Below are 58,239 nucleotides of genomic sequence, written 5' to 3'. Positions count from 1 at the left end.
TTAATTACTCCCGTCATTCACTGCTGTCCTCCTTATGTCCACCAACCACCGATTGTTTTCAGTACCGTCTTCTACCAGCAGAAACACACCAACCTCGTGCTGGGCTGATTCGTGAGCGAAACCGCGTCTTCAGCGCAGAGCGCGACAGCTGCACCGTGCTCACATTTTTTTTTTTGCCGCACTACAGCCGTATGCTGGACACCGGGAGTATTTTGGTCTCGGCAGTACAGAATTTTGGCGCCCTCGCATTGTAAATACGCTAACTACGGTACCTATACGACCACACGGCAAATGCTTACAAGCACAGCGCTACGGTAGCAACGGCCACTCGTTACCGTACTGGCCGCTCATGCAGCTGTGCTAAAGTAGTTTAAAACCACCGAAATCTGCTCGTATGAAAAATACAAGCGTTTATTAGGAAGTACAGCGGCGCGTTGGTCGTCAGTGCTGTGCATTTCGCTGGGATCTTAGCGGTGTCTGACAACACTAGCTCGAGCCTTCACGTGATGTACGTGTCCCTAATAAACCACGGGCATAGTTTAAATATCTTCTGCTAGAAGAATAAAGTTCCGAATTCAAACCTCTACACCATGTAGTGCTGTCGAAGCAATTATCCACGCGCTTTCTCTTGTGGGAACTTCGGTTTCGCGCTATGCTACTCAGTCTGCCATGCCACCTGCGTCGGGGCGATCCTGCTCTCACCAGCGCTCGCTGAGTAGCACCGGCTGCTAAGCGATCGCGGCGGCTCCTAGCGAGTGCCCTTTGCCTTATGGCGTTGACAACTTTGCTGCAGAAATGCAGCACTGGAGTACAGTGGCTGTAACTGGAGCATATATGCCGCCGGTGTACATTGGGTAAATTGGTATTGACGTTAAAAAGTTGAAGACGCGCTGGGCCAGTGGACACCTCAGTCGCACTTTCATTTACGTGACGTTGGTGTCCACCTGCGAAAAACTGTGCCTTCGCACAATATTTTGTGTTTAGCAATGCTAAACCGCCAGCCAGGTTGTTTTTTTTTTTGACATGGTATTTACTGCACTGAAATTGTCCTATTTACATGAGCAATTTACAAACCTTTTAGGAAACAGTATGAGAGACACAAAAAAAATGGCAGGGTTCTAATATATAGTTATGCCGACTAGACGTGCGAAAGAATGTGTTTAGCCTGATTGGCTCATGGTTTTGCTTTTCTGGATTGTCGACACGTCTGGCAACGATATTAGACTCAGGTTAAGCTCTGATCATGATCTGATCGCAGATGGAAGTTGATGAAGACAACGATGTGCAATGCACAGCGCGAGTGTGTGTTGCAGTTTAACTCGCGGGAGTTCCTAAGGAGCAGATCATTGTTTTGCACTAAGGGTACGTTAAATTCTACCACATACGCCCAGTATAGAGGTTTCCTACAAGGCTCGGTTCTTTCGCCGTTGTTGTTTAATAAACTAATGCGTGATATCCCTATTCACCCGGCCGTCAAAGTTTATGTGTATGCGGATGATATTGCTTTTTTTGCTTCTGCCAAAAATATTCATATCCTGTATCAATTGTTGCAAGAGTATTTAAATACTCTGGAAGTTTGGCTCGACGGCCTCATGTTAACTTTAAATGTCAACAAGTGTGCTGTCCTTGTTTTCCCACAGTCATACCCTCTTTACCTTTCTTTGTCGTATCACTATATCTTAATACGCCCCGCAGGGGGGCGTCTGCAGCTTCCAGGCGTTGGTGAGTGGCGACACCACGGGTTCCCGAGCATCCGCAGGGACATCCCCGCAAGGGGATGATGGTGAACAGTGCATGACCCGAGCACCCGCGCCTAGCCATGCGTGGCATCGCCGTGTCTGGGGAAAAGGGGATCCTGGTGGTTGAGCCGATGCCGAGCGTTTGGACCTTTAAGGCCTCTCGGCCGAGGCAACACACCACTTCGGCCCCAGCTTCCTGTAGACGGCACCTCCGGCCTCACCCGACCGGGGGGAATCGGCAGTCGCCTTTTCCTATCCTTCCCTCCATCTTTCACTTTCCTATCTCTTTCTCACAACTCTCTTATCTCCAACTCATTTCTTGGTTTTTCCTTTTTTTCCTGGGGGCGAGGGTTAACCTTGTGTGACCAACTACCCTGAGTTGCGTCATATTTGGTTATAGCTGAGGTGTACAGCTGGCGTGGGCAGGACTTGCTTTCAAGTTCCTGTCCCGTCCCCTTGTTGGACTCCGTGGTGGGTGGCTGGCACCATGACCGAAAAAGAAAATTTTATTATGGCTATCCACCTTTCAAAACCAGATCGCTCTCTCAAAAGAGGGCGGAACGAAGCAGCAGATTTTTTTGCCAAAAAGAAACCAACATTCACCAAGTTTCACGTAATCAACAGTCAAAACGATGAAAAACAAGCAAGAATAATATCTCCATTCCTTGTGTCTAAATGTTTAACCGATAGATTGGGCCCTGGCTACAAGGTCTCAAAAATGGCCAGCGGAGACCTTCTCCTTGAACTGCGTGAGTGCATCCAGTACTCGAAACTTTCAAACATTGCTTCTATAGGGGACATCCCGGTCTCCATAACAGCACATCGATGACTGAACTATGTCCGAGGCGTGATATCAGAAACTGATTTTGTACACATCACTGAAAAAGAAATTCTCGAAAGGCTCAGTGACCAAGACGTCATAGATGTGCAGAATCAAGATCCGGAAGGACAATAAGGAAATAGACACAAAGCACTTGATCCTTACTTTCAACACCAGCACATTGCCCGACACAATCGACGTGGGATATTTTAAAGTTAACGTAAGACCATATATACCTAACCCCCGAAGATGTTTCAATTGGCAAAGATTCAGCCACGGCTCACAGAATTGCCGCGGTCGCAAAACTTGCGCAAAATGTGCCTCGAAGGATCACCATTCTGATGAATGTGACGCATCCCCGCGCTGCGCAAACTGTGAAGTAGACCATGCTGCATATTCCAGGGCGTGTCCGTCCTGGAAGAAAGAAAAGAGATAATCACCATAAAGACGAAGGAAAACATTTCATTTAAAGAAGCGAGAAGGCGTTTTTCGCTTACGAACACATTCTCTTTCACAGCAAAACAAAACATCGCTGATGTGGTGCGCAGGGGCGTAGCACCACACGGCACTCTGGCACCTGCCGAGGATGCTTTCACAGAGCCTATGACGGGGCCATCCACGTCCCAGGCAGGGACAGCGAAAGCTGCCCTGCCATTGACAAAGCAGGGAGCGCCGGACAATGGGTCGGCATCCGGCAGGATTTCCCCCGTCAGGGGAGGCCTGAAACTAACACAACCGCGGCTGCGCGGTCCTCCAGCACCTCTGGCGAGGTGATGGATGTAACCCCCAGTCCGCCCGCTCTGCAGCGGCGGAACAGCTCTCCTGAGCGAAACCCCTCATCACGGGCCCACCACCTAAGCAAATCCCCTTTCATTTCCTCTCAAAAGCATAAACATGGCTTTTTTTTAATTCAGTGGAATTGTAGAGGACTTATGCGGAATTACAGTAACATAACACATATTTTAGGGTCAATGTTACCCATAGTTTTATGTCTCCACGAGACCAATCTTGGTCCACAACATGTGCATATCCTGAAACAATATAAAACTTTTAGACGCGATCGAGAGCAGGCAAATCGACTCCAGGAATGCGTCGCGATTGTCGTTCAAAGCGGCGTCCCTGCTCAAGAAATCAAGCTCAAAACAAAACTTGAGGCGGTTGCAGTCAGCATCGTCAGCTACAAAACACTAACAATCTGTTCTGTATACATGTCTCCACATTTTTCATTCACAGTCCATGATCTACAAGAACTGATAGATGAAGTTCCAGAGCCATATCTGGTAGTTAGGGATTTTAACGCTCACTCCCCTTTTTGGGGAAGCGAGCGCTGCGACTCAGGGGGCAAACAATCGAAGATTTTATTCTCACAAACAATATGTTTTTTAAACACGGAAAAGGCCACATACTGCTCGCCAACCTTGGGCAATATGAGATGTTTAGATTTGTCTTTTATAAAAGTTCACCATCTGTTTTTAACGATTTTAAATGGGATGTTATTGACAACCCATATGGCAGCTATCACCTTCCTGTATTAATAAGGTTTGAAATCTGCACCAGAAATCATCCCACCTAAACCGCGACGTTGGAAGCTACATTTAGCAGACTGGGAAATTTTTAGAGCACGAGCCAATTTAGAAGATATGGTTTTAGAAAACGTCAGCATCGACGAGATAAACCAAATGTTCACGAATTGTATAATTATTGCCGCGCAATTAGCTATTCCTCAGTCTTCAGGAGCGGTGCGCCAAAAACACAGTGTGGTGGACAAAAGAATGCAAGGAAGCAAAAAGACAACAAAATAGAGTTTGGGGTAAATTTCGCAGGTACCCAACACAAGAAACCTCGTACATTTTAAAAGGGCAAGAGCCAGAGCTCGGTACGTCCACCGCAGTGCCGAGAAAGCTTCTTGGCAGAGTTACGTTACATCTTTAAACAGTCAAATCACATTTAAAAAAATGTGGGAGCAGGTTCGAAAATTAAATGGCACCTTCTCACCGTTCACATTTCTTCTAACAACGCCTGGCACACAAACAAGCATAATGGAACACGCAGGCATTTTGGGGGAACACTTCGCTGCAATCTCCAGCTCTTCTTACTATATGCAGTCATTTCTTAAAGACAAAAATATAGCCGAAAAACAAAAACTTCTGATAAGTGGAGGGGGAAAGGAATAATACAACAATTTTAATACTTTCCAAGAAATAAATAGAGCACTGTCTGCCGGAATATAAACTGCATGAGGACCCGATCAGATACACTACGAAATGCCTGCCCATCTTTCTCAGCCTGCCATAGGGGCACTCTTAGATTTCTTTAACAAAATATTCATAGAAGGAAAAATGCCTTAGGCGTGGAAAACAGCAGTGATAGTGCCTTTCCTGAAACCTGGAAAACCACCAACTTTCCCTTGCAGGCCGATAGCCCTCACAAGCTGTCTCGCGAAATCTTTTGAAAGTGTCCTTAATATAAGATTAACATTTGTCCTTGAAACCCGTGAACTTCTTGATGTCCATCAATGCGGTTATAAAAAGGGATGCTCAACGACAGACCATTCAGTTCGCCTCGAAAACACAATAAGAGAAGCTTTTATATACAAACAGCACTGTCTTGCTGTTTTCTTCGATATGGAGAAAGCATATGATACAACCTAGAGGTTTGGGATCCTCCGCGACCTAGGCGACCTAGGTATCCATGGTAGGATGTTAAACTTCCTCACTGACATCCTTTCCGACCGCTCATTTCAAGTACGCCTGGGATCAACCCTGTCCAGGAGCTTCGTTCAAGAGAACGGGGTTCCTCAGGGATGTATTTTAAGCACGACATTGTTTATTATAAAAATGAATTCCATAAGTAAAATAATCCCAAAGTCCATCCTGTATTCAGTACACGTTGATGATGTTCAAATAGCCTGCACATCCTCAAACATTGCAACATGCGAGAGACAAATACAGTTGACAATGAATAAACTAGTGACATGGGCAGATCAGAACGGTTTCCAGTTTTCCACACAGAAAACAGTAGCCATCCTTTTATCGCTGAAACGCGGCATACAAGTCGACCCATTCATACACTTGAACGCTACACAGATATCCGTCAAAAATGAGCACAAATTTCTAGGGATAACCTTTGATAAAAAACTCACTTTCCTGCCCCATATAAACGCAATGAAAAATAAAGCCTCCGGATCCCTAAATATACTCAACGTACTGTCACGCAAACGTTGGGGTGCTGACAGGACATGTATTTTGCAAATTTATCGCGCCGTGGTACGCTCTACCTTAGATTACGGATGTATAGTATATGGGTCAGCGAGAGCATCGTATCTTAAACGACTGGAGCCAGTGCATAATTTAGGTTTACGTCTTTCCATTTGTGTATACCGGACATCACCCACAAACAGCCTAATGTAGAAACTAATGAATCATCACTTACAGACAGAAGAACCATGCTTACCTGCTCATACATTCTAAAAATCCGTTCCCTACCAAAACATCTATGTTACCATATAGCCACGAAGTGCCCATCTCGAACGCTCTTTAACAACAAACCTCAAGCTACCAGGCCATTGCCCTTGCGATTTGAAGAGATGTGCCAGAATCTTGGCGTCCTAAACACATTACCTGGTATTGCGCAAAGACGAGACGCACCAGTTCCATGGCACAATTTTCCTGCAATATGTGATTTTACTCTTACAGACTTCCCGAAGAAACAAACTCCACAAAAACGTATCATACAAGAATTTCTCGCACTGGAGGAAAAGTACAGTACTTTCGGAGCTTTCTATACAGATGGTTCAAAAACAGATGCCAACGTAGAAAGCGCAGTGGCACAAGGGAATTAGATTGAAATAGTAAGGCTTCCACAGTGTGCCTCCATTTTCACTGCCGAATGTTACGCGATCTCTGGAGCCGTACAGAAAATAGTGAACGAGAACATCGCAAACAGTATTATATACACAGACTCTCTAAGCGTGCTTACAGCGCTTCACTTTAGAAATTCAGTCACTCCTATACTTGGTGATATCATGCACAACATAGTAATAGCCACAGCTAAAGGACAAAACGTATAACTCTGCTGGGTACCAAGCCATACCGGAGTTAAAGGCAACGAAAGAGCAGACTTCTGCGCTGCTCAAGCTCGTTATCAGCATTTAAAGAAAGTAAATATACCGTTCAAAGATTGCATTAACTTAATTCATCGTAAAATAAGACAGAAATGGCAGTCCGCATGGAACAGCGAAGTAAATAACAAATTACAGAATGTAAAACCAGCTATAGGTGAATGGAAGTCCTGCACCCACCAGGAACGTTTTAAGGAAGTGATTATATGCCGTCTTCGTATATGACACATGCACCTCACACACATTTCCTACTGACAAAACAAGATCAACCTGTCTGCGAAAAATGCGGACATGAAGTTACGATTAACCACATTTTAATTTCTTGTGCGAAGCTGAAAAACTAAGTAAAAAGTACTTTACTCAGTTCTATAACGAATACATTTCTTTTTATCCCGCACACTGCTTTTAGGAGATGATTCAATTGTTAATATATCACGTGTTTTTAGCTTTCTCAACGAAACGGTATTGCTCAAGAGACTAAATTTCTTACCCACTGGTCTGTTTCAATTTTTGTACACCTCAACCACTTTCTCATGCCTGAGAAGAAAGCTGAGGCTTTTATACTGATTGGTTGGGAGCCTCGATATCCTTGCACAGCCAAGGAAAGCTACTTAGGTTACCCAGCCCTCTTTCAAGCTTTTACTTGTAGCCATTTCACTAGGTAGTATTAACGTTTGAGGGCCTCTACACCAGGGATGATTTTTACATTTCTATAATATTCAACAAAACACTTTTCCTACACCTTGTTCTTGGCGCATGATAGCCTCAGTCGCCTATGTGCCATAAAATCCAACACAACACAACACACTCTATCCTAATCCCGCAAGTTGATTCGATTAAATACTTGGGTATAATATATGACCCGCAGTTAGACTAGCGGCCCCATATTAGAAGCATTGTGCTTAAAAGTGAGCGTGCCCGTGGCCGGTTGGTTAGGATCAGCAACAAAAAATTTGGTATGCGTCGGGACACTGCGCTTTCTTTATAAGGCCTAGGTGCGGCCAATACTTGAATTCGGCTCTGACAGACAGACAGAAAAACTTTACTCAGCAAGTGAGTTTTAGACCCAGCTGGGTCCCTGGGCCACTGCGCGGTCCCGCACTGCATCAAGTAGGTCATGCCGGGACATGACGTCGGCAGCCCCAGTCACCGCAGCAAGCTGCGATGTCGGGTCTGCAGACATAAGCAGGACCTCCCAGTCCTCCCAGCTCGAGATGGCGTGCTGTCCCCGCGGGGGAGGGTCAGCAGGGCAGCCGAAAAGGATATGGGAGAGTGTGGCGTGGGGGTCACCACATAGGGAGCATGCAGGGGATGTGCCGCAATAGTGGGATAAAAGCTGAGGGTATGACAGAGAGCGGGTCTGGAGGCGTCTGAAGAGGATCTGTTGGGAGTGCGTAAGAGAGGGGTGGGGAGGAGGGTAAGTCCGACGGTCCAAACGGGGTATTTGCGTGAGCTCCGCAAAGGTGTGCGCCCGCTCCCTCGAGAATCCTGGATCGAGACTGTCCTGAGCCCGACAAATCAGACCTCGGGCCAATTTATCGGCACCTCGTTTCCAGGGTTCCCAGAGTGAGCCGGCACCCACTGAAGCTCTACCCTGCGCGGTAAATTTTGGATAGGGGCGTTCAACAATTGCCTGGCAGGCGCGTGGTCTCTTTTCTGGGTGCCCAAGGTACAAGCTTGAACCCCTGTTTGTTATGGAGCGATGCGCTCTGCGCCTTTGCTTAGGTCTGCCTACATCAGTGGCTAATGCTGTGCTGTACTTGCAGGTGCGGATACCTGATGTAAATCTGCGGTTTCAGTTTTTTACTGTGCGGACGTTTTTGAGGTCTCTGGAGCCTGCTCTTGGATTGGCTAACCCCATATTTACAACGAACCCATCTCTATTCTTTTGTACTTTTTGGTCTAGCCATAAGCTTCCTCGGGCTGTGTTCACTAATTCTCTGCTGTCAAAAATTTCTGTATCAATAAATTCGGTAGTACCAGTTATCCACCGCCACGCTGATACTGTAGTCTCCTTTGATGACACCCTCTCAGGGAATGCCAAAAATCCGCCTCCCAGTGTATTAAATGGGCTTATTGAGGAGCATTTGAGTATTTTTCTTAACTATATTGCCGTTTTTACAGACACCTCAAAGAAAAGTGAAAAGGCAGCCATTGGCATTTACTCAATGGCTCTTGATTGGAGTTATTCATTTCGGGCCTCTGACTATACCCCTATTTTTGTCGCCGAGTTTCTGGCCATTGAGTTGGCCTTAATAAGAATTCCCTGCAGTATTTCTCAGGTTATTATACTTTCAGACAGCCTTTCCGTCCTTACAGCGCTCGAAAAATCAAGGGATACTCCTATGAGCCGTTCCCTTCGATTTTTTATTCAACCAAATTATTAAAGAAGTACTTTTTCACTGGGTCCCTGGGCACTAAGGCATTAATTCTAATGAGAGGGTTGATTTTTTAGCTAGGTCCGCTAAGTCCCTTTCGTCCTTATTACTAGCTGTCTTCCTGGCTGCAGCACGCTTCCAACGGTTCCAGCGCCTCCACTTCTTGAGCCATGAGCCTCTCCTTGCTGTAGCGGATTTTGAACACCTGCCATTTCCTTCAGTGCGTGGATACACAGTTCCAGAAAATGTGAGGTGTCCATGATCCTCCTGCGCTGCAGAATACCGAGACTAAATCTCTATGTCGGTCAGGGTTACCTCTGACCAACCTCTGTGAGTCTAGTGGCGAAATTGAGTCAATAGATCACTTCTTCCTCTTTTGCCGGCGATTCGCCTCTCTCCGTAGAACATACTTGGAGATCCCCCTCGCTCGACTAGGGCTACCTCTATCTATTCCGATCCTCCTTCGGGGCAAGCGCAAAGGGACATGCTTTGAAACCAGTGTGCGATTTTATTCACGGATATATAATTGTATCAGTTAGATTCTGATGCTAGAATGTGAATTCATAGCTTTTTCATTTACGTTTTTTTATCACCTTTTTTAATCCAAATTCAAGTCTTCGTCACAAAACTATCCAAGTACTCCACTCCTTACCCATGTGTGCGTTTGTATCAGCAATGCACCTTGTCCAATCCCCCGCCGTGGGTATGTGCCATTCAGCCTTAGGACATCATCATCATTAACTCGAGGCGTTATCGACTGCGGCAATAGCATACTTTCACAGGCAGCGTGGGTGTGTGCAGATTAAAGAAGAATGATTTTGCGACCGAAGAAATGCACATTCGCCTAACACGTTTTAGAACACCGGTGTCAAGGAACTGCCTGTGAAGGCATGGCTTCATGCTAAGGAGATGCTTGCGCCATGGACGGTGAATTACCAGAGACAACTGACCATTGTTTTTTTTTTCCTCTGCATTGGTGCTATGTTCTTCTGGGACATATTACAATGAACAATTAAGGGCATTGACATCACACCCTACAGTATCCGTTTTTTGCCTGTGGAGAAAAACTGTATTGTGCCATATGATCTATTTTTGTTGCTGGGACTATTTAGTCTCTGGAAGAGCCGCCCCAGACAGCACCAAACGTCCTGAGGACGTCCTCAAATGGTCAGAACTTCCTCATTCCTAACGGGACATACTGAGTACTTTTTGAGTACGTCACGACCAAACGTCCTCATGACGATGTCCTCAGTTTGTACTTCGCTGGACAACGCGAGGATGAAAATTTCTCAAATATCCTACAAACGTCCTATCGCAGGACAGTATTGTGGCATTGAACTGAGATAAAACAAGCTTTATCCCTCGCACTCGGCTTTCATTAATTAAAAACTTCAGGTTTATTAAAAGATACTTGTGTACGTACAATAGCAATATACTAAAGGAAACCATCCTGACTTAAAACTATATGCCCTGAGGAGATATTTTAAGGTATTTTGGCTTTTAAACCTGTTTTATGTGCTGCATGCTAATGGGGTTGGACTGTCTAGATTTTAGGGCCATCAGTCCAAACAGCTTTTGCACTGAGGTGGCAGTGTTGAACTCCTGAAAGAGTTGTAGTCGTCGCTGTATGAAAATATTGCACAAACAACTTGCATGTACCAAGATGTGCGGCAAACGAACCAGTATTGAGCGTGGCGAAATTTTTGCATAATTTGTTTGCTAGAATCCAATACAAATGAATCCGCATGAAGCAAAAAAAAGCTGTTTCACAACCTCCGTGCACACTCCCCACAGTAATTAAGCAATATGACCCACATTCTCTGGGCTAAATCGACATCTGACGTCCTGAAAACATACTAAGAATGTCCTTGAGGGGAATTTTGAGGATGTCCCAAGGACATACTGAGACCGGACAACAGGACTATGTGATGACTTATTGAGGGTCAGTAGAGGACGTCCTCAGGACAACACAACGTCCTCAAAAATTAATCCTCAGGACGTCCTGAGGATGTATTTGTGTTGTCTGTGGCATGATGGACCGCCAGACCAAATCACCATGGTCGTCGAAATCTGTTTCGTGAGCAATGAGCTTTGGTGCGGGGAGTATATGCTGCCGTGGAAGAGCCGCCTAGCTGGCTCCTCTATCTTGATGCATGTGTGTGCCTCCCATGAGACTTTTGATGTTTTGGAAGGTGGAGTCGTGCGTATGGTGGCCTGGTGTTTTGTGGCGTAAGCAGGCTGATTTTTCTTTTCGGCACTATTTCCATGCAACAAAGAAAAAAACTGCGGCAATATAGCGTAGTGCTTTCGCTCAGTGGCCATGCACTGAAGTTTTAATCTGTTCGCGCCGCCGCGGGTTCGAATCCCAGTCGCGGCAATGTGTATTTTATTTATATATTCAAGCTCAAGGCCCGGCTTTTGCAGCTTTGGCTGTGAAGTAGAGCTTTCGCTCTAAAAGAGAGAGCACTAGACAGGAGGTAAGGCTGAGCACGCCACCAAGAGGGAGTACCACTCCGGTTTAAAGTCTGTCTGTTCATACGCTTCCCTCACATGAACAATTATTTGGCAGAAATGAGCTTTCGTCTAAACGACTGATTCACAGCGCCGGTCTATCATTCTAGTTTTTCATTATTTTTTTTATTCTGATTTATGGGGGTTTAACATCCCGAAGTGACTCCCGCTATGAGGGACGCCGTAGTGAATTAAGCGCTCCGAGAATTTCAACCACCTGGGGTTCTTTAACGTGCACTGACATCGCACAGTATAGTACGGGCCTCTAGAATTTCGCCTCCATCGAAATTCTGCGATGTCAGTGCACGTTACTGAGCCAACGCGGCGGCTAGTTTTTCACGAGCTGTGTAATTCAATCAGGAAAAAAAATATCAAGAGGTTCATGAACATATTTCACTCCGGTAAGGTATCCTATGGCATGAGAAATCAAATAAGTTCGCTTTTTCAAGGTCCCTTGCAAGACATCCCAAAAGAGAATTGCGTACTTACAATTCATAAAGCAATGTTCAATGCTTCAGGAACATCACAGAGGCAGCAGTTCACAGATGACCCAAAACTTCCTTTTTTCTGAAGCCAAGTCTTCATGAGTAATGTTTCAGTATGTAACTAGTAAAAGAAAGTCTTAGTGCACGGTGAGTAACATTTTTTCGCCCCCGCGTAAGTACATCTTGTGCCGGCAATCCAAAGTAAATTAGCGGTAAATAGGAGGAGGGAAAAGCATATTGAAATCAAGTCTTTGTACAAACGTTTTCGTGACGCTGAAAATATGAACTGCTGAAGAACGAACTGCCAGAAAGCGCTCAGCAAAATATACCTCATGCATAAATCCCCGTAAACAAGGTCGGTCAGTGTTCAACTAAATCTGTCTGCAAAAGCGCTAGAAGTATCAGATGGGAAGTGTCGCGAAAAAGCATAAAGTGGGAAACAATCTGCTGCACATAAAGTTCGCTGACAGGACAGAAAGATAATCACGTTGCACGGATTCCATGAAAGAAACTCAAACAGAAGTTTCAAAATGTCTGTGGAAGCAGTGAATAGAAATCCTGGCGCGGTGAATAATCTGCAAAGCATTATAAATTTTTGTTGCTAGAAACAAGTTACAGTATTAGAAGTCAAATACATTCGCTTTTCCAATGTTCGTTACAAGACATTCCAGAACAGAATTGCATACTTGCGGTGAATATAAATCCGGACTTGCACAGTGAATGATCAGCAAAACATAATAAATTTTGTTGCTAGAAACAAGTTACAGTATGAGAAGTCAAATAAATTAGCTTTTTCAAGGTCTGTTGCAAGACATCGCAGAACAGAATTGCGTACTTACAATTCATGAAGCAATGTTCAATGCTTCAGGAACGTCACAGAGATAGCCTTGCCGAATATTGACAGACCACGTCTGAGCATAGCGCTGTACGGTGGATACGCGATCTTTCCGATAGTTTTCACTATGCCTGTACGCGCTTAATGGGATGCTAAGGTACTTGGACGGTGCACACATCCATGCCACACCAGCATATTCAGCTGATGTAGATCCCCGCAATCAAACCAAAGACTGGAACTCTTGGACCGGTTCATCTGGGCACCCAGACTAATGGTGAAAATCTTAAGTAGAATGATGCTCAAAAGGGGCTTAAATACCTTGTAAAATTTTCCTGAAAGGCCATAAGGTCCAGGTGTCTTTAAAAGTGGCAGCTGAATAATGGCATCCCCTAATTCTGCTAAATTTAAAGGGCTTATTGTCGACCATTCATCCCCTGAGAAGGGCGTCACAAAGAATACCAAGCGCGCCACACCCTCAGCATCTGAGGTGTGGGAGGGAGCGAATAAAAGAGACGCCTAGTATTTCTAGAATTCCGATATCAAATCCGTGCTAGTGACCAAGGAACTACCAAAATAAAGTGCTGGTATTCTTTTGGTAACCGCATGATGGCGCTCATCAAGCAAAGCCTGACGAGTCGTATCCTCAGAGTGCAAGGCGCAATTGGTGCGAGACCGAATACGAGCAGTCCTGCAGCATTCCACGTCAAACTGTTGAAGCTGGCACTTCACACCAGCGGTTTCCAACGAGTACAAGCAAGGAGCGTCCGAATCAAGATCATACAGGTTATCAAGTATTTTCAGTAACTGTTCTTTTTCAACTTTTTTAAAGTAGGACCTTACCGAATCAATTTAAATTGCTATGCTTCGCACTTCCCGCTTAAACATCTTTCAAGTTGTATGTAAATGCATTCTCCTTGAGAAACAAGATTAGACAGCTAAATTTATGTGTGTTCTAAAATCCTCATCACCAATCAGTGTACCACTGATCTTCCAAAGAGCCCAACGAGGTTAGAATTTAGGACGGCTGCATTCACCAATAGACACAATAACCATGCTGCGATCAGAGAAAGAGGCTTGCTTTTTTATGCAACATGAGATGCGTTGGGTAAGGAGAGCCGAAGATACCTAGATCTGATTCAGACGGGCATGCGAATTTCCTTGGATACATAAAAAACACCAGAACGTTTACCTAGACAGCCCAGTGTCTAGTAGGCTCACATTTTCAGTGATGCTAGATAGCACTGCAGAACTTCTATCGCTACCTCTGCTCAGTGTAGAGCGGTCATTAGGGTTACGCATGCAGTTAAAGTTCCAACCATCAAGACAACGCGACGCGACAGATTGTCCGCGTCGGCCACGCCACTCACAGCGTTGTCTTCTTAGTGTAAACCGTGTGCTTATGAACCAGGCATTGCTGCAGCAGGCTGAACATATCTCCATCCGTTTCTCTAGCTGCAAAGACACCTTCATGACGATCAAAGATTGGGGGAGCAGTGTTACTTTAAGAAGAGTGTCCGTGTAAAATTATGAGTGCTTTGTAACTGTACCTACATACACGTATCTCTCAAATTCTTTACCTCAATATATTGCAAAATCAAAATACCCACATAGCACCGCTCAAATTTCGCATTAGGGAGTCGTAATCGTCCTTAGAATTTTTTAACACCAAAAATTTGTTTGAAGATATGTGTCTCTTCGTTCATAATGAAGCACAGCAGTCCTCCTCCTTTTGTTTTTCTTTATAACGAGACGCCGCCCTTTGCGACAGCGCTCAAGAAGGAATAAAACCAGGCATGCAGCACCCGCCACTACAGAAGCGACCGGGCAGGAAGGGTAGGGTCATCGTGCCCCTACCAGCAGCGGAGAGCGCAACTTGCTTAGAGAAGCTCCCATTGTGTCCTAGTGTGCAGGCTATAAGAAAGCGCGCGCTGCCACTGCTCAAGTTTGGCCGTGGATGAGCTTTCTTCTTGGCTCGGACTGGAGGACACTTGCAAGTGTCAATGTCACATTCTACGTGTCCAACGATGTAACCCTAGTGGGACTTCTATGAGCAGAAGGTCATGCAGTCACGGATCAACAGCCTTCAAAGCCTGCAGGTAAGGCAGAAGCATTTATTTCAACGTTTGCAACCGAAGACAAACAACAAGAAAGTAGCAATACTGACTAGTTTGTCACGACACAGCCTGCTTCATACGGTCCACACCCTGAACTTAAGCAGAAGATTACAGAAGCAGTCGCACTCATGACAACTGATGCAACCCCAGGTGATCCCAAGAGGTAGCATGAAATCTTGACTACTCACCACAAAGCTTTCACTAAAAAGGACCACAAGCCGGGAGCATGTCCACACACTGAGCACTCAGTCAAACTGAGAGACTCCATTCCCACAGCCTCACGCCCATACTGAGCCTCATATGCAGACCGTGAGTTCATGAGGCAAAAGATCGACGAATACATCAAATTAGAGATAGTCAGACCAAGTGAGAGCCCATACGCAGCACTGACACTCGTCATAGATCAGCCAAACCAACCAACAACTACGAGAATTATCCATGAGGTCATGACTACCAGAAACTCTGTGCCAAAGCCATGATGCCGCTATATGCGATGCCATTAATAGAAGGCGCTCTGGACGAAGTCATGAAGGACTGCTCATGTTACTTCTCGACCATGGATATCTCGAGAGCATTCCTTACAATCCGTGTCAAACCTGAGGACACTCATAAAACAGCCTTCGTAATGCCAGATGGAAAGTATGAATACCTCCGCATAGCATTTGGATTTTGTAAAGCCCTACAAATAATGCAAACTGTCATGAGAAAGACGTTTGATGGTCTCCCACAAACGTGTACATAATAGACGACATCGCGCAAGCTGCAAGATCTATCTGAGAGGCCCTCAAACTCCTGGAAGAAGCATGACGCCGCATAGATAGTAATAGTTTGACAATGGACATGGAAAAATGCGTTTGTGCACAACCATATGTCTTTTCTAGGCTATGTCCTTATGAAAGAAGGCCGAATTCCAGACCTTAAAAGCATACAGGCCGTCAACAAATTCCCGCCATCTAAGGATCCCAAACGTCTTTACTCATTCCTGCAGTTTGCAAACCATTTCAGAAAATTTACTGAAAGCTTCTCTGCAAGGACGTTGCCATTACGGAAGCTACTGGCCAATGACAACGACTTCAAGTGGACAGAAGAACATCATAAGATACGCAACACACTCAAATATGGTCAAACGAATCCGCCAGTGCTTGATAATTTTGGAAACGACTGTCAGTTCAGAGTGCACACTGATGCTAGCCAGCATGGCCTCGGGGCCATGTTGACTCCACTCTAATCTACTAGAATGTATGGCTTTGCACTGGGGCTGTCACAGAGAAATTTGCCGTTTACCTGAAAAGAGGGCCACAGTTACGGTACTCACAGACAATCCGAGTCTCACTTACTTGGCACAAAAAGCAGTGACAAAATGCCAATTCGCACGATGGACTCTGGACCTAGCAGAATAAGATTATAAGGTTTGTCATTGCCCAGGCAAATGAAACATAGCAGAGGCACTTTCCCAGCTAGAGGACTCCATCAGAGAGTTGGAGTCTCTCCCACTTCCCTAGATGACATGCGGCACTGTCATCTGCATGGCAGTAGTGACGGGCAGGAGCAGCCTATGTCAATACCAGAAATCGGATCCATTCTGTCAACAACTACGCCAATAGGCAGAAAAGGAGAACTCGGAATTTGTTGTGAGAAGTGGCATTCTTGTGGTGGATAATGCTGATCGAAAGGGGGCCCAAGGTAGTAGCACATGTGGTCTTAAGGGACTTCGTATTTCATACGGATGCACAGTGCACTATGAGCCAAATTCAGAGAAGATACTGGTTTCTAAGATGCAACGTCAAGTGAGGAACTCTGTCATGTCTTTTGACACTTGCAAGAGGGTGAACCGAAGGACCACTATCGCAGAGTGGAGTCTGCAAACTAGAGATATCCCAACCCATCCAAACACAGTAATATCACTTAATCACTTCGGTCCATTGAAAGAAAATGAAGGTTACCAGCACGTACTTGTGTGCATCGACCATGCCACATGTTACACAGACGCAGTCGCCATGCTTTCAGCCACTGCAGTCTACTATATAAACAACGTTGAACACATAGATACCAAGATTCGGAGTCCCAAAGATGATTGTCACCGTCTTGGAATCACTCATATCACAACGCCGCCATACTGGCGTTAGGCCAATGGTTTGGTAGAGCAACTAGTCAGAGTGTTGAAGAACATATTTCGAAAAATTATAGAGACACACTTCGACTGGTAGAAAAAGCTTCCAGGAGCTGTACTTGCCGTAAATGTCTCGAATCATAAGTCAACACAATAAGCTCCATTCGAACTCATGCATGGCTGCACTCCTAGACTTCCTGGACAACTTCATCAGTCAGATGTTGAAGAAGAACTGGATGAATCTTCGGATTCCAAGAATTAGCCAAGAACAGAGGCCGAGCGAGGTAGAATCTGGAGGAGAGCCAGAGGGTTGCTAAGGAACGTTATGATGGAAGATGCAAGACACCTGACTTCCAGATCAAAGATATCGCTTTGTGCACACTCGGCTCCCGATCATCAACACTCGACCCTGTTTGACGGCTCTTTTGAAATAGCTTAAATTGTGGGTGAGAACCCAGTGAAGATCAAATGCACACATCGGACATCGCACAAAGTAGGAGGAAGTGGTCACCATAGAGCAGCTGAGGAGACACACCTCAAGAGAAGCCAGCTTCCACAAACAAGGCAACTCTTTCATTGGCCGACAGCTAGTACACAGCAACGCTGATGACAACAGCAAAAGTTCTGAGCCGTCTGACCGTCTCCATCCCAGCACGAACCATGAGACTTCCAACAGCGATGGGACAGTGTCCGACCCTCGTGAAGTGATATCCGAACAAGAAGCCCCCCAGGCAGAGCAGAGCGACCACACGTTCCACACGAAAACGACAAATTCTCGTGCACCTCAAGAACTTCGTAGTCTGAGGACAGATCAATATTAGCGAGGAGCATGTGAGAGCGAGCTTGTGTCCCGGAGCAGCGCACACGTGCGAGCGTGAACAGAAGAAAGTGATGAAAACGTTTACATAGCAGTGTGCATAAGATCGTGTTCCAATCTCCATTATTCGCCTACTCCGACCTCTAACACATCGGGCTGACAAGAAGGTGTGTGAATGCCACTTCACGGAGCAGTTCATCGAACGATACTACACACCACTGAAAGTATACTGTTTTTAGCCTATAAAACTGATTTTCTACAAAGCATGCTATGTAGCGCATGCTTCCTCTGTGGCCGTAGTCATATGCCAGCCTGCCTGACAGGAAGCCTCCCATTCTCATCCGGCACTTTGGACAGCTTCACGATCGCTTACACCTTCTCTCTCTCGGTTAGTATGAGAAAGCATAGGCAAGTTTGTTGCTCTTCACCTCTAGCTCTTTTCCGCGGCTGAAGACTCATGAGATCGGGCGTCAGCACAAACCGCATTAACAAGCTTCAAGCTATCGCAAGCCTTCATTTCATTCATGGTCATTTCTCTCCTCCTTGAATGAAAAAGTAAAACTTAGCTGCGGTTTAACTACACTGCTGAACCTGGTTATAGAGCGAAAGCTGTGGTGTATTCGGCAAGTAGATGCAACTTGGCGTCTGTAACGTTGAGTGCATTCTGCACACTTGATAGGCAGCGCGTCCACCCTGCCACCCTGGCAGGTGGCACTTAAATTAATGGTTTATCGCAAGACGTTGGCCACCCAATGAACGCTCCGGCCTATTCTATCGCCCTCTACCGGCAAGTCGAAAGGTCAAAGGTCAAGTGGTGCGACACCATGGTGGACCACATATGGCAAGGCTTATAGCCACACTTGATCTCTGGCTCACTTGTAGGTCAACCGGCAACACACGGCGAAATCGGCTTTACCTAGCGTAGTGAAGCTTTCGCGTCTATACGGAGTGTGATTAAGTGTGAAAAGAAGTGTATCAATGAAACGTGTGCTTGAAGGCTTGAACACGTCGCTCATTTCACTGTAAGTGCTAGAAAAGACTCTCATGTCTGTGATTTACTTTACTTGGCTCATTTATTTACTTCACTTCGAGAATCTTGCTTTTAAGTATAAGTTCATTTTCTATCAATCGATCATTTCCGATTTGCAAGACCTGTTCATCACGTGTAAATGCACTAAGCATAAATTGTGTTAAAATAAATGGCATACGGTTACGTGATGCTTATCTTATCACGAACTCACGGCGGAGCTGAACGATTCAGATATTCCAAACTCTACATCCCTGCAGCTAAAGTGAATATATACGCTTCGCTCTTTTATTTCCCCTTACGCAGTTTATTCGCAAAAAAAAGCCATGCGCACTTGAAAATAATTGAAGTGAATTGGCTTCAACAGGTACAGCAAAGGACGGACGAAGCGGGTAATGCGGGCGCGAACAGGGATTTCGCCGGTGGCGCCACCACTGCGTCATGAAAAAAGGGCGCGCGCTCTCCCCGCCGTTCGACACACCTACCACACCGTTACCGTACCACGCGGTTGACATCAAGCGCTCAAGCCCCGTCCTCCCCCTTCAAAATCATAAATTTTTGGTTTCGATGGCCAAACAATGTTTATATAACTGTTTATACGACTGATCGGCCGATATAATCAGCCGATCAGTAGATTTAGCAGCAAAATGCTCACGTCACTTTTGTTTGCAGCGCCCACTGCGGCTTCTTCGCCGTCGACCCTATGGAGGTGTGGATCCACACTCCGCTACAGTAAGGTGGCTAGAGCTACAGGTTTGCTTTCGTAAAAGCCGACAGCCCTCCTGCGGGAATATCGGATAGCCGGACAGTCATCACATACGCAACAATAAAGTCTCGCAGTTGAATCAAGCTGAACTAGCCCAGATAACGCATCATCAAGCGCGTCTACGCGTTACGAAACACTTGAGCCGGTTTCAAAAAGGCGATGCATAAAACTCCATAATGTTTCTTTCAAAAACACAGCACTAAAAATGTTACGCTGTAATTTCTTCATTACATTATATATAAATATGCGAGGTAACTAAAAAAATATTTAAGATATTTTTTATTAAATGTTAACAAGGTTGCACGATATCGAAGAGCTAACGTTGCTAGCCGCGGAGTCTGTACTCTGTAGTGTCGGTACCACCGCGCACCGTACCTGCCGTGCTAGGCCTACCGCCAGCGGTTATTTATTTCTTCCGGGGTTGTATTACAACTCACGAACTTAGGAGTACTGCCCAGCATGTCGCTGCTAAATGCACAGTACGACACAATTGGAAGAACTTTCATACAGCAATACTATGCTATGTTCGACGACCCTGCTTTGCGACCAAATTTGGGGACGCTGTACAATGTAAGCTATTTTGCTTCGGGCGTGTTGTGAGGTAGGCGTGTGAAATAATAGAAGTGGTGTGCTTTCTCAGTGCCCTGTTGTTGCCTATTTACTGTAGCGTACTTAGAAACGCCATTGTTTTTTCGTGTGGAAATGTGCTATATATGTTGATCACACTGAACGAAATTCCATGCTTGTGGGTGGAGACTCTTGACCCGTTGTCAAGATTCCAACCAAGTTGGGATGTCGCCGGCTTGTTGGGATACAGTGAGTGCACTCTGTTTCTTTTTTCAGGAAGAAAAATCTTTAATGACTTTTGAAGGACAGCAGATTTTTGGGCGGACGAAAATTCTAGAAAAAATACAGGTAAGTTGCCATCAGTCATATCAGCATGAGTTCGGCTAACCTCCACGACTGTATTCGAAGATTTTACTGTTATGCTGCTTCTTGTTAAAAAAAAAAAGCTCTCTCTCGAATGTTCTCGACTTGCGCATGATTTGTTAAGAGGTGCGGTACTGTTGTCTTGTTTGTGTCAAGGGCCTCGGCTTTCAGAAGATATGCCACTCGGTAACCATCATTGACTGTCAGCCGATGTTCGACGGGGGCATTCTAATATTCGTCTTAGGCCAGCTCAAGGTGAGTTCAATTTATTGTATGAGCACTAGCTTTCGAGCCTGTAGAGCTGGCAGATCTGCTTCACCGACCAGTGTTATCCCAACCACCACGCGAAAATAGCTGATGTTCCCCGCACTAACGTATCGAATTTGGGTAGTGCGTCATTGGATTCTTAAGCAGCCTGGAGGTTTGCTCTAAGGGCCGATTCATGAAGTATCAAGTGCCTGTGCATAAAGCCTGCCTTCACTTTGTCAAATTTTTTGAAGTGTGTGTGCCTTCCTCTGCTGTGAATACAGTCATGCCTCGTTAATATGGACACTTTGGTTCCCGAGCAAAAGTGTCTATAAAGCGAGTCTTCCTTAATAACGAATCGTGAATAAAGACAAAAGAAATATTTTGAAAAATCGTTTTATGATTACAGACTCTTCCTAAGCACAGTGGCGGGCAGTGACGTGGAATTTGGGCAATCTTTGCAGCTCAGGTGCATTATTCTGGTCGCCATTATTTTGAAAATCATTAAGTTAAGTTGAAGTACGTCTGAAGCGCCTAGTGGTCCATGAAATGGATGATAGTGCCTGTTGATGTGATGAAGTATCTCCTACCGCTACTGTTCACATCCCAAAAATTCTGTACTCGGCTGACAACTGCTGAATGTGGTTTTCAACAGAGCATACAGATTTTTTTTTGCGAACAGTCATCTAATGTGGCAAACTGTAAGGTGCATCAGCCTGGCACCTTGCCACTGTAAAGCATGAAAACATGCACACAGAAATGCAACTACTAAGGCATTTGCACATTTGCCTGCCTTTCACTGGCGTTCTGCACTCAAATTATAAGGGGCGGAACATCTGGTAGAGGCACTCGGGATTTTGTTCTCATCACTGTCCATATTGACGGGACAAAAATACACGGGTCCCAATGTGCTCCGTGCATTTTCACCCTGTCCATTGTCCGGACAGCGATTTTCCACATTAATGAGGCGAAAATACACTTAAAAAGTTTGGTCCCCAGAATAACTGTCTATAATTCGAGTCATTCATTTTAACTGGGGTCATATTAACAGGGCATGACTGTAGAGTGAAATGCCGCTGTAATGTATTGCTTGGTGCTTGTAATGTAATTTCCAGCGAAATTGTTCAGTGGTTGTAGGGGTTGGAAGATGGTGGCTGTAGACAGTGTAATTTTTCTCCTACAGACTGACGATGATCCAGCGCATACGTTCAACCAAGTGTTTGTGTTGAAGCCAATTGGCGAAAGCTTTTATGTGGAGCACGATGTCTTCCGGCTAGCCCTGCACCATACGGCATGAAGAACAGTGGCAGCAGCTCGAGCTGTTATTGGAGGACACGTCTGCTGCCTGTCTTGTGGTTCCGGTAGCTACTGCATGGGCGCCTCAGAGACATCCCCTCTGTTTGCTTTTTTAAGTTGTATGCGTGATTTGTAATAAATGTACATTCTGCTCCTTTTTCACAAGTATCCCAAAATGCAGTTCACTGCCAGCAGTGTACAGTTCAGGAGCTTTATGTACTCATAATGGCTGTGCTTTGGGCGTCTTGCTGGAAGGTGGCAGCCCACCTGGACTTGCCCCCTTCCCAGATATGCTTTGTATCAGCATGGTGGCAAATAATCTACAGAAGCAACATGCAAGATAGGGTATGAACTTGTGTATTGCTTCTCGAGAAACTCGACAGTGTGTGCCCGCAAAATGGAGCTTTTTCATTGGAACGCCTACATAGTCTCTCCTGCTGGGTCGGTTTACATAGGACACCAATCACAAATGTTCTCTGTATGCAATAAAGGAAATTGAGGTTTGTACCATTTGTCAGTAATGGAATACTTTGGATGTTTGCATTTAGCAGCGTGATAACAAGCAGTGTTTAAAAGGCACCAAAGGCAATATCTAGTCTAGACATGCTGATGGCCATGTTGGGACACACTTCAAATTTTTTGATCTGCAGAAAAATTAGGAAAACTAACATGGTGATGGGAGTCATGTTCGAAGTTCACTGGTGTGCACAAAAATTGAAATGAAAAAACCCAGTCTGCTCATTTTGAAATTCTCCACTAGTCACATACTCGGGCGTGTGCTCATACCATATGGCTGTACTGCATCCTTTTTTGGATTTGAATTCTGACCTTGTTGCTTCCATCCTTTGGGTTATGAGCCTTCCAAGCACTGAGGCTGAAAGCCAATGTTTGCTTAATCACTTCAGAATACTGCATCAGTTTTGTGAATGCTTGAAACAGGTTGAGATAATAGAAACTGGCAATGAGAACAAATTTAAGCACTGCTTGACTGGCATTCTGTGCGTTCATTCCTGACAATATAAGGTTGGTCATGCGTGCAATGCTTAAAACCATGTAATGAAAACTGTCTGTTGAAACTACATTGACCTGAATATCTTCAGACATCACTTACCTTGGAAGTTTTTAATGCATTTGAATGAAAAACCTGGTTACGCAAAAAAAAAAAAAGTCTGGCCAGGTATTCCCCAGTGCCACAGGGAACCCACCGGTGATGCATTGGGTGGGAGCCGCCGCGGTGGCCGAGTGGTTATGGCGCTCGGCTGCCGGCCCGAAAGATGCGGGTTCGATACCGAGCCCGGCGGTCGAATTTCGATGGAGGTGAAGTTCTAAAGGCCCGTGTGCTTGTGATGTCGGTGCACGTAAAAGAACCCCAGGTGGTCGAAATTTCCGGAGCCCTTCACTATTGTGTCCCTCATAGGCTGAGTCACTTTGGGACAAACCCCCATAAACCATAAACTGATACATTGGGTGCAAGTTTTTTTCCTGGCCAGGTGTTTGGCTTGTCTGGGGTGAAATGCTTGGCAAATGGGTCTTGAACCCTACCTGGAGTAGAATAAAATGTTGCGCCATGGTGTTCTTTGGCCAAAGCTGCTCTCTTGCCATAAAAATTTATTATGCCAGGTAGTAACAGTTAAACAGGCCGTTTACCAGTTAAACCAGGAGGCCCACAAAGTAAATGCTGCCAGGGGACCTCCTAACATTAGTACATTGACTAAAATTTAAAACTAGCAATAGCAAGCAAATAGACAGCAGTGAAGCAGAAGCACTTTAATTGGTTCATTGGTGCCAGTCAATATCCTCATGAAATACGGTTTAATGAGAGTGAAATGAATCTAAAGCATACAACTTAATTTAAAAGGGCAAAGTGTTACACAGTGATATGCCAACAGAGTTAGTGGTAAATTTGCCATACTTAGTTCTAACCTTGGGAAGAATAAAATTGGAACGCTCTGGAAATCTTGTGTTATTTCTATTATTTAGGTCACCAATGAAAAATATTTGAACTGGAATTGCAGTTTATTAATGGTACATAATGAGCAACAGCTTGAGCTGAAAAAGTTGGCAGAAAGGCTAGATATTTTGTTGATCGTACAGTGGGGCTGAGGGAGAGAGTAATGGGCTAAATGTCATTGTTTAACTGTTTGGTTTTGAAAGCACCGGATGTGATCTAAGTGTGTATAGTATGTATGACCCCAGGAAGACGAGCAGTATGAGAGATGGCTATGTAATTAGCATATTACAGTAATAAAGTAATATTGGGCTGAAAATAGTAGTGCATTTTGATAATAATATGAAAGCCTAACGAAATATTTAGGAAGTAATGGGCATAGAGATTAAATTTCATATTTTTGTCTAGAAAAAAAAGAAAAGTGGCTTGGCTGTGTCAGAAAATTGTAGAACGTGCCCGCTAAGGCACACTGATGCAGATACTTGTAGTGTAATCCGAGGTGAGTGGAATATAATGAACTCGGTTTTTGCAGGATTAATATGTAGAAAGTTAATTTTGCACCACAATAAAATGTTATTGAGATTAGTTTTTGTTGCAGTATGGTCGCATAATTTTCAGATGAGAAAATCGTGGTGATATCTGCGTATAGAAGATACAGTCAACGTGATTTAACGAGTCGGGCAAATCCTTATATATATAACAGGAAAGGTAACAGGCCCAAAATAGATCCTTGAGGAACTCCCATGGTTACAGGCTTTGCAGATGATGTTATTTACTTGAACAGTTTGGGATGGGTTAGATAAATAGCTCTCAAGAAGTTGTGAACGTGGACCACGAATTCCTGAGCAGGTTAGTTTGTGCAGAAGGATGCAGTGCCTAATCATCTCAAAAGCTTTGGTCAGGTCGATAAATACTGCTCTAACGATAACACCATTGTCAGTGGCACCCTTAATTTTGTCAGTAAAAGATGAGAGAGTCTAAACTGAAACCAAATTGGTGAGGTGAAAGTAAGTTGAATTTCGATAGCTCTGCCATTAGTTGCCTAGAGATTAGTTTTTCAATTATTTTACTAAAAAAGGGGAGAATGCAAATTGGACAGTAGTTAGGGAAGAATTTATGCTCTCATTTCTTGAGCTAGAGAATAATTTTGCCAATCTTTAGAATGTCGGGAAACACGCCAGAACAAAATATTTTGTTAATTACTGGTGTTGTAATAGGCGATAGCTCTTCAGCTACAAGTTTAATTTTAAAAGGGTGGACCGTATCTAAACCTGCCTTGTTGTTTTGAGAAAAAAAAATTACCCTTTGGACTTCATCTGGACATGTGGGATGCAAGTAAGAGGAAAATTCACAGTGGGGCAGGTTATGCAACGATGGCTGCACAGGGAGGTTTCCAGGTGAAGCATAGTGTTTACTGAAGGCAAGGCATTATAAATGTCACTACAGGCAGTGTGTGTGCACATGACGTTTTTAATTTTAATTGGATGGGGTTCAGAATGCTTATTAAGGAATCCATTAATTTGCTCACAATGGCAGCGAGTGTCATTACCATTTTTCATTACTTGGTTTTGATAGTAGTCGCATTTAGCGTGTTTTAAAATTGCTGAAAGCGTGTTAGAATACCTTTGCAACTTATGTCCAAGGACAGTGTTGAATAGCTGTGACAACTTATTTCTGTAATTATTTTTCTTAGTTATAGCTCGTAATAAGCCCTTGGTGATTGAAGGATTCCGGGGGGGTATCCGAATGGACGTTGAATGGTGATGTGTTGCATGCAGTGGTTAATGCAGTCAGCAACTCTTGATGAAAATAAACAAGGCTTTGTTAGGACAGGTTTCAGCACTTTAATTCCAGCAATGTTCCCCAATCACAACTTCTCAGAGTTGTGACATCTCTTAGCCAGTTCTGTGCTTCAGCATGAAAGTGTGGACTTCACTGTTCATAGCGTCCCGACAGGCTTTCTTCATGGTTTAATTTTTAGGCAGTATAAGGCATTTTAGGAGTGCTCTTGTTCAGAGGGCATTTAATGGCAGCACCCATGAGGTGGATGGATAGAGCAGAAATCAAGCAACTTTATTGCATTATACTAATGTGCGTGCACCAAATGCAGCATTTAACATTCATGTTTGTGATTGAGAGGGGCTTATACATGCTTCTTTCAAATCATTTTGAAAGCATGTAGTTGACTAGAATTTTTCTTAAGCACTGCAAAATAATTAAATGCAAATTGCTATATTAGTAATTGCAAGCTCCAAGAATCAACTTGAATGATGCAGCACGAAGGTTAAACTTGTAATGCTACTTACTTAGCTTTTAGGATTGCACAAAAAAAAGCGAAGAAACAATTCTGGAATAATACTCTAATGAAAGATTTCATTTCTTAATGCATTTAAACATGGCATGAAAGATGCTGCATTGTTTGATTACAGCAAGAAAATTTGTCATCCTTTAACTTAGACGAGCTGTACAAGCAAGCACGCAAACTTCATGGTCGTCACCATCATCAGTCTCGTTAAGGCTACTGCAAAATAAAGGCTTCATGTCAGTGACCTTCAATCGCCCAGCTTGTGCCAATTGAATGCACTTTCCGAGAAAACATCCCGAGCTTCTTACACCATTCGATTCTCTGCTGTCTTTAGGTAAACTACCCTCCTCTCGGTGTCGTCTAATTGGCAGCCACTTATACAGCCTGTGCAACATGGTCTGTCCAAGTCTATTTCCCCTCAGTTTTAGTTAGTATAGGATGCCATCCATTTCTGTTGGTTATCCAATCCACGATGCTTTCTGGCTCCACATTGCACCTATCATTTTTTATTTTATAGCTCAATGTGCTGATCTGGGTTTCATTTTGTTTTTCTTGCAGTAAGTAGTAGACATAATGGCTTCCCCCACCTCATACTTATTGGTATTTTCTCACTATTATAGACGAATATGGTCATTGAGCAGTCCCTGTAGATGTCCAGCTCACTTTATGCTTGACACTTTAGTTACATAATGCCTACTGATTTATCCACCAAATCTGAACCCTTTCTCAATTTTGAAATGCAGTGTGCAAGGACATGCTATATTACATGCATTTCTCTGCAACCTGGCTGATAAGAATGAGACATATATATGTTGACATGTTTTTCAAATCGCAGCCTGTTCTCAATAATGTTAGTCTTGTTCTGGTAGCAGTTACCTTACTAAATGTCTTGTGCTTGATAGCCAGCAAACTAATGAGCCTGTAGTTTTTCAGATCTTCGTCACATTTCTTGTGGATTAGTATCATGCGAGCATTATTTCATGTCTTGGCTTCCTTGAGATTATGAGGCATTGTGTATTGTGTGCACTTGGGGCCTTTCATTTTCAGATATAATGCAACTTTTCTGAATTTGTGCACCCACAAACAAGTTTTGTAACTGAGTTAAACCCGATTTATACCCCAAAGTTGCCCATCCAGAATGCATTTGTCTACTGCTTGCACATTTGTCGAGGCAAGCAAGGTAAAAAATTATTCAGAGCCAAAAAAAAAATTGTGCTCGTGAGGGAACAAAATGTCAGCCGATGACCACGTCATTGGTGCGGCCTATATTTTAGTGCGAATAACTCTTAAACAGGGTCCAACCCCAGCCAAGAAAATTGTGTGAAGCTTGACCTTGAGGGCGACCCGCACGACTGGAACTAGTTACTGGCTTTGTTGGTAGATGGAGCCATGGGTACCCCCTTCCAAAATGGCGTTATGTACACACGTAAATCTTACCGAAGCACCATACCTTGTCTTTAGTTCTACTGTTGCCTCTCTTTCACCAGCTACTTTACCCCATGTCATTGCATGCAAGGCTTTAGTTGAAACCAGAATTATTGTCGTAGTTTGGCCATAGCAGTCTGTGACATTAAGTCTGCAAACCAAACACAAGCAAAAGAAATAGTTCCTATGTGCGAGCAGAGCATTTGGATCAAGAATGCCGTTTCCCATGATGCTGCAGTTCCCACATGCTCCCAGCTTAACACATTCAAACCAGCAGTCATCAGCTGAAGCAGAAATTGGTTGCTAGCGCCACTGAGCTGCACGCAGCGCCATATGCTTAAGTTCTCTCCATTTTTCAACATGCCTAGAGACCCTCTGCCTAAATAGCTGTCTCTGCCCCATACCACATTAGCAACTTTCCCCGGTGGACTTCTACCACGTAAACGCATCCAAACACTCACTTTCCCCAATCTCCACCAAATACACCGCATTCACCCAACATTATATGCATATAAGTGTCCCTGGTGTGGTGGTATACCTACATTTACACATACATGGACATGCACAGCTGAACCCAACCACTTAAAAGCCGCCCAACGTGGTGCTGGACCAGTGATAAGTGACGCTGGCCCGCAGCACCCCAGAAGACTAGGAGGCGCTAGTCGCCATCGCCAAATACTTAGTCCTGGACTGAGGAGACCACCCAAATTCGCTCCGGTTTCCTTTTACATAAAAAATGCGGTACTACACGCAATCTACGTTGTGCCCGCTAATGAACAGAACACTATAGTGTTGTCACTCCTGGTGGTGCATGGAGTTTTCCTGTTGCGCTACACAGTAGTTTTTTTTTTATTTTCATTTCGGCTTCCATTTGTCCATTTTCTGTTCTTGCATTCATGAAACAGTCTTCACAATTATTGCGCTCATTCCCAAAAATTCTTCTGGTAGTTGTCTCCTGCTACTCGAAGTGTTACAATTTCCAGCTGCCTATTAATCTGCTAGCATCTGATACCTTGCCAGCATTGATACCTTGGTTTGCTCAACTATTATGCCCAAAATCCTTCCGATGCTGAAGATTCTGTAGGTGTTCCCTGCTACTTCACGTTGCACAAACCCTACTCCCTTCTACTAGGCAGGCCCCTTTAGCAGAGAGGACATTGTTTTTCCAACTCCCCATATATCTCACCAACCAGTTGTTAAAGGCCGTTATTCTCACTTTATCCCCAAGAGGACTGATCCCCAGAAGAAACTGGCAGTAATAGCGGCCTTCACTTGCTACAAAAGTGCAGCCACATCATGTGCTAGTTAGCTCTGGCTGTATAGAGCCCAGAATTTATCGCAGTTTCATAACCACTTTCGCAAGATAAAAAGCACGACACTTAAAAACCACGATACATTGTGATAAAGTACTTTCAGGTGTGAATTTTTGTTTATCAGCGTTAAAAGAAAGTAACCTGCAATCCAGACTGATTCTGGTCAAAGCTTCTATGCAACAAAGGCGATATATCAGTGCTTTGAAATGAACAAACACTTGTTTTCGAATGTGGTATACTTCTGTGATAGTGAGTGCAGCCAAGTGAGCATCCCCCCTTTATGGCCGGCCCAGTGACACTTTGCTTCACATTTGACTGCTGCAACTGCTTCAGCCAATTGGCTATGCTTCCAGGGGCCACTTCTGGAGGGTACTGGGGTCACAATATGGGCTCTATGAGATCCCATTTACAATGCCCAACAGCTCTTCGAGCAGCACCTCTCAAAAGGTACTGTTGGATCCTGATGTGTAGATTATGCTAGCCAGGGTGAAACATCCATGGTACACATAAAGGAAGGCTCCATAGCAGCAAGCAATTATGCACTCAGCTTTACTGACAAATCATTGTCATTTTTCTTGCAGCAAAAGCAACTGCTACTTCTTCTGCTTCTTTTTCTCAGCTTCATCTTCTTTTTCCTTCTCAATTTCTTCAACATACTTTTCAATCTCCTTTGACTCAAGCATCTGAAACAGAACAAACATTAACATGTTATTTAGTGCTGATCGAAGTGGCTTTGCATCAGCAGACAATCCAGAACTGTCCAGCAACTCAAAGAAGTGACCGAATGGTAGTCTCCTCTAATCTCGCACATACCTGCACCCCCCCCCCCCTTCCCCCTTTGTCTGCCCCACATGTCTGAAATATGAACAGGTAAGCAATCACAGCCACAAAAGGCCAGGACCCATGGCCAGTGAAAGAATCAAAGACACTATACAATTCCTTCTATGCCTTTAATTACAATGTGGACAGGGTCGCCCAATCATGCACATGACCAACCGGGTACAGTTGCCGACCGATTTTTTGGACTCGAAGGGACCCGAAAAATGGTCCGAATATCGAAAAGTCCGAAAAATCCGTGCAGTACAAAAAAAATCACTTTATTGAGATGAAATCGGCTTAAAAATGTCACTGATTTTACCTTGCGGAAAATTTCTCTTGCTGGCGACGATTTGTGCCAAAGTTGTGCTTTCACTGTACACACTAGACAGCAAGGTCACCGCATTTAGTTGGAATACATCCCACGCTTCTTTGACGGACCCGGCGTGGCCATGTTGTCCACAACCCGAGTGTGCACCACAGCGCTCGTCAAACACGCAAAGATAAGGCACTTTTCGTTCAAAGCGGCGGAACCGCCGGAGGCAATCACAAAACGGCGAACGGGTGTAACTTCGTGAAGACTGAGCGCCACTAGGTCGATGCGGTCAGAGAAACCCAAGTGACGAAACGGTGAATGGCGAACGTATGAAACCCGCCGCGGTGGCTCAGTGGTTAGGGCACTCGGCTACTGATCCGGAGTACCCGGGTTGCAACCCGACCGCAGTGGCCACGTTTCGATGGAGGTGAAACGCAAAGGCGCCAGTGTGCTGTGCAGTGTCGGTGCATGTTAAAGATCCCCAGGTAATCGAAATTATTCCGGAGCCCTCCATTACGGCACCTCTTTCTTCCTTTCTTCTCTCGGTCCCTCCTTTATCCCTTCCTGCCGAGATGTGAGATAGCTCCTGCGCAATTCCCTTCCCCCAACAACCAATTTTCAACGTATGGGACAAGCGATGACAGCCCGCGACAACGTCGGCGACAAAAGCAAGTTGACGGCGATGACAATCCGGCTGTCAGAGATCGCAGGGACCTCTATTGGCAACAATGAGGTACCGAAAGTATGTCAAGCCAATCTAACTGCAGCGTAAATCTACCTCAATCCAAGATGGCACCTTTTGCACCGGCGAAAAGCCGATAAGATGGCCGATTTTGGCCCGCAGGCAACGAAACTTAGTCCGAAAAATCGAACTTTCGGACTTTTGAAGTCCGAAATATCCATCGCGAATATGTATGCGCTTCTATGGGGTGACCGACGGTGCTTCATCAAGGTCCGAAATATACTACAAGTCCGAGTTATTGGAGTCCGAATTACTTGTCGGCCACTGTATTTCCAAATATCACTATTTCTGTATCAAATTTTTCGCCCTCTTGACCTGCTAGCAAGACACATGGCTCAATAAAACCAGAAAGGCGTTTTCATGTGAGGCACTCTGCATTTTCCAAGCACACAGTACAGCTCCTCATGGGTTGTAGTTACAGATGCTTGATGCCACAGAGAGTTGTATTTGTGTGGGTGATTGTTACATGCATTGTTAGATGGTGTTACATGTCACCATACTCTTGTCACCATCACGGGTTACTGTGCATTATCACAGGATAAAGTCTGTTCTTTGCTCCTCCACCTTCATGCTGGGCACATGTCCATTCCCCGTGTCATCAAAATACACCACAACATTCATTCTGGTGACGAGGATGGTGGACTATCGAATTGCCTGCAGGTTCAACGACCACAAGGTGGGCAAAATGAGTTTGCATCCACCATTGGAATTTTTAGACGTGCCTAGCAAGCCGGCTATCCATTGGAAACAATGGTGGCACATGTCTGAAAATTACTGACACCCAGCTGTGGTAGCTACTCTCCTGCGCGACCCAAGGCGCTGTTCCTGCATTGTCACGGGAGTGGAAGGATGCCTTTTTCAGCGAAACGCTGTTATACTTATGTTTAGCAATGCTCAACTGAGAGACTGAGGCATTGATTATATGCTTGGCTTCAGCACTTCAGCTGAAGCTAATGATGCTGGCAGCGTCAGTGGACCATACAGCCAGCACTGGCGACCGAAGCTTGCAGCCTAGCACCACGCCATGTAATTTCCCACCCCTATCACTCTTCTCCTTCTGATGGTGTCGCTCAAATCTTGGTGTAACACAGTGCGTTCATTAGCTCCTGCTCATGTGATCTACTTGCTATTTCGAGTCTCAGTTTGAAAACCAACAATTTTTTTTTTAACCTTCTCAATGCAAGATCCTTTGAGTGCTGCTTTCTGTGATGAGGCTTTGAGTGCTGCTTTCTGTGATGAGACTGGCACTGCGCTATCGCACGACTTCCACAAATGCCACCAATATACACAACAGGCTCAATACCCAGAAGAATGGGTGGACAGCTTCATTACAGCGTTTCAGGAGCTGTCCCCAAATTGCAACTTCAGCACGAAGGTTGAGGAGCAAAGAATCAACTTCACTCTCTTTGATAATGCAAAATACTCTCATGATAAGAGTCTGGCGACATGCAGCACCATCTAAAAATGTGTGTAACACTCGCACTGCAAATACAGCAAAGTACAAACAGGCCACACAGTGCCATTTCTGATGAAATTCCAGGTGTCCTCCACATAACAATGAACAGCATGTGGATAACATTAAAACTAAAACTGTTTGCTGCATTAAAACAGCATGTGGACAGTATAGAGAGAAAAGGCAACAGTTTCCAACAAAAAGGATTAGAGGTTCCTCAAACAAAGATCAATACTAACGCTTGATTGACAACCAGGCAAAAAGTGCCCTGCAGTGACCAAAGATGAATTTCAAAGTTGTATCTTGCAAGGATAGTTATGTAATCAAAAAAAAATATAGAGAATAAACCCAAGGTTTCTTTAAAACTTCAGCTGGAACTTTCTATTGTTATGAGAGCACAAGGGAGATAAGCATAAATACGTTACACAGAAAAGCAGAAAAATAATTAGGATTATGAAATGTAGGCAATCACACCAAGATAACGGAAAGAACAATCCCCAAAGTAAAAATTTAATTCATCACAGACCCATGAAAAGCAGTTCAGCCTTTGCCTTTGAAAAAGAGTGTCCAATATCCTTCACTTTCAAGACACAGCGCTGTGTCTTGTCTCATCTTCCCTCTTCCCTGTACAGGTGTGCTGTTTTAGCCTTATTATGTCATACCAACTCGCCCATCAGTCTGAGTTGAGTTCCAACATGCTACAGACCAAACTGGATGCTCTGCGCACAGCAATAGGCAGAATATTGCAAGTATATAAACTTTAGATTTAAACAGAACACTAATGTTTTTAAAAGGCAGGGGTCTTGAAAACGCAGCTGCGCATGCTTGTCGTGAGGCCCAGTGATCCTGAAGATTTCAACCTTTGTTCCAGAAGCGGCTTACAAGTAGCATTAGTAACATTTTGGTTTCAGTCCATACTGCATCTCTTTGACACTCTTTGACAGCAAGCCGTTGGTCAGACTCTTACTTGCAAGTAAGCGGCTAAACATGCTTTTTGCGATACTGAGTTGTAGACTTCTACTTCTGCACTATCCTCAGCTATTAGTCAGCGTCTGACTTCCACTGTATCCGATATGAAGTTGTCACAGGTAGTGTGAGAGTCTCCCGCTTTCTCCCCTCTTCCTTTTGTCTTTCGGCCCATGGAATACAAATATTTGACAGTGCAGTATGGAAAACCTGTTCCCCCCTCCGTTTCGACGCGGCCCATCTTCATCGCCGGCCGCCGGGACAGCACTGGCTGGGTGAGGAGGGAAGTCTCCCTCATGGGTAAAGGAAACGGTGACGGGAGCACCACCTCGTAGGTTACGCGGAATTCTGCGTGGCCGGACGGAGCTCGGGATCCGGCCAGCGTCACGAGGGTTGCAGCCGCACGCTCTCGTCACCTTCCGCAGCAGGCGCATGGGGATCCATTGTGCCTTCTGGTTCTTCTGGTTCCAGGCAGCGAAGCGAGCGCAGCAAACGCGCGCTCTGTTCACCTTCCCCAGAAAATGCTAGGGAATGGCTTTGCCCCAACAATGCGGCGCGCACGGGAAAACCCGGCCGCCATTGTTGGCGCATTCGAATGTTCGCGCCGATACTTCCGAAGTCGGGCCCCTGCCCCAGCCAGTAAGTCGGAAGACCTTCTTACGTAGCCTTCCATTTCCGAGGAATGCCTCGATGTTTTGTAGCTAGCTGGCCCGCTCTGTGTATTAATTGCAACTGTAATAAATAGCATATGAGTGTTAACGCTTTGTCGTCCCTTCCCTTTGTCCCTCGAGCACGAACCCCATCCGTGGCTAGCGAGCGGGAACGCTGCATCCACGGAGTGGGAGTGCGGGCGGGACGAAAGGCGTTGTCCCCTCATATTTCCACAAGTCTGCATGGCGAGACGAGTTTGAGACCCCTGTTATAAGGGTTAAGTTTAGCAACAAAGAGTTAAGCTTACCGCTACCCTGTAGACAAGCAATTAAAGGTGTATTACCTTGAGAAATGCTGGTTTATAGAAGTCAAATATGGACAGTATACAAGTTTCTTGAGGATGCAATGCAATTTAAATAGCAATGAAGTGCACAATGATGTGGTAGTAAAATTTGAACTGAATACCTTAGAAGCAAGACTATAATACAATGGCTCAGGGGCATACTTATGGGTCACTCTTGGAGGGGACGGTGGCCCCCTTTTAACCATGTATTTCTTTTTTCATTGCAAAAATTGGGTTTAGCATGGTTTTCATCCATGAAATACCTCCCTCCATCCCCAAATCTGTCACTGCAATGGCTTCAGAGGTTACAGAGGTGCAATGTATAATTTCGAACTTCATTTGGGCTGTGAAAAAACGTAACCCAACGTTAGCAGCATTATTGTGAATTAGGCATAGCGGCTTCACAGAAAGGTTCAGTCACTTTGCCAATCAGTCATGAAAGTTGAGCTACCTGATTGCTGTCAGAGGTTAGTCATGTCACTGCCGTACTAAATGTAAGATGAACACATCAGGGGAAAACTTTCTCACCACAAATACACTCCAGTTAACATGCAAGAACTTAGTGACTAACTCGCAACAGATTATAAAAATCTACAAGGCGAAGAGGTCACGTATTACCAACAAAGGTCATTAGGACACCTGACCTTGCCTCAAAGCAGGTTTCTGAAAACACTGAACACACTACACTATAATCCCAGCTTCCCTCCTACTCTGCACTGCAAAAGCAATCCAGCAGCTTATACACTGCCAGTGTGGTCAAAGGCAGTGCAACTCTATTAACCAGATGCAGACAATAAAGACAATGTACAGACCAAAAAGAATAGCAGGTGTAAAAACAAATAAAAGACTACAAACATACCTTCAATGGCTGCCCACGCTCCATGATTGCTACCTCCAGGTTGTGGCCTTGGATAACCTCAAGCAGAGCACGTATTGCCAGCTTCACTGCGCCTTCGTCAGTTTCTATCTTGTCAGCAGAATAATTCTTCTCCAGGTACTCACGCACAGTTTTGGCATTCCGTCCTGTGGCATTGGCCTATTGATGAAAAGTTACAAATTATGACACTGAAGACCTCCCTTCGTAAGATCTGGGCAAAACAGCAAAGCCCATATAAAGCAACGCACATCAACATGAACACAGCGTGCCACTCACTGAAAAAAAAAAGCAGCTAACTTCGAATAACAAAAAAGGGGGAGAGGGGGAGAGCAATAATTATCACTTGTTCCCACAGTGTGATTGTACTATGTACAGTCATTAAATACACAAGTCTAGAGTGCTCGAACGGTGCACTGGAGTACACTTGCGTCATTTACGAGTGGCCTAGGGCTCGAAACGAGACCTTATCATGCATGCACATTCACATGAATGGGGTTGAGCTCCTTATGTTTTTAAATGCTAAATTCAGCCCGCCAAGCGGTGGTGATTGTCATAAATGCAGAACAGAGCGTGCCACTCGAGTGCTCTAGACAGGTGCGTACAAGTGACCTTAAAAAGTATGTCTGAAGCACGTGTGCTTGTAACACCCGAGCGTGATAATGCTATCTAGCAACTTATAGTAAACTGCATATCTCCAACCAAAATTTTAACTTTAACCCAACGTTTCGAAGCCGACTCGGCTCCTTCATCAGGGGTGACTGAGGGCAGTAGCTAGTGTCTTTTAAGTATGGAGGGGGAGGGGGGGGGGGGGTGAAAAGAACATCTGTGTCGCGAACATCTAGCAACTGTACCAACACCTTACACCACCACTCGTGTTTTTCCGTACTTTAAACTATTACATGCACATGAGCCAGCAAAGTCGCTGACTCACTGGCATGCATTCAAAGACACTACATATGGTCAATCCTAGCATCACTCTTGGAGCTTTCATTGTGTAAACGGCACCACAACACTTAAAAATGTTGCACCATCTAGTGAGCACCTTTGCTTTGCCTAGTGCCAAGATAAGACCAATGGTGGCCATAGTGCCTATGGAGCCAAGATGCATTTTGGGTTTGCCGAACTGGCGTATGCTTTATCACACGACAAGAAACCAAAAACTAAGCAGAAATTTTAAGCAGGTATGCAAGTACCGTAAAAACCGGACTATAGGTCGGACCGGAATATAGGTCGACCCCCTAACGAACCAATTCTAAAAATGAAAAAGATCTTTTTTCAATGGGAAAAGTACCGAAAGACATCCTTACTTTGAAACAAATGCGACTCGAGAGGTTGCACAATGGTGACAGTATTTAATTTCATTTAAATGCTGCTTGTATGTACACCCGGCAAATTTTTTAACAATATCGCGCACCAATCGGCCCGCGTGTTTGTTTCTGGCACAGGCAAGTACGGCGCCGTAGAGCAAAGCCCTCCTCTTCATGAATCGCCGCAACCAGGATGGCGAGCCTTTGAATTGCGCCCTCGTGAGTCTAGAGGCACGCGCGATCTCTGCCGCTTTCACGCGGATGCATTCGGCAGTCACAGGCAGCGATCTTGCTCGCACCGCAACGTTTCCTTCCTATTCTCGATACATTACGCAGCTTCTGCCTCCGCCAGTACTGAATGATCTTTTCGGATACTCCAAATTCGCGCTGTGCCGCCAGGCTCCCGTGAGCTTCCTCGTACTCAATCGTGTTTTTCTTGAAGGCGACGGTAAATTGCCGTTAGCTTCCGCTTTGCATCTACTGAAACGCAAAATGGCGGCACTGCTGCTGATGGCGATGGTGATGGAGGCTGTTGACTTCAGACACCCATTGTTGCAAGACTTCCGTATTTTTTCCGCCAATGACCGGTATATAAGACGGGGGTCGACTTTTCACCATGGTTTTTTGAAAAAAAGTTCGACCTATATTCCGGTTTTTACGGTAACAATCAACACTGTCATGGATAACGCAACAAACGTTCCAACTGTGCAGTTGCCCATTCATCCAGCCACAGATTACACAGTACACTATCACCCGTTCCACACTGCCTCAGAATTTGCAGCTGGAGTGAGTGGACTGCTCCCCAGGGGGCCTATTAGCCAAATGCAGCCAGTACTGGTCGCAGCCACACCAAGACTGTGGCTGCAACAACACATTCAAAACGTCTCGGCATCAGAGTGGTGGAGTAGTGGATAGGAGCCATGTGTGTGCGTGTGCGCGCACGCATGCGACAGCAGTGGCGACTACATTCATTCGTGAAAAATTTTGTCTTTTTTTCTACACACTATCTCTGGGTGTGCGACATTTTAAGTTGCAAATCGGGATGCTTTGTGCCTTATAACTTGATTTAGGAGGCTCTGAGCTGAATTTTTTCTGCAGTCTTTCCTTATACACTGGTCACATGGTTGGCCAATTACTCTTTGGTTTTAAGGTCAAAATTACTGGCATGATATGTTCTTTACGTACCCTATACAAGGTTTGTTATCCCTTTTAGGTAAGCCTCAGTGACACTCTTGAGTCACCGTAGCCCATAGACAGCGTTTCAAGCCTAGTGGCTGTACAGGCTGCAGTTGGCAAATACGCGTCCAGGAGCTGCAGAACCACTTTTGTGGCTACTCCTATATGTGCTTACAAGGCAACAGACTACACAGGCATCAAACTTGCTGCTTTTAATTAACCCTTTCAGGTGCTTTGAACACAATTGTGTACACAGCAAAGTCACAGCTTTTTCTGGGAGTGTGCTGCACCTAGCAGCGATTTTACTGTTTCAGTCGAATTCAGCATCCTTCTTGTCGCAAAAAAATATTTTTTTTTGTGCCACATACCAAACACAGTAAATATTATTTCACAAGACAATGAGCTAGATAGCACGTCTTCCGCCATTTTTATTCAGACATATTTCACCACCAGTGATCACATCGATTGTTTTTGCTCAATGTTGAGCATAATGTTCATCTTTGAAACCGAGTGATTCCACGATCCCTCAGGTGCTTACTTGCCAAATCCGGGCATTCCGATGTTACTAGTTCTTACCAGCATGCCTATTTGTATGAAATTTTGCACATCTTTGTAAAACTTGCCCACTGGTCTTTCGCTCTAAACTAACAAATTCCCTTTCTTAAGGCCTGAATATACTATTTAGGGGGAAAAATAATTGTTTTCTATTAAATAAAAAATGGCGCCTGAAAATATTACAAATGTTCTCCCCCTCTCTTGTGTCAACTGACACTCTGTGAGCACTCACACTGTACTCTGTCATATATAAAGTTCAGTGCTCGCCAAACATATCAGCAGGGCTTTCGAGTACGGAAAGCTGGAAGACAGTTTACTAGCAATGCATTTGTAAACAAAACACATTCCACTCCTTACATGGCACTTGGAAAAGCAACGTGGAAATACTGCCCAATTAGATAAAGATATTCTGCTATGAATTTTGCAGAAACAACATGATAATATATGCTCAAACTTTCTTTATTCACCCAGCATTTAAGTTTTCAGTCTCAAATGAAAATGTCTTGCATTTTCCAACATTTTCTGACTACGAGTAGGCAGTCTGTGCTACAGACTCCCATCCATCCTCTGCATTTCTCACCCCTGCCCAGCCCTCCATGCAGAGTTTAGGCATGAGGGATTAGCCTTTGGCCAACCTTTTTGCCTCTGTTGTCCATATAAAGCTTTTCCTCTCTGACAAAGAGGTTCAGTAAAAAGCAAGAATGGCAACTGTACAACACCTGGTCTAGCAAAAGTTGCAAGGCAAAAAGACCACATTTATGAAAATGATGGCGGACTAAAAACCAAAAATGAGGTTATAACCCCAGCTACCCAGCAGTTGTGATATTCTTTTAACCATGTGAACAGTGTGTGCTGGGAGCCAGCAGCATGCCAAGAAAAAAGCATGTGGCACCACTCCATGGACCACAGCAGGTGGATGCTCTTTTGCAACATTATCCAACTGCTCACATATGCCCCATTCTTCTGTATACATTTCTTTGTGCATAACTCTTCAAATCGTGGCGATTCACGAAGTCAACATCATGGTAAAAAAATTTCATAACTTTTGCAGCCCACAGCTACAACTGAGCTGTGGACAACAATGTAGCGGAGGGAGCCAGATTACTTGGGCAATCTAAGGCACTTTAATGTGCATCAAACACCCAGCACATGAGCGCAATTGCACTTAGCTCCCACTCAGATACTGTAGCTGGATACCAAGACTACAAACTTATGCTCAACCAAACAAAGCAATGACTGCTGAGCATTGCAGCTCGCACCTTATATCCATGCCACATGGACAAATGTAAGGCCATTAAGTGCTTGCTGCCTTAAGCTTTAATGCCACTTGCGCGGTGCCACACAAGCAACTTTAATTGCATTAGCCTTACTGCCATTCACTACCTACTGATTTCACCACAACTCATTTGTCTGAGCAATGTGTACTCTTGTCCCCATTCCACACAGAAAAAAAGCCTGCAACTTTTCTTAGTTAAAAATTTCCTATCCAGTAGCAAATGGTTCATAACTTTCAGTAAGATGAGACACCTCTGCTGCATTTTCGATACAAATAGCGCCATTTTTACCAGTACTTCTGGCAGATACCCACGGCTTGTGCACTGACACACAAGTTTATGGCTACTTTTTCGACTTGTCAACCAAGAACAGCAGCATTTTCTGCGAAATTTTGCACTGGACAACAGTGCCGAGATTTTGTGCTCATTGGCACTGTTTGAAAGCAGGCAAAAATTTTTATTGGCTTGCAGACGTTATGGTCATCGTGACTTTCGTATAGCGACATTAACTACGAAAATTATGCCATTAACAAACTTAAGGCCTGTCACTTCTTGTGTGCATGTGGCATGGGTATTAAACACTCCGGAATACTATTTACAAACTAAGGAGCATGTACACCATTTCAGAACACAGACGTGACCCGTGAGTGCTTTGTATCATCAAAGTGCCTCAGTAGAAGACAACAGTGATGTCTATAACTTGTAACTGTGAGCCTACCTTCCACTCATGGTAAACACCAGATGGATCAGTTTGAAACAGCCTTGGTGTGCCATCAAAGTCAAAGCCACCTATAAGTGCAGAGATGCCAAAAGGTCGTCGGCCGTTGCTCTGCGTGTACCTCTGCAAATGGGAGTTTTCATATAATTTACATCACTCTGTTTCCACATGCAAGTGCACCAAATTAAACACACAAAATGCATTCCTCAATAATAAATGTGGCACCGACACCACATTGCTTGTCTTGCTATTGCAAACACCAACAAATAGATGTGACGCGACCAAGCACAACTACGAAAACATGGCTAAACTGTTTATTGAACATTAGCAACCACAAGGACATAAGTGTTGCAGACAATTATTTCTTCCGAGACTAGCACGTCAAAGGTGCTTGAATACCACATAACTGCTTCAGAGTATCCAGACAAACACAGTAAGTACCTCTATGCTTTTCGACATTTTGTCTATTTTAAATGTCATTAGAATACGCTCTACTGAACAGATGCCTGCTAATGAAATGTTACCCGACTATGGCAGTTGGTATTAAGAATACCCCATCTTTGCTTTCTACAGATATTTGTCAGTTCAATACTTTGTCTTAAATGTTTAACTGCACTTCACCGTCCTGTCATACTATTCTAACAATCATATTAGCAATGAAGACTTCTACATAACAATATCACAGAATTCTAAAATTCACATTCCTGTAGATTCAATAGTTTACCCTCGGCACTATACACTCTGAAAGGCCACTTGGCCTCCAGGCAACTACCTTGCTTTGCCCTTTCAGGCACCTCTCACCATTTGTATTGACAAAAAATTTTCCTCTTATCAAATAGTTTATGCACACCTAAAGAAAGCCCCGACTTCTTTTGCAAAATGGAACAACCAGTTTTCAGTTCTCACAGGTATGTACACAATCTGCCTTTTTCACAAGGCCACTCCATGCATAAACACCTCTCCCCCTCTGCCCTCTCCTGTGCTCCACTAGTTGAAAACAAGCTGCCACACTCTAGTCTGCATGTGCGGTTCGTGCTGGTGACAGGTGCAAGTGACAGGTGGCAGCAGCTTTCGAGCACGCACCTGCCACTTTGCATGCACAGTTGCCGCCTCGTGGAAGCTGGTTGCACCTGCGTTGTCCATGTGTGATCGTTTTCAACTAGTTTTCTTTGTAGCAGACGAATTTTCTCATGCTCCCCAGAGGGTGCCACATCATGTGAAACAGGCAGATTGTGTACAAAGTGGCACCAAGTGTTGCAACGGTAGACTGCAACATACTTCTGACAAGTAAGGACATGCACACAGTTGCTAAGTTAGTCCACTACAAGATAAGGGCCTCCCTCAATGACCTCCAGCATCATCAACTACAGCCACATTATTCAACCAAATTTCCTAAGCTTGCCACTCCATTTGACCCTCAGCCCCCTTCAACTACGCTCGCTTTTCTCTTAGTATCCACTGTCGTTCACACAGGCTGCCGGTTCTCAGTTCTGCTCATTGCATGTCCTGCCCATATCCATCTTCTCTTTTTCCTTTTAGCTAAACTATCCTTGATTGTGTTTCCTCTATAAACCACACTTTCTGCCTCTTAATACTATACCTTTCACTTTCCCTTGCATTCCTCACTGCACTGTTCTTGCCCTAAGTTCTAGGCTTTTTTGCTGCTAAGTTTAGACTCGGAAGGCGAGTACTTGAAGGTACATCAGTTATAGAGTTTATCAAGTATGACAGGTTATACTTGTTTGCAGAAGAAGCATATTTTGAAGATCAAACGACGCACAACATTGAACACATCAAATGTGTATGTAAGTTTGATTCCCACCGGTAGGGTTCTCTCTTTTTTTAGGAATGTTAAAACCTGTACTTATACTTCACACAGTACCTCATCCAAACATTGCAGCCCGCCTCACTGGGCTTTTCTGCATAAAAATTGAAAATTGGCTGTTGGGGAAAAGAAATGGCGCAGCATCTGTCTCACATATCCGTAAGGGAAGGAGGGGTGAAAGAAGAAAGAGGTGCCGTAGTGGAGGGCTCCGGAATAATTTAGACCATCTGGGGATCTTTAACGTGCGCTGACATCGCACAGCACACAGCCGCCTTTGCGTTTTGCCTCCATCGAAACGCGGCCACCACGGTCGGGTTCGAACCCGAGTACTTCGGATCAGTAGCCAAGCGCCCTAACCACTGAGCCACCACGGTGGGTCTGCATAATTGCAATAACCTATCTTGTGAGGAGCCCCGGCTAGTCTCTGTCACTATGCTGTGTCGCAACAACTTCCAGTGGTTGACATGGCCAGCTAAGCTAAGTCTGGCACAGAATGTAACAAAAAAAATGAGAAGGTGGAGGGGGGGGGGGGGGGGGAGGAAACTAGCACAGAAACAGCATAAAGGATGAGGCAATATGGGTCACTCATGAATCAGTGCACTCAGCTAATTAACCTTACTGGCTACTTTAAAGGGACACTGAGGACAACTCAGATTTTTTTTTGTTAGCAAAATCTGATAGTTCGGCATTTCATGGCTTTGTTGCCACTAGTCGGGAGCGAAAGATGCATTTATTTCAATGAAATTTGGATTCGAAGTTGAAAAAGTTTTTCCTGCCGCTCCGATTCAAACTTGAGAACTCTTATGGCATCACGGAGAACTCTTATGACGTCATAGCACGGAGTGACAAAAAACATGACGTAAACGCAGACTCCGTGATTTCTGGTGGCTAGCGGTGCGGTCTAGCAGCTGCCGAAATGAAAGCTACCGCCACCGCACATTGAAGGCATCTATCAGGGGTCGCTACTGTCACTTCGTTTACGTTTGCACCGGTGTCTTGCCAGCGTTACGATGGATCCCGTTCCTGAACCCAACGACGTAGTTCTCGCAAAAACTCCAGCCTGCATTTCAGCGACCTCAGACCCACAGAGCGTGCGATGCTTTTGAGGGAGCATAGTTAGGTTAAGCGCCGGCAGGTGGTTTACCCCTTCCCCAATGAGCAGCCGTTACAAACTAAATATCATAACCCCAGTGCGGGGAGTCACGAGGGGCCAGGACGTCAGCGCGTTGCGCCCATCGGAGGCTGGCCGGGGCTTTGGGGCCAACGGATTGTGATTCCTTGAACGGCACAGAAGGGCCAAGTTACTTATTTATTTTTTTGCCACAAGAAACGGATGGGTGTTCAAGGGCACTCGCGTTTAAAGTTGGCGGCTTGAAACTAAAGCCAGCCCACGACGCTTCAACGGCTTCCACTAGATCCAACGGGTCCACTGGATCGGGCTCTCTCGCCCACTTGCATGTACCTTCAGATGTGTACTGTGAATGTATTAAATTAGCCGAGAGCTCGAAAAGAACATCTCCACCCAACTGCCAAAGCTATTGAATTATGTCACAACGCGCACCTCGCCGCGGAGCCGTATCAGCCTGGCCGGGCCGGCGGCAGCTGAAATAGAGACATGCTCCAAGTCTCCGCCAGTGCGGTCAGAGTGCGCCGAAGCCGCCGAACACGTCGGCGGTCAAGAGCAGTTGGAGTATAGAGGGTCTTGCTTTGGCCGACCTGACGTCGCCGTGCAGCGCGCACGCGCGCGTTATGCCGGAGCATAAACGCGCCTTAACAGAGCCTGCGCTTAACTGCTAACCAACATATTCGGTGGCGGCATCTATGGGAGCCACTGAAACTCCCCGCCCACTCATTGAATATAAAAAAAATCCTGTGCCAAAGCTTGGAATCGAACCAGGGCCTTTGGCGTTTGAGGCGGAGACGCTACCACTCCGCCACGACGGCTCGAGGTATAACCATCAATAAAGGCGCATCTAGTGAATGCACTCTTCCGATGCAAAAATCTCCGCACTTTCGCTACGTATATCCTGGCCTAACAGAGCTAGGTCATCACCAATTTTTCTTAACTGCTTTGTACCTTGTCTCCCGTCCCTAATAAACGATTTCCGTTAAATAGTTTGAAGTTGACTGGCACAGCTGGGAATGTTTAGCCGGGCGAACGAGCGTGCGAACTGCCTTGCACAATCACCGACCATCGTGCCATCATAGTTTTTCATCGACCGTGGTGATCACCTGACAAGCCTTAACAGGCTCCTTCAAAGGTTAACCAGCACTTGAAGCGGCACTTGGAGTTCCTCTGCAGTTCGGCGCTTGTAAATCGAGGCGCGTCAAAAACAAAACCACGGGGCACGCAAAACTCATAGACGGGAAGAGCCATAACAAATCGAAACTCTCCTAGCCGCCTGTGGCGCCGCCAAGCATCGGTTTTCTTTGCTTCCAACATTCAGGTTCTTTTGTCTGCCTTCCTTGTGTGATAAAAGTGCACTATCGGTTTTAAAACAAAACTTACTTCAATATTGAACCGCGCAACCTTCCTTTGTCAGCCTCAGAGATTTGTGAAAGCATGTAGGAATGAAAATTCCTCCAAGGTGGCGTCTCTTGTCCTATGACGTCACCACACTTGTACTTGCGACATTGGCCTGTGGTGGCGATACCTCTATTTTGGTTCTTGCTATTTTCTATCTTACAAGAGCTTTGTTTTCAGTAAGAGCAGCGTTTTTGTGATCAGGAGCTGGTATTCTATCGATACAAACCAACTTCAATTTCTCCTCAGTGTCCCTTTAAGGCTGTCCAGCTAACATTGTGTGTGTGTGTGTGTGTGTGGGGGGGGGGGGGGGGGGGTAAATACATGCACTGTTAACTTTTTCTACACTTCCTGGCGCCCTGTGGACCATAGAAGCAACGAAATAATTAGCCTTGCAAGATAATGAACACAATGTGACGTCGAGAGCGCGCAAATGCAAGTAGAAACTGCAGTCAGCAATGCATGCGAGTCGGGTAGTGTACACCGCTAGCAAAGAACAGCACACGCTCACTTTTAACACTCGCACACTCTTGAATTTTCCAGAAAAGTGCACAGCGCGAGCTGACCAGGTGGTGGTAAAGCAACGAACGGGGTAAGCACGGCAACTTCAGCGGTGAGAGCGACCACCTGCAGAAGCGTATTGGTTGCAATAGCAACGACATTCCCATGAACCGCTACACATATCGCAACCTTAGATTACAATGCATCTATACGAACTGAAAAAAAAAATGACCACCAAAAGCGTTACATAAGACGAGAAGCATACCTGTTTTAACTGGGCAATGTAGCGGGTGATGTACTCCAGCGTGACAGGATCTTCAACAGTAAGTTTGTGGCTTTGGCATTCCACACGAGCTCTATCAATCAGTATTCTTGCATCGGCGGTGAGCCCTTTTAGAATTATAAATGACAAAACTCAGCCACCCATAGTAAAAAATATACTGCATTTCAGCGTAAAAAGTAGGTACGACATATTTAAACATTTACCTGCAAACGCCATGACTACATGGTCATCAAGAAGGCAGATCTTCCGCACTGTCCTTTCTTCCTGCAATTTGGCCACGGATTTCTTTTCCACGGCAAGGACAACTATATTTGTACCTTTGATGCCAACCTGGATTAAAAGGGAAAGAAAAAATCAGCGACACTGGCGCGAAAATATCTCAAACCGTCCAGGCTCACTTCACTCAACAAGCACAATTTATCGGTGAGTTAAACGACTTGCTTCAGATTTTGTTTTCAAGCGTCGTTTCAACAGAGGACGGACTTAACACAAACTTCCAACCTCAAGTAGCGGCTACAAGGGAACTGAAAATGCTTACTGCTGTAGACCCCTTTTTTACGGCTTCCTGGGCGTATTCGACCTGAAAGAGATGCCCGTCAGGAGAAAATACGGTGATTGCCCGATCATATCGTGCAGTGCCCATGACTTAAACTCCAGCAGCAACGAATCCCGCTGACTACCAGGTAAGCAATGACAACACAATTTTTAGCACGCCGAACGCCGCGCAGCACCACAATGGCTGAACGCTGGCTTGGCAACCGATCCGTGTGCTTGTGAACAAGTGGTGGCGCTAAATGCCGAACAATAATAAATGTTACAACGGTGTAGCTATTAAAAGTATGCTTTTAAGAAGTTAGCAAGGCCAATATTTTTATTTTGTAAAAAAAGTCTCTTCCGTGAATTACCGTGGTTAATATTTTTGTCTGACGGAGTTGTGGGAGAGAAAGAAGTGATAGGCCTCTGGGTCTCTTTCTGGCTGCCCGCGGAGAACTTGGTTTTAAGTGGCTCGTTTTTTTTCGGGTTGCTCCGCGCAGTTCCGTTGGCTGCCCAGAAAGTGTTCGTGTTTCTCTGGGTGGGCGGTGCAATGAGGTAACCCACCACAGTGCTCAGTAGCTTTGGCGTCTGGCTGCTGATCCCAACGTCACGGGTTCCTACCCCGCCACGGCGGCAGCAGCATTTCGGTGGAGGAGAAATTCAAGACCGGCCGAGTGCTGTGCAACATATTAGTGCCAGTTTTAAAGAACCTTAAATGGTCTAAATCCATACAGAGCCCTTCACACAGCGTCCGTCATCGCCCGCTATGTGGCACTTTGGGCTGTGCACTCAACTCCACAATTCAAATAAATTCATAATATAAGTAGAAATATTACCCCTCTTAATTATTATCTGGGATGAATGCACTTTTCATAATAAATTTTAGTAAAGCAAAAGAGCAGCTTTTCTGGCTAAAAAAAAAACAATAATAATCAGGCCTTGGCACAGAAAAGGTATAAAATAGTGCAATCCTTTAAAGCTTTAGGAATGCACTTCTCAAGCAATTTAACTTGGGAAAACCAAGTAACTAAACCATTTCAACCATATACATATTTAGCAGACAAGGCAAATGAAATGAGGGGCTCGTTTGACAAAGATACGAAGGAAGCCATCTTCCTTCGCGATATTCATAGGTGGTGGGTTATTCGGATCCCACCGGCGGCACGGTTGTTTTTTCTGCTGCTTTATGAGTAATTTTCTTTAAGTGACAGAATAATCGAAGTATCTTCCTATATATATATATATATATATATATATATATATATATATATATATATATATATATATATATATATATATATATATATATATATATATATGAATACAGGATAAATGTGCCTGATCTTGTTAATGCTACTCCAGATGAGGGTGAAAAAGAGAGGGAAAAAGGAATAAAAGTCCTAAAGTACTTAGCAATGCCTTGCAATGAGTACTGAAAATCTGGCAGCAGCAGAACAAGTATTCAAGATGACTTCACGCACCATGTTGGGCACAAAGGGCAGCTTGATGCACCAATTTTATGAAGAAGGTATTTTGTGCAAGAAACATCCAAGCGAATTCGGTCCAGGCAATTACGGTCAAGCCTATCAAAATTGTGTGGCATGTGAAAGTCACAAGTGGGGTTGGTAAGAAGTAGGGGAGCTGTCACGAATTCATAACGTTGATTAGCATTCCTTTGCACAAGGCCTCAAAAGCTCCTCTCCTAGTGCTCGCAGAATTCAGTCCATAATTGCACAGCTAGTCCTTAGCACCGATGAAACTTTGCACACATCTGGTCCTTTGGGTACAGCATTGACAAGCTGGGGTTTCATCGATCGTTATAGTTTTCGGATACTCTATTCCTTTGCACTTTCCTGCTGAGGGGAAGCCGCTGCAGTGGCCGGTTGTCACAGTGCTTTGTTCTTCATGCTGTATTACCTAGACCCAGACAGCTCGCATGTAAACACATCATTGCAGTTCTCATATGCTTTGCCTCCTTCCCTTACGCACTGTAAAGAAGCCACTGTAGGTCTCCTCTTCATGTCGCATCCTCGTGGCAATGGTCCGCACTTATGTCAGTGCACTTTTTTTGCGGGGGGGTTGCTTTGCTTTTTTGCAACAAGGCACCGCATACAAGCTGCCATATGACTGATGAACGCTGCTGTATTTCAGCCGTTCATGTTGTGTGTCCCCAAGTTCGGCCCACTCGTGTATGTTACACATATCGGGTTGGTGAATGAACACATTTTATGGCCAAAATTTATCGAAATGTTGAACGTGGTAGCTGGAAAATATAAATTTTGTTGATTGTGATTTTGACCGTATGAACTGGGAAGTATTTAAGAAGTTATACTACCTCTATAAGACCTAAGTCTATATGTAATTGTGGCTTGCCGTTCTTCGTATCCCACATAATTTCTTTGACTTCCAACATTCAGGTAGTCTTTTTTTCCGTCTTCCTCGTGTGATAAAAGTGCACTAGTGGTTTCAAAACAAAACTTTTATACTTCAATATCGATCAGACATGCAACCTTCATGCACCTTTGTCAGCCTCAGAGATCTGTGGTGTCTTTTCTCCTATTTCATCACCACTCTTGTATTTGCGAGACTGCCCTGTGGCAGCAATACCTGCATTTTAGTTCTTGCTTTTTCTACCTTACAAGAGCTTTGTTTTCAGAAAGAGTGGTGTTTCTGTGTTTTGGAGCTAGTATTCTACTGATACAATTGCCAGCTTCAATTTCTCCTCAGTGTCCCTTTAAGGCTTCCTCTGTCTCTCATATAGCGCCCCTCTACATGAACTGGTTGCAGTAGAAGCCTTTGTGATAAGATACTGTAGACTATTAGCTTTTTTTTTTTATAAGAGCAATTTTATCAAATTCCATAGCAACTAAGGAAGCCACAACTATTTTCATTAGGATAATGAAACTCCTAAATGCACATGAAACAGCAGGAAGTGTATGTAATATGCAAACATACACTGACCGCAACTCTGCTATCTATATGAATACGTACATACATGTCTGCCTGATGTGCATGCAGTTTGCACGTGTGCGGCTTAAGCTACCTCTTCCATATCTTTCAGAGCCCTGCAAAGTTAGAAGCAGTAGCACAGTATAATACTATAGAGTTTCCTTCAAAAGCACAACAGTAGGTACAAGTAAAAACCCATATTGCTACATGCTAGAGGCCATTATGCTTTAGTGATCTGTCACAGTTTTACACCTGTTTCATTCAAACCTAATTACACAAAACATTTCAAAACATTTCATAAAACTTCTGGGTGAGCTTATGTGGTGCACCATAATAATGAGCTCATTATATGGAAAAGTTTTTATGTTGTGCTGGTTTGATTGGTTCCTTTGGGTAAGGACAGTCTGCATAAGTCACTCCATATGCTTATTTGACGTCAGTGATGTGTTCTAAAGCACTTCGTTTCCAATATCTGTCTGTAGTAAAAATACTATAAATTGGCAGCAAGGTGATAAGTTGGGTGAGTTGGATTGTTTGCCTCGAGAAGAAAATGTAAGTGTTTGTCTTGAACCAGCTCATAAGCTTTGCTTGAAAAAAGCTGATTAAGTTGCTCAAAGGGCTCTCGGCTAAACATGCATGGCCTCAATTGACAACACGAAACATGTCATCTTGCCATATATTTACGCCAGATTTCACATTTCATAAAAAATTGTGGCAAGATGGTATGATGTGGACACACTATTATCTCCCCCTGATCAAGCTTTCTACCACCTGCAGACTTTTGAGCAGCAGAAATGATAATATGGAAAGAAAGAACTTCGAAGGATGCAACATCAAGCCCAAGTACAGATTTGTGCCTTGCAAAACTGGAGTTATATATTATATGCCCTTGACATGTAGCGAAGGTAATGTTAGTCATAAAGGGCATTGCATTAATGTAAAATTAAGAGAACATATCATAGATCACTGTCAGCTTTCGGGCTGTAACTTATGTCAGTGTATTGTCAAAATCAACTGTCGACGAATTTTCTTTGAGACAGTCATTTTGGCCAGACAATCTAGTGCACCCTTGAAACTGAGGCATTATGAAAAATTGTGTCAATTGTGTCAGTCAGCCCTTGATTAAATGATACAGAAGAGCTTCACTATGGTGGTTCAGCGGTTAGGGTGCTCGGCTACCGAGCCGGAGTTCCCGGGTTCGAACCCGGCCGCAGTGGCTGCGTTTCGATGGAGGCAAAATGCAAAAAGGCGCTTGTGTGCTCTGCGATGTCACTGCACGTTAAAGATTCCTAAGTGGTCGAAATTATTCTGGAGCCCTTCACTAAGGCACCCCTTCCTCTCTTTCTTCTTTCACTCCTACCTTCCTCCCTTCCCTTATGGCGTGGTTCAGGTGTCCAACGAGAAGCAAGACAATTACTGCTTTACTTCTTTTTCTCAAAGACCAATGTTCAATTTCAATTTTTACCTTGGTTTGGTTCATAGGGGTTTAACGTCCCAAATCAACTCGGGCTATGAGAGACGCCGTAGCGAAGGGTTCTGGAAATTTCGACCACCTGGGGTCCTTTAATGAGCACTGACATCACACAGTACACAGGGAAGGGTTCTGGAAATTTCGACCACCTGGGGTTCTTTAATGAGCACAGACATCACACAGTACACAGGCCCCTAGCATTTCACCTCCATCGAAATTCAGCAGCCGCGGCCACGTTCGAACCCGTGTCTTTCAGGTTAGCAGCTGAGCACCATAACCACTGAGCCACCACGGTGGGGTTCTTCACTACCTTGAATCTATTGCATGTTCGTCTTTGTTTTTTTTAGCTCATAACATCTAGAATTTTATCAGCTTGATGCTTTCTTGTATTTTTTGCTTTATTGTTATTGTCTTGCTCTTTTCTTGGGATGTATAAGACTATTTTCAATAACATAATAAAAAGTGGTTATGTAGTCACCTTACCTTTGTGCTTGTTCCCTTAAGTACTTCCTTAAATAAGATGAGCTATAGTCTAATCATTCATTTTTTTTTGCAAAGCAAGGGTCCAGTGCAGCACATAAAATACTGTGTGTCATTTGTAATGAATGAGTGAGTATATGGTTTCAGAAAAAGAGAAGTCAATATTATTTACTGTGATGAGGCTATTCTTGATATTTCGAGAAACATATTCTAACGGTTCATTCTGTGATAGGGCAGTGCTAGGAGTTGTGTTTTGTTTATAGACTATGCAATACAGATAAACCAATTCTGCTATCTTCAATGCAAGGCTAAATCTTGCCTGCCCCTTAACACCACCACCACTACTGCCACAACGTACATCTACAAGTTCTTGACAAGTGGAATATTCTACATAACCTTAGCATCTTAAGGGAAGTGGTACGTTTTTTTTTTTTGTTCAAGAAAAGTAGATTGCTTGAGTTATCAATTACCATAACAAATAAAAATTAGAGATTGCCTAGTAATCACTAGGCAGTGGCCTAGAAATCTCAGCATGCACCTCGCATATTGCAGGTGCTGGGTACCCGCCAGCTTTCCACTGCCTACAAGCTTTCCCCCGGCCATGTGCTGGGCTTTTGTGTCATGAAATGCTTTGGAAAGAGTCTTAGACTAGACTGTTTCTTTAAAACGCTGGCGATTCATTCCATTCTCAAATAACTTAAATCCGCTTTGTGTGATAAAGCCCCAATTGTGGCTCTTTTTTCCAAGTTTCTAGACAAGAAAACTACTGTTCCTTTGTACTGGGAAGTGCTATTCAAGCTAACGTACCCAAAATAAAATACATATGCTGCAATCGAAAGCGGTATGTTACAATGTACAAAGCTAACATTGGTTATCTTGCACATACTGAAGAGCTGTTTACGCAAATTAAAACTGTGCCCCATTTACAATAAATAAAATTTTCATTAGCCATCAAATATAAACATCTGTTTCTCACTGCAACCACAGCTTTCTACAATTGTCGTCCCTCAAACCAACCTCAGCAAAATACACAATTTGAAAACAAGCATACCGGCACATTCACTTGAGCTGTGCAAAACTTGGCTGACAAATAATACAGCTCTTTGTCCGATAACGCCAGGGAAGGGGTGCTAACGCAGCGGCCCTAAGATCCAGGATTCTTTGTGCTTTAATGATGTCTCTCATAATACGGTCTTTGATAAATGCAGAACTCACAGGAAAAGCAAACAAAGGTTTGCAATCTTTTGTTTCTTTGTGCATTTCAGGCTGTGAAGTGGCAGCTTGCAGTCCTTAGAATTAGCTACGTCGTTTTTATGCTCTCTTAATCTTTCATTCAGGCACCGCCCTGTTTGCCCCACATACATATTCCCACATGATAGTGGAAGCTCCTACACCATTACCCCAGTGCACTCAATAAATCTGTTTTTGTGCTTTATCGTGCATCCAAGACTTGGCTATGTCATGGGACTACTAGCATGGCTGAGCATTCACAGCTTCCATGAAGCAGAAAAGCCTACCCATACCTGACAATGTTGCGTTATCTTTTTAAGGTTATGGGAGACAAGGTATGTATGTAGGGAATAACTACTGTTTTTTTCTGTTTGTCTGAAAACTTGGCAACACGTAGGAAAAGATAAGTAGCTTCAGTTTTCAACTTGCGCATCACACCTGTTTTCATCTGCCACGTATCAATTAAGCCATGTATATATTCATGTCCATTTCTGTAAGTAAATCAGTTGTCAGTCAGTGCAGTGTTTGTCCTCTTCTTTCTCGTCCTTAATTGTCCCTTACGCTGTGCACATACATGATACACCAACTAGCCCGCACATCAGCTCTTGTGATCTTAACTGAATTCCTAAAGCACGACCCATTTAGATGCTTCAGCCTACTTACACAAGGTACTAAATATGCAAGGCGTCACTCACGCCATTAAACAAGGTTAGATACTACCTCTACAGCAAATATATAGCTGCGCAACCACAGTAACTAGTGAAAGCAATCTCAATGAACTAAGCAGCATCACCAATATAGATTATCTAAGGAATCAAAAGTATAGATGCATCAAGCACGAGGGGGCATTTATTGATAAAGGGAAAGCCATCAAGGCACTGTAAAGTGCTGTATACACAGTTGCGGAGGGAAAGATCGTGCAAGAAACATTTCCTTTCAGTAAACTGCAAATTCGACACATCTATTGAAAAGCAATGGAAGTTTTCTGTATCTTCAGAAAAGCAAATGTCAGAAAAGCAAGAGAAAGAAACAGCAGTTGGTAACAGTACGTGGGCCACAGTTTGCAGTAACCTATGTGACTCCGCTGGCCACTTACAACAGTGAACAAATTCAGCTTTTTAATATTTGACTGTATCAAACAAGCCGGAGTCATCAGAATTCTTGAGTTTATAATTTCGTCTCGTGATTAACTTGTTTAGGTAACAAGAAACGCTTTCACAAAGGTCTACTTTTTGTCATGGGGACATTCTGCTCTGCGGTCCCGAATGTGGGCATAGCTTCACTGCAGACTTAAGTTGTATCCGACCATAGCGAGATGCGGCAGTGGACTGACCAATGTCACTCTCGCACCCCACACTGCTTTTAAAGGAGTATAGACACCAAATTTTGGTTGTTTTGTTGTTTGTAATGATGCGCAAGGCTACTATACATGGAACACCATGCGGCATTCGCATACGACCACTAAATAGTTTATAACTGAATTTCTTCTCTTATGCTGTTTCGGTTTCAACAGCCAAACAGTGGCTGTGACGTCAAAAGGTCAGTATAGGTCACGCGGGGCATTAAAAAAATATAACTGCTGCTTCTTCATTCATTGCCATTCCGGCTCTTGAGACAGCCTGGCTTTAGCGTTGGTTACAGCATGTAATATGAAAGCAAGATGGCCGATGGTTGTTAAAGGACTATAGACACCTAATTTTATTGCATGTTTTTTTTTTGTCAAACGATGCATTAGACATTAGAATACATGGATTACCAGGTGGTATTTGCCTACAAACGCTAAATAATTTATAATTGAATTTCTTCTGTCATGCTGTTTCGGCTTCGGTTTCATCGACGAAATGACGGCTGTGACGTCAAGTTGATGTTTTGGTCACATGATTCACTAGAAAAACTAATATAATCGCTGATATGTAGTTCTAATTCACTACGACATTTAATCCAGCCTCTTCCAAGACCTGGAATGACAAATAATGACCTGTCGGCGATTATATTAGTTTTTCTAGTGGATCACGTGATAAAAATATCAACTTGACATCACAGTCGTCACTCAGTCGATGAAACCGAAACCGAAACAACGTCAAGAAGAAATTGAATTATAAATTATTTAGTGGTCATACACGAATACCACAGTACCACAGGGTGCTCCATGTATACAATAGTCTAACGCACCATTTTTAAGAAGAAAACACGCAAGCAAAAAGTTGGTGTCTATAGTCCTTTAAGGACAACAGGCTGAATTTCAAGAGAAGGCAAGTATAGCAGGGGGAGGCGGAAAGATAGGTGAGCGGATGAGATTAAGAAGTTTGTGCGGGTAGGGTGGCCGCAGCTGGCACAGGACAGGGTTAACTGCAAAGATAAGGGAGAGGCCTGCGTCCAGTAGTGGGCGTAGTCAGGACAATGGTGATGACACCATTGGTTACACTAGTTCTGGAGAGCATTATAAAATCACTTCGAAGTGCTGATTGATCAGTGGGGTAAGCAACTGCATGCCAAATTACACAATCATCACCAAACAAGCGTATATTAGAGGTGACATGTTTTAGCAAGTCATTAGCGTACAGTATACTCACGATAATTCAAACTCGGATCGTGCAAACTTTCGGTTAGCTAAATAAATTGCAAAATTTTGGTTCGTTGGCTGGCTATATTTTCAGTGCATTTTAAAGCCACTGAATTTCTGCTGCGGATTCTCTTAAATTCACTTAATTCAAACTTTTTGGCCTGTTCCAACACTCCCGGCATGCTAAAAAGCGGCGGCTGGCTTGATATGCACTATATCGTATTGAGCCCCTCATTTTCATACTGTCGTGTGCTCAACCCACGTGTGCTGTTATGGAGCATACCAATAAAACACACTGTTGTGTTAATACACTAACCTCCCCTGCCACGCACACACACAAGGCATGAAATATTCTATGTTGACTGCATTAACTGAGAAATATTTTTAAAAAACACAAAAAAATACAATGAAACTGGGACCCCGAATGACATTTTAAGTACACAAAAGCAGCTTTTAGCACAGTACTACACAGAACCCGAGACAGCAGCACGAAGGTAGCTCAAGGCAAAGACACGTAATAAATGAGCAGCCAAACAAGGTCAGTATGATATAGCGATTCCTCCCAAACTCGATTCCATTTTCAAATTTCCTGTCCTTGGCTGATTTGATGCCATACCCTGGGCTGTTATGAGCGAACATGGAGCGTGGCATCACTTCAGCCAATAGCAAAGAGCAAAGGGCGGGAAATTCAAAGACAGAATGGAATCTATTTCAGAATATGTACATCACGCCAACTTCTTAACAGTATCGCGTGACCATCGATCCGCCGGCTTGTCAGCGCCTTATCACGGCATGGAGCAGCGAAACAAGCGAGAATAAGCACAAATGTTAATGTTAAAAAATTCACCGGGTGCACATGTATGTGCACGTGCATGTATGGTCATGGTGCTAAGAGCAGGTGGATTTCGTCTTTTATTGGTGACATCAGCAATTGCTTGGCCTGTGTCTTCTGCATAATTCTACCGATTATTCAACCCTTGAATTCTTCTGAGGCGTTATTATTCCTTCCAATGGCGTGTAGGAAATGTCAGGTCATTCATTTCAAAAGTCCATTCAAGGGTCCTTTCTGTTGCTGGAGCCTACACGTTAAGAGCCCTGCATGGGCCTGATCCGGGCCCGGCAGCCTTTTCCATTAGCTGCCCCGAGTCCGGCCTCGTCAGGCCCGCCAAGTGCACAGGCTCGGCTCGGGCCAGAAAACAACACAAGAGCTAAGCACGCGTCAATAATGCAAATGTACTTATTACTACGAATTCCAGCGAAAAAAGAGCCTCATTTACTGAACCAAGGTGAAAATTTTCTAGTTTTTGGTTCTAGTTGTGTTGTTTCTTTTCTTTTTGCTTTTTGTCCATAACAAAAGCACAGTGCCTTAGGCGCCACATACAGCAACTCGCTTAAAATATACTGAAGCTTGTTTCTCATCTTATATTTTTGGCTTTAATTTTTGCAGGCATATTCCAAGCAGCTTTCCACAGAAAGTAGTTTGCCGTTGGCATGCGAGACATCTTGCGATCCCAAAGAATAACAAGGCGTGTGCTAGCATCTGTTCAAACAGCAGAACCCCACATCTCTCACTGTCATTTAGAAACATCAGTGCCATTTCCAGCAACAAAAAAACGCAGGAATATCATTTGGGCTTGGATGTCAAATTCTGCAGTCCCTACAGTTTGCTGAAACTGCCTTATGCACATAGCCAAAAAAAAATCAATCATCTGTTCATACCAGCTTGACAGGCTGAACAGTTCCGGGCTTTGCTTCAGGCAATCTATTTGAGAGCGCCAGAGACGGGATGCTTACAGATGCTGCAGCCTTCCTAGAACACCTCCTAACCTCAGCAGCTCCTATGAGGTGCTGAAAACACTACCAGTATCTCACGTATGTTTGCCACCTTCTGAAGACAGATCTAGAGGTTATTTGACTTAGCTTGCTTGGGTTTTGTGTCCTGGGCTTTCCTTTACTGCAAACAGTATGGGCAACTGGCAAATGAAATTGTTCACGGCTGCCTTCTGCTTTAATTCTTTGCAGTTTGCTTCCATTTACCAAGTGGTACATCTCATCCGAGCTGATGAACTTTAAGAACAGAGAAATAGCAGCGAAATCGCTCTTTTTCCTCACTTACAGTATCCGGCATTGTAGTGCAATGTCAAGTTTAGGCTTGCATGTTTGACTCGGACCACTCGATGATAGCTGACACAGTGGCTGCGCTGCCATATCTTAAGACAATTAGTTCCTGAAACATGAGGAAAACTTAGGGGCATCGAAGAAATGAAGAAAAAGCTAGAAATTGACAGAAGGAGTTCTCACAAGTATTGTGCCATAAATTACGAGAAGTGCTTAGCAGGAACACACGTGTAGAATGAAGAGGAAGCATACAATATGGGCGCTAGCACTGAACTAAAATTTCTTGTATGCCCCTGCCAAAGCCCGGGTTTTCCGGCATGCGCGGCATTTCCGATGCTCTGAGAAACTCTGGGGACTAGCATCACAAAACAAAGAAACTAATACGATTATCAGGAAATATGAAATGCATGAGTACAAAGTGTGGAACATTACCAAGCAAAGGTACATGCTGTGGAATAAATACCTGGCATGTAGTCAGAGCTGAAAATTTAGCACCAAAACAGCTAATACAGCATACCAGTTCCTACTACTCCCAGGTAATGCTCGACTCATCAATGCAAAATGTTCCAACTCATTTGTAGACGCCATATTGACGATCTTGCAGCCATGCATAATGTTTCTCACAGAGCTGAGACAGTGGGAAGCAAAAGTAGCGTGGCTGTAATACTTTCCCAGAGATGATTTCTTAGATCAAATGAGGTTCACAAAAACAGAATAGTAAAAGCTGATTTGTCTGTATTTCTTTGTGTTTTCTGCACTTTTCTCAATTTTTTCTGTGTGCCCAACATGTCACATAGAAATACTGTGGAGATGGTTCAAACTGGCGGTAACTGTCTTGACCTGTAATGATCTTTACCTGTATCTGGCTCAACCCGGCTAGCGGATCAGGCCTGGCCTGGACTTTTGGGTAAGCCCGAACCCCCGCAGTGGTGTACTACACGTGCAAAGCTTTATTGGCAATTTCAGTGTAATTTTTTTTGTTTTCGAGTGGGGAAAGGGGGGGGGCTTTGTGCTTGCAGCCAATTGCTGTGGGCATGCTCTTTAAAAAAATTATTGGTACTTTACAGTAGGTGGAGATCCCTAAAGTATGTACCTTCTCAAGATGGAAAGTTTTCATTCCAGCAGCATTTGTGATGAGTGAGATCAAGACATATACAAAAAGTATTGCATTACAATCTAGAAGTAGCCTGCACTAAGTAGTATATAGCCTTGCCTTCTGTGAATGCAACCAAGTAGTACTGATGAACTTACACCTGGTCTAGTGACTCGGTGGTTACGTCATTCAGCAGCTGAGTACGAGTTTGCAGATTTGACCCCAGCCACATTTCAATGGAGGTGCCCATGAACTAGCGAGATTTCAGCGCATGTCAAAGAACACAGGC

General features: G+C 44.2%; 2 protein-coding genes across 2 annotated transcripts; one reads left to right on the top strand and one right to left on the bottom strand.

Annotated features, from left to right (window-relative positions):
* The first annotated feature begins 20,042 nt into the window (after positions 1 to 20,042).
* On the top strand, positions 20,043 to 22,422 carry LOC144113827 (putative nuclear transport factor 2). Its single transcript, XM_077647165.1, has 4 exons — positions 20,043 to 20,292; positions 20,566 to 20,637; positions 20,809 to 20,907; positions 22,082 to 22,422. The coding sequence occupies exons 1-4, from the start codon at positions 20,182 to 20,184 to the stop codon at positions 22,193 to 22,195; spliced, it is 396 nt and encodes a 131-aa protein (XP_077503291.1). The 5' UTR covers positions 20,043 to 20,181; the 3' UTR covers positions 22,196 to 22,422.
* A 7,287-nt stretch (positions 22,423 to 29,709) lies between these two features.
* On the bottom strand, positions 29,710 to 46,278 carry Prosalpha4 (proteasome alpha4 subunit). The gene is made up of 6 exons (XM_077647164.1): positions 46,051 to 46,278; positions 45,716 to 45,842; positions 45,495 to 45,619; positions 40,380 to 40,502; positions 35,332 to 35,508; positions 29,710 to 29,868 (listed from the first exon to the last, which is right to left on the bottom strand). Exons 1-6 carry the CDS (start codon positions 46,153 to 46,155, stop codon positions 29,779 to 29,781), a joined length of 747 nt encoding a protein of 248 aa, XP_077503290.1. The 5' UTR covers positions 46,156 to 46,278; the 3' UTR covers positions 29,710 to 29,778.
* Between the last annotated feature and the right edge of the window lie 11,961 nt (positions 46,279 to 58,239).

The sequence above is a fragment of the Amblyomma americanum genome, chromosome 1 (assembly GCF_052857255.1).
Source record: "Amblyomma americanum isolate KBUSLIRL-KWMA chromosome 1, ASM5285725v1, whole genome shotgun sequence".
Taxonomy (NCBI): domain Eukaryota; kingdom Metazoa; phylum Arthropoda; class Arachnida; order Ixodida; family Ixodidae; genus Amblyomma; species Amblyomma americanum.
The sequence above is the reverse complement of the archived record's forward strand: the minus strand, read 5'-3'. Positions and strand labels throughout refer to the sequence as shown.

Coding starts and splice junctions, on each gene's coding strand:
- LOC144113827 (XM_077647165.1), top strand. CDS start 20,182: ATGTCGCTGCTAAATGCACAGTACGACACAATTGGAAGAACTTTCATA. Junction 20,638..20,808: donor AAATTCTAGAAAAAATACAG/GTAAGTTGCCAT, acceptor GTTTGTGTCAAG/GGCCTCGGCTTTCAGAAGAT. Junction 20,908..22,081: donor TCGTCTTAGGCCAGCTCAAG/GTGAGTTCAATT, acceptor TTTCTCCTACAG/ACTGACGATGATCCAGCGCA.
- Prosalpha4 (XM_077647164.1), bottom strand. CDS start 46,155: ATGGGCACTGCACGATATGATCGGGCAATCACCGTATTTTCTCCTGAC. Junction 45,620..45,715: donor TGTAGTCATGGCGTTTGCAG/GTAAATGTTTAA, acceptor TAATTCTAAAAG/GGCTCACCGCCGATGCAAGA. Junction 35,509..40,379: donor GTGTTTACCATGAGTGGAAG/GTAGGCTCACAG, acceptor TTTCATCAATAG/GCCAATGCCACAGGACGGAA.